Raw genomic sequence first — 62,741 nt, forward strand, 5'->3', positions numbered from 1 at the left:
AGAGTTCTGTGGGTGATGGGGACTAGCTCTAGTGTCAGTTATGTGTGGCTTGCACAGTCTACCTAAAACAGACTGACCTGAAATATGACAATGTCAATTCTGTTTTAGTTTCTGAGTTAGACTTGAGTTCACTCAGCACTGTGCTGAGAGCCTGGACTGGGCAGTCCACAGATTTAGGGCAGATCTTCCCACATGAAATGATTCAATCAGGGAAGTCTCCCACATGCTTAGGGTTGAGTTGGTCACAGATGGGGTCAAGCTGACAGCCACTGTACCTGCCCACTGGATGGTCAGAGGTGCTTCTGTGCAATGTGATCACACAGCCACCCTGAACCAGGGAGAACGGGAGCACAACCCTCTGTCTCCTTGCTGTATACTCCACTTTGTAGGATGTTTCTAACATGCTCTAACCATACACAACAGAGGGACATGGGGACCTGGCAGAGGGGACACTCCCAAGAAGTGAAAGGAGGAGAGATGTGAGTAGTTAGGGCAAAGGAGAAATCCAATCTCATTCACAAACACGTTTCCCCACATTGTGCCCCAGACAGCTGGACTCCAGTAGGGAAACCTGACATGGCAGAAGTTGACAGTGGCATTGGTTTCCTAGGAAACCACCCATTCAGGACAGCCTACTGGGAAGAAAGGAAGTCGTTGTTACTCATGTTTATTTATGTCTCCTTTAAGTGTCTATTTGGTGTTATTACATGCATTAAATCAACACAAATATAGTTGGCAATTTTTAAGCATCAACATATTCAAATCCTTGCTCAAGTTTTAAAACACTAATAGTTAGGGCTATATACTCACAGATTATGACAGGTGACTAGAGAATACAGCTTGACTTACAAATACCCTTCAGGCCAGCAGAAGCATATTCACAATATCTACTAAGTCAAAGCAGGACTTTTCTGGGTCTCTCTGTCCCACAGTGTAGGTGCAGGTCTCTGGGTGGAATATTACCTAGAAATCCTTTTGCGTACAAGGTCTGTCAATTAAACAAGAGAAGATATGTCACAAGGGAGAGGACACTGGTCTACTAAACACCCCCCATGTTCAAATATGCTCAGTGCAAGAGAACCCCACTTTCCAGTTGCCTGGGGCTCCTCTCACCAACTTAAGAGCTTCCTCAGGCTGGAAGGTCCAAAGTGTAGACTCTGGGCATCCGTACCTGCCCGTGCCATAGAGTCACAGAGAACCTGGGTCCTTTATTCTACCCTGCATGCACTGAAGGATGCAGGGAAATTCTGACAGGCTCAGGGACAGGTCTGGGTGACTCTGGGACAGCAAACTTTTACTAGCCTTGCCCTCCCCCTCTCTGTTCAGGAAGTGGTCCACAACAATTGTGCTGAACTGTGGAAAGGGAAGGGTGATCCCAGCCCCATGTGGTGTCTGCTTAGGAGAGGAGCTCTCCCAATAACAGGAGCAGAGAGCCATGCCAGGCCTGGATCTGGGACCCAGGAAGAAGCCATCAGGCCAGTTTCCAGAGTAGCACCAGGTCACTGGGTACATTTTCTTGTCTTTAAGAACGATAGAGATGAATATTGGTAAGAGCCAAATTTCAGAAAACATCTAAAACCCGCCCCCAAAAAAGAAAAGGAAAAGAAAGGAAAGAAGGAAAGAATAATAAAAAGATTTAAAAAGAACCCAATATAGCTTATAAGTGTGTTAGTCAATAAATTCTGACATTGCAGACAGATGCAAATATGTGTGTCTCTGTTTCTGCTGTAATGTACACATCACACCCAGGGAGATTGAAGCAGTTGAACTATTTGAGCCCTGGAGTTTGACAGCAGGGAAACATAAGAAGACCTTGTCTCTAAATGAGATGTAAAGCTAAAACTTAGAAGACCCCAAAGGACTGGGTTTTGAAAAAGAACAGATGTATTTCTAGTGTCCCCACCCCAGTGGTTGAGACTTACAGATTGCAGCAAGAAATGAAATCTTTCCTACAAACACACAGCTCACAGTTCTTCTCCCAGTAAGAGTTGATGGGGTGTTTGTCACCATCAAGATCCACGCATTCTAAAAGGAAGCACATAAAGTTGCCCTGTCACACAACAGGAACACAGCTTGTCAGGACACTGGGCCAGCGCTGGCCCATGAAAACAGGCCATTGTAAAGGTACCAGAGACGATGACTCCTTCATCACGCACAGTGGGTAATTCTACTGCACCACAGTACATGCAGTAGTAACAGCTAGGGGACCTTCCTGTCCCTGCTGCTTATTCTGAGTCAGTTCCTCCCTTCTCTACTGGCTTTACCTGGTATCTGTGGTTCTCATCGCTGGGTGCATGCATGAAGCACTATAGCTAATTAAAAAACACCCACAGATTGGTGTTTAACTCAGGGGTAGAAAATGTATCTATAATGCACAACGCAAACAAACAAACATCTCTGTGTTTGAGCCCCTACCTAGAATGATGAAACTGAAGTCATTGGGTGTCAGTCCATACTACCTTAATTTTTATTTTTATTTATTTTTTTATGTTTTGGAGACAGAGCCACGTTCATTGGCCTCAAATTCCCCATTTAACACCTGATCCTGCTACCCCTGCCTCACAAGTTGGGGTTGATAGGTGTGTGCCTCTATACTCAATTTCTGTCGTGCTAGACACTGGAACCAGGACCTCATGCCCTCCACACAGGCAATCTACAGACTGAGCATGCCTGTCCCACTGGCGTATTACTTTAGACTCCTCATGTGATCCAAGGGTTCAATCAGGGCAAAAACTGGTGCTTTGGCTCCTTGGTGGTCCAAGTGTGCTTGAAAGACAGAAGCATGAGCATTGAACACAGACTTTCCCATCTGCCGCCAGCTCCACTGAATCAAAATGTGTCTTGTGCTGGACAGTGTGGCTCAGCAGTACAGTGCTTCTCTGTAGTGTGTGATCCCCGTACAGCCCATGCCACAAGGCACCGGAAATCTCCATTAAACTAGGTCTCACTGGTGGACATACACATTAGATCTTGAATGCTGCTTTTTAGCCCTGGCTGCATGTGAGGCTCAAAGTGCTTTGCATGTGCAACTGCACCCCAAGTGATTCCCTGTCTAACTGTACCCCCAAGAGAGTCCAACTGACCTAGTCTCTGATGGATCTCAACTTTGCTAAGTCTTAAAGCTCTCTAGGCTAGTGGTTCTCAACCTGTGGGTCCCAACCTCCTTGTGGGTCCCATAACAGATATTTACATTGCAATTCACAATGGTAGTAAAATTACAGTTATGAAGTGGCAATGAAATAATTATATGGTTATGGGGTCACCACAACATGAGAGCAGTACTAAAGGGTTCCAGCATTAGGAAGGCTGAGATCTGCTGCTTGATGCAATCTCATCCATCTAGAATTGACAACAACCTGCTTATAGTTGAGGCAAGTTAAATTCTTGCTTTTATTGTTTCTGTGTGTGTATATTCAAAGACTTGCATTTGCAAGCAGGTCATATCTACCAGGTATAATGGTACAGACAACATAAAAACTCCAAAACAACAAAAGCCAAAACAAACAAAAAAAGATCCCCGAGACTCACCATCAGATGATTGACCCAGAGGAAATCTATATATGTAGCAGTATGCATTGCATGATGTCACCCAGATGACAAGGATCGCGAAGAGTCTGTCCAACAGAGCTGCCTACAATGGAAAATCAGGGCTGGAAAATGAATGATTCTCCATGACAATCTTTACAGGCAGTCATGTACAAAGGTCCCTGATGGGCTCTGAGACACGTGCTGAGAGAGATGTTCCCACCTTTAGGCTGAGAATAAAACACATACAGCTCAGCAGAAGGGAGCTATAGAAAAAGGAGTCTTTCAAACATGAGGATCCCCCATGGAGGGCCTCAGTTACCTGGGAAGGGAAGGGAGTATGGGGGGGGGCTGGAGGTATTGTTGGAGGATGGGGGAGAAGGGGAGGGAGAGGGAGCTGAGATTTACATGTGAAGCAAGCTTGTTTTTAATTTAAATAAAAATATAATATTTAAAAAAATTTTAAAGTGAAAAATATTTTCAGTTTTGAGTGCCATATGGACACTGTTCAAGTATTCAGTTCTGCCCTTAGAATGCAAAATGTCCACAGACAACATGTAAACAAATGGATGCCACTGTGTTCCAATAAAACGTTATTTCCAAAAAGAAAAGAAAAGGAAAACCGAGTCATACATCACAGGGAAATAATGACAGCGGGCTCTATTGAAGAGTACGTTTGAGAAACCCTTGCAGACAGGATGGCTTTTTAAAAAGATTTCTTTTATGTGTTTGGGTGTTTTGCCTACATGTAGGTATGTGCACATATATGCAGTGCCCAGGGAGGCAGGAAGAGGTCATTGTATCCCTCGGAACAGCAGTTACAGACAGTTGTAAGCTGCCACTTGGGTCCTGGGAATGGAAGCTGGGCCCTCTGGAAAAGCAGATAGTACTTTTAACCACTAAGCCAAGTCTCCAGTCCAGAGAAAGGGGTTTCTAAAGGGTGTTTTACAGAATACTTAGAATTAAATGGACAGACATGAGGACGGCAAAGAAAGGTTTACGAAGAGAATAAAACATGAACAAGAACACAGACAATGAAAATACAGCGGGAGGCCTGCGCTGTGGCTGAGTTAGCTGCAGGCTCCACCACAGGTAAACATCAGAGTAAAACCGAGACAGCTGAGGCCGAGACCTGAGGCTGCAGGCCCTGGGACAGCACTGCCAGCACCTGCTGGCTGCTCGAAGAGGATCTGGACTACCACGCCCCAATCACAAGAGCCTTGATAAAGGCTATGGAAGCAACAAGGGAAGCTGGGAAGGTGTCAAACTCAGAAAACAACATATGAAGAATTTCTGTGTAACAGTAGAAAACATGAAGTCTTAGAAAAATAACAAAGAGCAACAAAGACACACACACACGCACACACACGCACACATACAGAGAGCAATAAAGACACACACACACACACCGCAATAAAAAAATCACACACACAAAGACAAAGAAAGGACCAATGAACACCCATGGAATACAACTAACCAAGCAAAAGAAATGTGAATGGAGACAGATAGAAGATGAGAATGACCATGCCCTTTAGCATCTGCAGCGCACAAGGGATGTTCCCACGGCAACAGTGTCTCTGGAGCAATGGGAAAGTGTAACTTAAGCCACTGACATCTCACTTCTAACATGACTCTGACAACAGCACAGAGGTGAAGCTGAGCCCTGAAAGGCAGCTGGGCTCACTGTAGTGTGCAAAGGGAAGGCCATACCACACCCAGCAAACAGCTGACCGAGAACACAGAGGCTCACAAGAAACACAGCAGCGACAACAAAACTCAAAAGGAAAAGTAATGAACCAGCAAAATGGGGAGAGAAAGCGGGGCCAAGGGACCCAGGATGCACGGTGAAGTGCAACTCTGCAGGGTGCACAGCAGCCTGGGCGCTGTGATTACTGTGACACACAGTGTGTCCTGGAACCCACAATGTAGCCCAGGCTAGCTCTGAGCTCAGGGCAATCCTCTCGCCCCACTCCCAGGTGCTGGGATAACAGGCGTGAGCCACAACAGGAGGCTAAGAAAGCATCTTGTGACATGGGATTGTGACACCTTTCTTCTCCTCCTCCTGCTTTCTCCTACAGAGACATCCATCAAATGGAAAACTAGAAAGAAACACATGAGTCTTTCCAAAAGAAGACAGAATAAAGGGGATAAAGCCAAAAAAATAACCAAAAAGATACTTCAGATGAGTTTAACACACACCAACAATTAAAACTCACTTGTTTATTCTGCATTTTTTCAGTCTTTAGTTCACACCCAAACCAGCTTGCTGATGATTTCTTTCCCCGTAGATGGAAAGAATGCTTTTCCATGGTAAGGCTATCATGGAAGTTAAGATCTTGTTTTCCTAGTCACTTAAAGGAATCAAGGAGGCAGAGCTGCATCCCAAGGCTGTGGGCTGTGCAGAACTCCTGGGATTCCTACAGCTCCACGAAGCCATGCATTCCTGAGACACCGGTGGATGGAACTCAGACTCATGCACTCTCACTCCTGTCCCCGCCCACTTTGTTAAGTATCTGTTCCTGGGCAGGAGGGCCCTGCTCTCCATAACCGAGGGTCAGGGGCTTCAGAATCTTAGTGAGGGAAGGGTGCTGCTAGCCCTGCAGGCTCCTGAGTTCACTCCAGGCCTCGTGGGAGGTGGTGGGAGGAGGGGTCTGAGTGCAGACAGGGAGGACACCACCGCTGCTCTTCTACTCCTCCAGCTCTGTCTGAGGAGGTTTCACTGCGTCCATTCGTCATGAGGTGAGGCGACCCTTCCTGAGGCCCTCTGCACCCTCATGCCTCCTTCCCAGCTCTGCTTCCTTCCTCTCGTCCTCCCGTGGGGATCCCTATTCGTTCCGAGTCTGGCTCATAGAGAAGACCCTAAGAGAAGACCTATTTCAACTAAAGACAGAAGTCCTATGCGTGAAGTCAGTCACCCACCATTGTGAGACGCGGGAATCCTTGCAGGCAGCACCTCCAGCGAAGCCTCAGGAAGAGTGAACTCCGGCTCCTATTTATACAAGCGAGAATGGCCACACAAGGATTCCTTGGAAAGTATCTGTTCCAGGAACACAGTGTTTACAGAGGGTGGAGCAGAAAGTTACGATTTCTATTGATTGAATTTTTTATCTATTAAGCCTCTACCCTAAGGCTTCATTCCTTCCATATGGATTTAAAAATTATTTTTTCCAGTTTTGTGAAGAATTGAGATGGAATTTTGATTTTGAATCTGTAGGTTGTTTCTGGAATGTGGTCATTTTCATGTAATGACCTACCTATCCATGTGGAAGGTTCTCCCCATCTCCTGGTGTCTTCTCCACCTCCTCCTACATGGCAAAGTTTTCATGGCACAAGAGCTTTAAGGCCTGTGACCTTTTTTGTTTGTGTGTTTATATTGCAGCTGTTAATTCTACAAAGCTGTGATTCTCTGCCTGTCTAAGCCACATGATTGATACTCTAACAAAGAGCCAATAGTAAGTCAAGAGCAAGAATAGGCTGGGCTGCTAGGCAGGGAGAATAAATAGAAGGGGAAATGAGGAGGAGCAACAAGAGAACAAGGAGAACAGGACATCCAGGGCCACAACACAGTCACCCAGCCTCCAACCCGCTCAGCCAACCAGTCACCCATTCACCAACCCACCCAGCCACCAACCCACACAGCTACCAACCCATACAGCCAACCAGCCACTTAACCATCCATAGAGTACGAAGGAAAGTTAGATCTACAGAAGTAAGGAAGAAAAAAGCTCAGAGGGAAAACATAAACAGGATAGCTTAAGTTAAAAAGGAAAGCTGGCTAGAAACAAGCCAAGCTAAGGCCATGCATTCATGACTTAGACTATACCTCCATGTGTGGTTTGTTTGGGAGCGGGGAGGCAGCCCCCACCTCCAAATAACCAAAAGGCCAAAAGAGTAAAAAAAATCCCACAACACAGGTCTTCCAAGGAAATGAAAAACTGTAGTGAGTGAGTTTGTTTCTCTGATTTCTTCCTAGGCAAGCTGGCTTGTCTTTGGGATACAGGAAGGCAACATATTTGGTAAGCTGGATTTGTAATCTGTGCTTTGCTGAAAGTGTTTGTCAACAACAGACTTTTCTGGTGGTTTAGGGCCTCTCATATATAGAGTCAATTCATCTCTAAGAAGGGACACTTTCCTTCTCTCTAACTCTCATCCCTGTGCTTTATTGATTCCATGCTATTCGTCCCAGTCTGACATGTAGAAACTATTTATTTTCTGACATTCCCTTCAGGAAACATCTTGTTAAGTTCCACATCGGGGAACTTTATACGTGCAGTAGGTGCTGCTGCACAGTAGGTGATCAGAGATTATTTTCTTAGTGAACAGACACAGTACATATCTACATGAGCTTTACTGTGTACAAAGTCCATTCTTCACTTTTTAAAATTACTTTGAAAAAAATTGGAGACAGAGACTTCCTATGTGATACTGGCTGTAACCTCAATTCCAGGGGATCTCACACCCTATTCTGGATTCCTCAGGCTCACTTTCAGGTAACAGCTCTGTACACACGCATACACATGAACACACACACACACACACTCACAAAGTTACTGTTATTTGTTAGGTTGTTTTTGAGATAGGTCTTTCCTATGTAGCTTTGGCTGGCCTAGAACTCAGATTTTGGACCACGTTGGCCTTGAACTTGTAGAGATCAACCGACTTCTGCCTCCTGAGTGCTGGTACTAAAGACTTCTATAGGTGCCATCATGCCTGGCTCATAAAATGAAACAAACAAATGAAAAAGTCCTGAGGTTGGACAAAGTTAAATTTGTTGTCTGCAACCAAATTCTCCCATATTGAGACTGAATCTGACCACAAAGCCAGATCCACCAGGTGTTTTGAAGGGATCATTTGTTATTAAGGGTTATGTAGTCATCGAATAAGTGTTTGAGAAGGTAGGGCAGCAGGCAATGTTGTCCCTGAGTAGACCATGGTCAGTCAGCCACCTAGCAGAGAACTCAGATTGACCAGGACAGCACACTCTAGAGCAGAGTTCTCATCAGAGCCCAGCCTCCCTGATGCTTCTCAACCCTCTTCTCAAATATGAAAGATTTCCACTCACACCTGGGAAAAGCATCCACAGCATGCCGTGGTCCCCACCCTCCATCTGAGACCTAAAGGCATAAGATGGAAGTGACCCCCTAACACCAAATGGTTTGAAAAGGGATATTCTATTCAGTTTTATTCATATTGCAAGAATACGTTGGAAGACATAAAAACGTGTATATTTTATGAGCTCATTTATATGTAAACCAAACTGAAATTTTTTCTTAAAAAATCTTAGTTTTCTGAAGGGGATTTTGAGGAAGAAAGGAGACATTCCTGGCCAATGTTTGGAAAGTGTAGCTCAGTTCCCAACATGGGAAATGCTATGGGAAACTATTCAAATAGGGGAGCTCTGGCTATGGAGGGAGGAGGTGCTGATTATCTTCCCTACGTTCCAAGAGACTCCTGGGAAGGAACCTGGGCTTCTGGTCAGTTCAGGGAGAACTAGTGAGCAGGTGGCAAGGGCGGTGCCCCATGACATCAGCAGCGCCTTCCCTGGACATTCTACATTCTCCCAGAGAACTCTTGGCATTCCCTGTGACGTCACCAGTGTCGTAGCGACACCAACTGCCCTTAGGAGATCCCTTCAGTGTCTCTAGAGCACACCATTAGACATGTTGTCAAGATTTAGGTCTCTTCTTGTGAGAGGCAGTGGAGAACTTCCTGAGACCAGAGCGAGGCAGCAGGAAGCTGCCCTTCAGACTAGAAGTAAAACAGGAAGAAAGAAATGGTTCTGGCAGAAGAGCAGTGAGTCCTGGGCAGGAGACTGGAGCTTCCTGGGGGAGCAGGAGGGTTTGAGCTGGACCTTCCAGTGATGAGGCAGAGGAGCCAGAGCCTCTGAGAAGCAAATGGACTTCCCTGCTTGTCACAATCCCAGAACATCAAGGATTCCAAACATTAGTTGCTCCGTCCCCTAAGTCAGGAGCTGTCCAGTCCAGGGCTGTTGAGCTGGGAGCTCCTATCTTTTACATTTAAGGGGTTTTGGGGTGTAATGTGGAATCAGAAGGAGACCAGCAGGAGGCAGAGAGAGACGAATGTGCCCCCAGCTGAGGGTAGGCTTCACGGCACTTCACCCTCAGTGATTTGCTTTAGGGGCAGTGGCTGCCTGACAACACTCACAGGGAGAGGAAGGGGCTTCTGACAAAGACCTTGTGCCTCAGACTGTACAGCAGACCTCATCTGTCCACCTCTCTCTGACAATGGCCCCCTTAGCTGAGGAGGATGGCTACAGTTCTCTAGTGTAGACACACAACTGTCAGAGATGGGACCAGGGCAGAGATTGGTTCCTAGGTGCCAGCCTCCATGTACAGGGCTGTGACTGGTGCGACTCGGTTAATCTTGTGACCATAATGTCCCTTTGCAGGACTTTTCAATCCCCAGTCATGGGCCTGCAGTAAGCAGGAAGGAGATTTGGCCTCCTCACAGAACATGGATGCTTGCACACTGTGCCATTCATCTCCTGGCTTCTGAATGCACAGGCTGGGCTAAGGGCTCTGGACCACATTGCATCCTGTGCCACTGTGAATAATGCTAAAGAGCTGATCTCTGTGTTCCCCTGAAGCATGTGTAGGGAAGCAGAGGAAACCCCTGTCTCCTTACATAGTCACAGGTCTACAGAGTAATGGGAGAGCTGAGATCCACAGATGGGGCATCTCAACCCGGCTCAAATTATTTGTGTCATCACTGGGCTCCAGACAAAATCTTTCTGTTTGGTCTCAGTTGGTGTGTCCATTCTCTATGCTTTGTCACTGGGTGAGCTCAGCTGTGTTCATCTACCCACAGAGGCTGCTGTGGAGGCCTCATCCCAGCCAACGCCCCTCACCCAGAAACAGGTGAAGAAGGAACTGGAGAGGCTGAGCACGGAGCTGCAGCTGATGAGAAGACAAAGGGATGAGCTGCGAGATCGCCTGCTCTTCATCACGGAAGGAACCGTGGACAACAGGTAGCCATTGTTTGACTCCAAGGGACTGTGGGCGATGCTGCCCTCACATGCGAACTCTACTTTTAAGGTTTTGTGTTCTAGGAGACATCACCTCCAGAATGACTTCTCATAGGAGAGGCAGACCCGAAGCTTTAGAGGGACTGATATGGGGCCTCTAATTATTCTGCCTTCTACAAATGAGAACTAGAGACTTTGGATGAAACACAAACTAGAGTGTAACGCAGTAATGTGTGAGTTCCCAGCATGCAATTGGAAGATCCTGAGAGGTGGTGACTTATGTGAGATACTGTCTTCTGTGAGTTTGTGTTGAGTCTTTGAATTTGACTGGTAGGTGACTGTGTGCTGGAAGCCCTTGGAAGTTGATGGAGGGGAAGGCCCAGTAGGTCCATTTGAGTGCAGGACTGTACATCCTGGATTACATCCCTGTTTCTCTTGTAATGTGAATACCTATAGTCCCTGCAACCCAAGACATCACCAGCCAGTCCCTCCTCTACCTTATGATGGGTCTTGTCTGCACCTAAAACCACGCCCATAAGGGGCGGTCCCTACTACAGTTCACTGGCATGGCAAGATGCCATGACCCTTCCTGCATTACACTCTTAGAGCAAACTGCTCCAAATGTGTCCTTAGCACCTAATTATAGGCACATGCTCCAACTATATCTCAATACCTCTCCTTCTCTCTATAATGTGTGTGAAATTGTGTGTGTGTGTGTGTGTGTTGTGTTGTGTTTGGCGGTGTATGTTTGTTTATCTCTACAGATTCAGGGAGACGGAGAACTCTGGTATAGCCTGGGTTTTCCTGTCTCAGTTTCCAAGTGATCCCAGTGCGGAGGTCAGGGAATGCCATTTCAAACGACACTGATCTTGTCCTATGTGCTCACATTGGTGGCAACTGGGAATCCCTTGGGGGAGATTTTATAGTTGTCCTCATGATGGGTCTCAACCGTAGAATTTCGTGCTCTGTCTTACTCTTCAGTAATAGTCACCCAGGACCTAGACTCACTGTTGTGACATGGCAGAAATGTCATTGTGATATCTGGTGTGCCAAGACATGTGGCATACACTCCCGGTGTCATGAGACCTTGACCGACTCTGCAGGCTGACTGCGTGAGCTCATGCAGCCAGGGTGGCCTCCACGTGAACACCCAGCCTCTGCTGCCCTGGGACCCGGATCACACGTTTAAAGCACCAGGAAGTCCCAGTACACATGAGCCAGAGTGTGCCATGCACCGGGCTGTGGTACACCAGGTACAGCTGGAGTGCATGATCCTTGAGGGCAGTGTCCATGGCATTCTGTTGTCCTGTCTCTAGGCCCTACCACAAGCCAAATCCTTTCTATGAGAAACTGAAGTTGGAGCATGAACAGGTCATGTCAGAACTGAAGAGACTGCAGAATGAGAAGACAGGAGCATCAGAGAAGTGCCATGAGCTGACCAAGGAGACAGTCTTTTATCGGTAGGTGACAAGGAGACAGTCTTTATCGGTAGGTGACAATCTTGGCACAGACCCCATGAGACTATGAGCCATCGCAGCCCTTTCCCCCAGGACTGGAGAGTCACAGCTCTGGTCCTAGCCTTTCTGTTCCTTAGGAAGCAGTTCTTGGATTGTATCTCTGGGAGTCAGTTTTGCCAAGTGTGAAGGAGACTGCTGTCCCGTGTCACCATTGTCCTGGAGTCTCAGGGAGCAGAGATAGAAAGGTGGATTTGCACTGTGGGGGCGACGAAAGGCGTCCCAGTGCATCTGGAGCTAAGCTCTGGCTGTACAGATCTGGTGGCCTTAGGTCGTTAGATGGGAGGTACTCACCAATCGTCTCCTGTCCTTTCTTGGAGGGATTTGCCCACTACTTGCCGATGTTTCCCCCTTACCATGGATAGCAGGGACTCCCCTTTCTATTGAACACATCATATGAGTCTCTTTAGTGTGGGGCTTTCTGTAGTAGTTTGATTCTTCCTGGTAGTAGCTGTTTTCCTTGATCTTCTGAGGTCAGCTGTCATGGGTGAGCCTGACTCATGACTGGATCTTCCTGGAACCTGGTATTTTGGGGGTATTGGTTCTTAGAGGCAGGGGTGGCAGGAGAAGCCTGGCAGGGCCTTATCTGCAGAGTGTGTCTCCAGAGGTCTGCACAGCCGACTCGTGATGGAACAGACTCAGATGACCAAGAAGGTGGACATGCAGAGGCAGGAGAACAGACACCTGCTGGAGGATTGGGTCCTGCTGAAGCGCCACCTGGAGGACTTGAGAGAGCTCTGCAAGGATGGAGAGGAAGAGACCAGTGACCTCCAAACCCCAGAACAGCAGGTAGGGGCAGTTAGGCTGAGGCCTGGAAACCTTTGTTTGTTTGACACTGTCTCCTCATCCCCCACCTGCGCTTTCAGCCATCATCCTACTCATGCATGCTCCCATGCAGTCACCCACTGCATGCATCCTCGTGCTCATTTCAGTGTCCATGCACATGTGCTTCTGTGACATCAGCCTCTACTGAGAAAGTGAATTAATATCAAGCCATCCCTGCTCCTATGCCTGTAGCTGCAGTCCTGTGTAGGAGATGGGTCAATAGCGTGTTTCACGCATACATGGCATTATGATAGGTAGGAATCAATGCATAGAGCTCTGGGTGAGTGAGTTCTGGGTCCTGGGGCCCATTAGCTTGGCAGGGCTCACATGAGATCACAGATGGCAGCAGTTTGCAAGGAGGAGATCTCTGTGTCAGGACCATATGAGAGCTTCTCATAGTCTTGGCTTTGGATGGCATGTGGTTTTCTCCTTTCTCCCTGCATCCCTGTGAGCTCTCTTCAGTTTGCCAAGCTTGAGTAACAGCTCTTCAGCCCTGTTTCCTGTCAGTGGTTCTGGAGATTTCTCCCATTCAGCAGAACACACTCTGGGGTAGACAGAATGAACAGCTGGGGGATTTGACAAGGTTGTGGTAGAAGAAGGAGATTTGTGCCCGTGAGTAAAAATTTCTCAAAGCAGCTCAACATAGTTTGGTCAAAGGAATCACAATTCAGACAGTAGTACTAGTCCCCAAGTAATGGTGGCTGAGTTATGAAATATCTGGTGTGGGTAGTCTAAACTCAACTGCTCACCTGCCCTGACTCTTTGTCTGCTAGTTCCCTGTCTCCCTCTCTTCTTGTGTTTTTTCTCACTCTCCGTGTGTGTGTGTGTGTGTAGTATATCCATGTGTGTGTTGTAGTACATCATTCACATGTGCATTGACTAGGGAATACCACTTGGTATCTTGTTAGTCTCTACTTCGGTTTGGACTTTTTTATTTACTAGATGCTTACGTTTTTGCTATCTATGCTGAAAAGGAAGCCACTGAGGTCCTTTTATGTGCTTCCGTTTGTATGAGAGTTTGTGACCCTCCATTAAGAACACAATCTTCTAATGAACAGGAGCTGCAGAGACTGCAGAAAATACTTGACTTCCTGATGAAGCAGAAGGAGACGGTCATGCAGGAAAAGGAGTTGGTGGAGAAGCTGCAGCATCACTTGGAGATGTCCCAGATGAGGTAGGGGCCCAGGATACGGGGAGAAGAGAGTACCTAGGATCTGTGTCTTCTCTGGAGTTCTCACTTGCATGTCTCCCAGCCAGAACCATGGAAAGACAACCTCAGAGAAATGTGCTAGTCCAGACAGCAGGAACACAAATACAGGAAACAATAATTTTGATACTAAGTATGCCTGTAGATTTGGGTCTTCCTCCTTCCCTTCTGAATTTTCTATGTTTTCAGCATGACTTCCTTAAATTCATAAATATCAGCCTGCTTCAGCCTCCAAAGAGATAGAATTTAAAGTTGAACACCTCAGAGCCTGTTTGAAATTGTAAGTTTATTTAGAAAAATTCCCTGTAGAGAAGAGATTCCCACCTTTGAACACAGCTTTCTGAAATATATGCCCAATTTCTATGCAAAGTACTCTCTGGATAGAACAGGTCAGGAATTTTGCATGATGAACCCAGGCAGATGCCTCAGCTGGGGGTAAGACCAGAACTTCTCAGGAGTGTTCTGTCACTGATTCTCAAAGAGATATAGGATGCAGATTCCCAGCTCTAGTCCTGAGGACATCACAAGTTTGTTGGTCCCAGAGCCCAGGCAGGGGCAGTGCTCTCAGGAACACATGTCAGGAAAAGCTGCTCTAGCATGGCAGGCCCTATCTTGCATGTCACTCATGTTCAATGTCTCTCCAGGACATGAGGACAGAGCTAGTCATGACCTTGTTTAGGAGCCCAGGGCGTAGGGGCTGTATTATGTTTATGTATAAAATGATGTGGTCAATAGTAACTCACCACATATAACATCTGTTGTGCTCATATCTTGTTGACCATGATATTAATATGCTATTGCTATTTAAAGAGTGATGATTCTAATCTCCAGGATAAGGTCCTATTCATGCTAGTAGAAAGGACAACATACAGTGCTTAGCTTAATTTATGACATGTGCTTAGGGTTGAGAAATGTTCTAGACCCAGCTACTCCTCAATCCTTATTCTTTGGGGGGTACCAACACTGACATCAGTCACAAGATCAATGTTGACTGTACAACACAGGTGAGGTGGAGGGGAGGGAGCAGCTTAGCAGCCTACATGGAAGTTCCCAACCTGGCCTGAGTCCTCCCTTCTCTTTTCTCCCAGGTTCAAAAGCATTCAGCCTGTCCTGAAGCCGGCCACATCCTAGGATTAGAGCCACTTTAAGACACAGCTGCTTCAGCAAGAGACACCTGCTGAGTCACATCCCTGGAACTACTGAATTCTCCCTCAGTCTTGGTGGAGAACATGACAGACAGAGCCCAATAGAGGAAAGGCTGTAGCCATCTTGACAAAGCTGTCACACTGTAGACTCCCCTGCTACTCTGCAAGGCCAGCCCTAGGTTGCAGGACTGTGCCTGTCAATCTGCAGGAAGAAAATGCTGTTCATTTTCTGTTTTGTTTTGGTTTTGGTTCATGTTTTTGAGTTTGGTTGTTTTTGTTTTGCTGATTTGATGTTATTCTTGTTATTGTTTTTCCTAGGTTGTTTTTTATTGACTACCCCTTTAAAGCCCGATTTGAGACAAGTGTATTTTTCATGAATTAAAAAGCCATTCATTTCCAACTCTTGAGAGTCAAGCCCAGCTTTTTAGTCAGGTGTGGTGACACTCCTGTAACCCAGAATTCATAGGACTGATGGACATCTGCCAGTTCCAGGAAGCACAGGCTACATGTCTTTCAGCCAGGACCACACAGGGGATTGTTGTCCTGGATATGGATACAATGACGTTGTGGTGACCTATTATTTATGATTTAACAAATATTGCCAGAAGTATTAAATTCAATGTCGGTAATGCTAATTAGATGTAGAAGCTAGACAGGGCTGGCACACACTTTAAATCTCAGGGTTCAGCGTGGATCTCTGTGAAGTCAAGGCCCTTTGCCATGGCACATGTCAGAGTATACTGAGGAAGGCTTACTTCCAGGTGACTTTATAATCGCAGAGCTTCTGGGCATGCATGTGACTTCTGACAGTGGAGGTGAGTCAGAGAGTTCAAGTATGGAGGAAGTAATCCTGTGGATCCCAGACAGGTGCTGAGAACAGGGCTTCTACACGTTCAACAGCCAGAGAAACGGGAGAGGATTCAGTTCCTCTCTGCTGAAGCTCACGTTCTCTTTCTGAGCTGACACAGAAGGGACATGTGTCAGCACCCTGGAAACTATCTGAGACTGGTGTAAGTCACACTACCAAATCACTACTGTATTAAATGTGTCCCCATCTGTCTTCTCATTGTCTGGTAGGAGCCTGGACACAGCTATGCCTTAGTCACATGTGGGTGGTCAGTAGAGTGGTTGGTTGGTTTGGTAAGTATACCAGATGGATAGAGGGGGCTTTTTTGTGGTCCACTCTATTTGGTATTGTGTATGCTTCTTTTTTGTGTTTTTTTATTTTAATTTTTAAATTTAAATTTAAATTAGAAACAAGGTTGCTTCACATGTCAATTCCAGGTCCCTCTCCCTTTCCCTCGCCTCCTCCCATGGCCCTCCCACCAACTCCTCATTTCCTCAGGAATGATGAGGCTCTCCATGGGGGTGTCCATAGTCTGTCATTTATCCAGGGCAGGGCCTAGACCCTCCCGCGAGAGTCCAGGATGAGAGTGCATCTCTCATTGTTGGATGGGTGCTCAAAATCCTTTTGTATACCCGGCATAAATACTGATCTACTACCCAAGGCTCAATAGATTGCCTAGGCCTCCTCACTGACACCCACATTCAGGGGGTCTTGATCAGTCCCATGCTTGACTTCCAGCCATCAGTCTGGGATTCAAGAGCTAACCCTTGTCAGGTCAGCTGTTTCTGGGGGTTAGACCAGCCCAGCCTTAACCCCTTTGCTCATCAGTCCTCCCTCTCTGTCACTGGGTTCCTTCAGTTCAGCTCAGTTTTTAGCTGTAGGAGTCTGCCTCTGCTTTCATCAGCCATTGAATGAAGGTTTTGTTTCCCAGACTCTCTGTCAGAAAGATTGCATGCTAGCACTCCCCAGATCTATGTCCAAAAAGATAAATGTGAGAGTGCATATCATGTTCCTTTTTGTGACAGGGTTACCTCACTCAGGATGGTTTCTTCTTAGTGCCATCCATTTGCCTGCAAATTACAGGGTTCCATTGTCTTTTTTTTTTTTAACTGAATAGTACTCCATTGTGTAAATGTACCACATTTTCTCCATCCATTCTTCGGTTGAGAGGCATCTAGGTTGCTTCCAAGTTCTGGCTATTACAAATAATGCTGCTATGAACATAGAGGAAAAGATGTCCTTGTTGTATGAATGTGCATCTTTTGGATATATGCCTAAGAGTGGAGTTGCTGGGTCTTGTGGTAGGCTGATCCCATTTTCCTGAGGAATCTCCATACTGATTTCTAAAGTGGCTGTACAAGTTGATACTCCCACCAGCAGTGTGAGAATGTTCCCCTTTCTCCACATTCTCTCCAGCATAAACTGTCATTGGTGTTTTTGATTTTAGCCATTCTGAGGGGAGTAAGATGGTATCTCAGAGTTGTTTTGATTTGCATTTTCCTGATGGCTAGAGATGTTGAGCACTTTCTCAAGTGCCTCTCAGCCATTTTAGTCTCCACTATTGAGAATTCTCTATGCAGTGCTGTAGCCCACTTTTTATTTGGATTCTTTGTTTTAGAGACTTGCTTCTTGAGTTCTTTGTAAATTTTGGAGATCAGCCTTCTGTCAGATGTGGGGTTGGTGAATATCTTTTCCCATTCTCTGGGCTGCCTTTTTGTCTTGCTCACTGTGTCCTTTGCCTTACAGAAGTTTCTCAGTTTCAGGAGGTCCATGTATTAATTGTTGACCTCAGTGTCTGTGTTACTGGTGTTATGTTCAGGAAGCTGTCTCCTGTACCAATTCTTTCAAGGGTACCATCCACTTTCTCTTCTAAGAGGTTCATTGTGTCTGGATTTATGTTGAGGTCTTTGATCCATTTGTACTTAAGTTTTGTGCATGGTGAGAGATAGCTGCAGTCTTCTACATGCCAGCATCCAGTTATGCCAGCACCATTTGTTGAAGATGCTTTCTTTTTTCCATTGTATATTTTTAGCTTCTTTGTCGAAGATCAGATGCTCATACATGTATGGGTTAATATCAGGGTGTTCAATTCGATTCCATTGGTCTACCTGTCTATTTTTGTGCCAATACCAAGCTGTTTCCAGGACTACAGCTCTATAATATAGCTTGAAGTCAGGGATGGTGATGTGTCCAGATGTTGCTTTGTTGAGTAATTTTGTTTTGGCCATCCTGGGTGTTTTGTTTTTCCATACATAATTGATTATTGTTCTTTCAAGGTCTGTGAAGAATTGTGCCGGAATTTTGATAGGGATTGCATTGAATTTGTAGACTGCTTTTGGCAAGATTGCCATTTTTATTATGTTAATCCTACCAACCCAAGAGTATGGGAGATCTTTCCATTTTCTGGTATCCTCTTTGATTTCATTCTTTAGAGACTCAATGTTGTTGATATACAGGTCTTTCACTTCTTTGGTTAACATTATCCCCAGATATTTGATGCTTTCATGGCTCTTGTAAAGGTTGATGTTTCTCTGATTTCTTTCTCAGTCACTTCATCATCTGTATATAATAGGGTCACTGATTTTTTTGAGTTTACCTTGTATCCTGCCACTTTGCTGAAGGTATTTATCAGCTCTAGGAGTTTTATTGTGGAGTTTTTCGGGTCAATTATGTAAACTATCATATCATCTGCAATTAGTGAAAGCTTAACTTCTTTTCCTATTTGTATCCCCTTGATCTCCTTTTGTTGTTTTATTGCTCTAGCTAGAACTTCAAGAACAATATTGAAGAGACATGGAGAGAGTGGACAGCCTTGTCTTGTTCCTGATTTTAGAGGAATTACGTTGAGTTCTCTCCATTTAGTTTGATGTTAGCTATTGTTTTACTGTATATAGCTTTTATTATGTTCAGGTATGTTCCTGTTATCCCTGATCTCTCTAGGACCTTTATCATAAAAGGGTGCTGGATTTTGTCAAAGGCCTTTTCAGCATCTAGTGAGATGATCATGTGATTTTTCTTTCGCAGTTTGTTTATATGGTGGAATACATGATAGATGTTCTAATGTTGAACCACCCCTGCATTCCTGGGATGAAACCTACTTGATCATGGTGGATGATTTTTCTGATGTGTTCTTGAATCTGATTTGCTAGTATTTTATTGAGTATTTTTGCATCGATGTTCATGAGGGAAATTGGTCTATAGTTTTCTTTCTTAGTTTTGTCTTTGTGTGTCTTGGGTACAAAGGTAATTGTAGCCTTGTAAAAAGAGTTTGGCAGTGAGCCTCCTACTTTTATTGTGTGGAATACTTTGAGGAGTATTGGAATTAGCTCTTCTTTGAATCTGGTGGAATTCTGCACTGAAGCCATCTGGACATGGACTTTTTTTGGTTGGGAGACTTTTGATGACTGCTTCTATTTCATTAAGCAATCTAAACAGACCTATAACCCTTAATGTATACGTCTCTTATTAGTTGATGAAAAAAAAAAACCAATGTTGGTCAATAAGGGGGAAGATAGGTGGGACTAGGAGACAAAGAGAATTCTGGGAAAGGTAGGTAAAGGGAGCCTGCCACAGAGTCGTCATGCTGCCAAAGGAGTTACAAGTTGCAGGGACATTACCAGGTAAGTTACAGCCTCATGGCAATATATAGATGGATAGAAATGGGTTAATAATTAAGACAGATCTAGTCAATAAGAAGCCCTAGTCATTGGCCAACAGTTATATAATTAATATAGCATCTGTGTGCTTATTCATGGTGAATAAGGACTTGGTGGGCAAAACTGCCAGCAACAGACCAGGGCTACTGCAGAGTCGGTGCTAAGAGACACTAACTAGACTGAACCAAGTGTCCAGAAATATGACCAGGGCAAAGTGCAAGGAGGAGAATAAGAGAAGCAGACACATCACTGACCTCAGGAGTGTGGCTGACCAGCTGATGACAGCCTCTGCCTCCCTCCCCATAAAGGCTGCTGGCACAGGCTATCTGGGGGTTTAGCAGCTGCCACAAAGCCTAAAGACATGAATTCCATACTCAGAACCCATATTTTAGAATGAGACAACTGACTACTTCAAGTTGTACACACACACACACACACACACACACACACACACACACTGAGAAAGAAAGAACAACACACACAGTGCATAAAAGTAACAAATTGAAAACCACTGCTGGATGACGACATGATGTTTAGAGTGCCTTCCTTGGGTATTAAGCTTTCACCTTCTCAGAAATCTGAGTAAATTGTGGATAAAATGCAACGTACAGGTTCAATGCTTGCTCCTTGGCATTTGTGATGACAGGGACTATGACTCTAGCATTAGTTACAGATTGTGGTGGTGGCTGGGGTAGACTCTGTCAGGGATCCATTGAGGAACCTCCCCAAAGGAATAGTGATTTCGCACGGGCTTTCTCCCTCCCCAGCTCCCAGTCCTGCCACCCCCCCCCCTTAACAAGCTGCAGCACTGCTCTTGTGTCCAGGAACAGACAGCTTCATTTCTGAGTTCAAAGCAGTTCCATCCTATCCCTGTTCTTTTCTTTCCCTCCTCTTTACGCTTCATGACTGCTGGCCTGGGGTTTAAAGGTTCTGTTTGTTTTACTTCGGATCTCGGAATTCATGGTGAAGGTCTTGGGCCATGTCCTAACAACCTGGTCAGACTCTGGTTATGACCCTATGAAAGAGGAAAGAAAAAGGTGCATTCTCGAGGCAGTTCGGCTAGTCTAAGTTTTGGGTGTGTGTGTGTCTCCACTAATGGATCTCTGTTGCATTATTTACAAGTAGAGTTGGGGAAACAGGGCAAGACTTGCCTGAAGTTTGTGCTTTGTCATTTGATACACATAAAGTAAAAAGGAACCTGCAAATAGGAACAAGAAAGAAATGTGAAGAATGATATGGACATGAGAGTTCATTTTGATAAGAAAGGTTAGAAAGAAAAGACATTGGTGGGGTGGGAAAGCAAAGTCTTTTTCTACGGCAAGATAAGATTTTTGTCCCAAGAGAAAAGGACAAAACCAGGAAGCTTCATCCCAGGCTGCTCTGATGAAACTGCTAAAGGAAGAAAGTTCCATCTGCCTCTTTAGATTTAGGGCGAAAGCCCAAGGTTCATACGCTGATTGAAGAAAAAAGTCTTGGGCCCATGGCAGTTTCATCAGAGCAGCCTGGGATGAGCGTCCATCACTTTCCATCCCCCTGGGGATCCAGATTTGGACAGAGTGAAACATTAGGAGCTTTCTGTCCATCATCCAGTGCATATGTGTAACCTACCAGCTGGGACCAGAAACAATGCTTAAAAGGGGAGACATAAAAAGCAGACAAGCAGGACGTGGAAATGGCTCCACACCCTCAGCCAATCCTAAGAACATCTCCACAGCTAGCCAGCCCAGGCGCTGAAAGAGCAGTCACCAGCACCTTTGCCCCAGAAGCTCCTCAGGTAAGGTAGGGGACAGGGCACAGAAAGGTTTCATTATAGAAGAACTAATGATAATAGTTGTTCAGGGTAGTCAACACCAAGAAGGAAAACATAATGGACATTCAATCTGCCAAGAAGGAAAACATAATGGACATTCAATCCCCTAAAGCTGTTTGCTTGATTTTTTTTTACTTCCTGATGCTTGGGGTTCACATGGGGCTACAGGCCATCCAAACTAAAAGAAAACCAAAACATTACACATGAAGACTTTTCAACTAAAATTAAGAAGATACTCAAAGTTATAAATACACTAAATATTAGACTTATCTCTATCCAATAATTTAAAGCATATAATTCATACAAAACCAACATTTTCCCTTAATTAATTTACGTAGGCCACTTTTTCCCCTAATGACAAAGAAAAATGGTGTAAAGGTCATTCAGAGAAACCACTCTGCGCTGGGTCTCCATGTTAGTACCTAATGACTGCTTGCCCTAGACAAGATGGTTCCCAGAAAACAACCTGGCTCAGTGGCCCCACCCAGAATTATACAGCCATGACCATCTACTTGTTATGATATGGCAACTCCTTTTTTTTAAGCTTCTGTAACTGGTTTACACAGATACCCAAAGATTGTAGAAAAGACCAGTTTTTGCTTGTGTAGATATTGAAGGTCGTCATGTGGGTTTTGTCTTTAAAAACAACAACAATAACCCAACTCTTCCCCATACTTCTTTATGGCAATCTCAAATTTGGCTCAGAGACCAACAGCCTGCTAGCAGCTAATCAATAAGTCTTTTCATTATAGTTGGATTGAGCCTATGGCCTTTTCTCAGGGGTTGGAAACTCTATGGCAATGGACTATCAGGAGATAATTAACTAGGTATTAATGAAGAAAAATCAAGATAGTCAAAGATAGCTTGACCAATGAAGTCCTCAGGAACTTTACTGTGTTCATCTGTTGCTGGGTTTTCTTTTAGTCTTGGGCTGCACACTTAATTCACAGATTTAATAAAAAATAGCTCAGATGGAGGCAAATCCACAAACCCAAAACAGAGTCTCACTCTCCTGAGTGGCTCTCAGGTCTTCTGAGCCTCATCCCTACCACCACTTCTCAAAGCAAATGTGTTCCTTGGGAACGTGGCTGTCTTCCAACTGCTTAGAGAAAAAGTCCGTCATCGGAGGTGGGCCACAGATATAGAACAGAGTCTCTGCTGACACGTGCTCACTTATCTCCTTCTCCGTTATTCTTCCTTCTACCAAAAAATAGAAGAAACACCAATCAGGCTAGGCATGTTTGCATCTTGACCTACCACAGCCGGTGGCAGAGTTCACTGCAGCACCGTGAGCCTGCCCTATACCACAGAGTTCACCTGCAGAGCCTGCCCTATACCACAGAGTTCACTGCAGCACCCTGAGCCTGGTCTCTCCAGGATTCTCAGACCTATAGCAAGTATCGCAGAAGGCTTTGTCATCAGCTTCTCTTTAGAAAGGGCCCACATTACTTGCCGTTATAGAGATAAAAACTGCCTTCAGCAAAGGAAATGGCCATTTTATTTTAAAAAAAGAAAAATCCTTTCAGGATGGTATGATGGCTCCCTCGGTAAGGTGCTTCTACCAAGTCTGATGACCTGAGCTTGATCCATACACAGATGCAAACAGAGCACTGACCCCCAAATGTTAAATGTCCTCTGATTGTCATACAAACCTATAAACAGGCATGCACATGTGCGCCCCCCCCCCCAGTAATTTAAGATAACTTTAGCTAGGTGTGGTGTCTCAAACCTTTAATCTCAGCATTTGGAGTGGGGAGAGGCAGGTGGATCTTCATAAATTCCAGGCCAGCCAAGACTACACAGTAAGAGCTTGTCTCAAAAACACTAAAACAAACAAAAAGTAAATAAAAAACTTTAAGGACTCCTTCCAAACAGAGAAACTGAGTAATTTAAGTAACTATTAATGGCAAATGGGACCGATTCATCCAAAGCAGGAGTATAATTTGTTTGTATACTATAGGCCTACTAAGAATTGTGAAAATACAATTTTAATATGGGCAGTAGAAACCTATCTATAATAAGTAAATCCAAGTAAGTATTTCTATATGAACTGTCTCAATTCCCCCGGGAATGACATTCCCAGAGGTCACTCCTAACAGTAAAACATCTATGTTTAACCAATTGGCTCGTCTATCCAATAGCTTTGCAGTTAGTCAAAATCTCTTCAGACGACTCACCTGTGATGTATGGCTTCAGTTCTGCACTGATTTGTGTCGTCTGTTTTGTAACATGCAAACTGCAAGTAATCTTCTCAGGAAATTCATTTACTAAATCGAGGATATTTTTCTGAAATGTCAAAACAAATTAGGTCAAACTACAATTTAAAAAAAAGTTAGACCACAGCTGGGTAATGGTGGCAGAGCGTCTTTACATCAGCACTGGCAGTCAGAGACAGGTGGGTCCAAGAGTTCAAGCCAGTCTGGTCTGCACAGCAAGTTCCGGGCCAGTAAGGGCCAATGTCTCAGAACACCACCACCACCGCCACCACCACGACCTCCTCCTCCACCATTACTGTCACCAACCTCTGTCTTTTGAGACAGTCTCATGTAGTCCAGGCTGGCCCTGAACTTGTATATAGCTGGGGTTGGCCACGAATGCCTGATCTTCCAGGCTTTCATGTCAAGTGCTGGGATTACAGGTGTGAGACACCATGCCTGGCCCCAGTGACTTTTCTGTCCCACAGTGGTGATTTGAATAGGAATGACCTCCCAGGCCCACAGTTTGAATACTTGGTTCCCAGTCGGAGGAGCTGTCTGGGAAGGACTGGAAGTAAGGCCTTGAGAGAGGCGGTGCTCATTGGGTGGGCTTTGAGGTTTTAGAAGACTAATTCTATTCCTAGTTAACCCTCTGGGTTTGGCTACTGCTTCAGCACCATGTCTGCCTGCCTGCTGCCCTGACACTCATGGACTCTAACCCCCTGAAACCAGAATCCATGTTAAATGCTTTCTTTTATAAGCTGCCTTGGCCATAGTGTTATATCATAGCAATAGAAAAATAACTAAGATGCCCACCAAGGCTCCTCTTATCCTTCACTTAACTGGAAAGATTAACTGTTCCGGGTGAAATGTGTCAGTTAATTCTCATTTGAGTAAGCCTTGCGAAGCCTTTTACTGGAACTTTTGCAGATAAATCTGAACCTATAGAAGAAAAACTTTTCCCATTTACTTCACGTTTATTTACTTGTGTTGGCATATATTCATTATTTAGTGAGGGACTTCATAGAGACATTGTCACTGAAGTATATCACGCACTTTGGCTATTTTTACCCCATCCTTCTCTCTTTATCCCCATTCAAACCCTGAGTAGTTTCGCTTCTTTCTTGTCCTATATGCTTGTATGAGTCTTCATTGTTTACTTAGCACACAAAGTAATGGGTTTCGTTATGGCATTTTATACACACTTTATTTTGGTTGATCACACCCCCCCCACACACACACACGTCTCTCCTCCTGTCCTGCGATCTCATCTGTATCCTTAAGCTTTAGTGTCCCCTCTGTCCCCATCTGTCCCACCTGTGGTTTATGCTCTACACAGCGTCTCACCCTGGCTCACTGCACCCGTGAACATGTCTCCCTCCTTACCTTGAACAGGAGCTCGCTGGTGTTCTTCGCACTGTAGAACAGTTTTACTGTTCCTGTCTCATAGCTACTCCTTTTGTTTGCCTGGTCTCGGTGGAGATCTGCTGAGTGGCGCAGGATGGAAAGCAGGGGGTTAATCCCGACCCCTCCAGCAATCAACACGAGGTTTCGAGGGGCGTCTGTGGGCTGAGGGTCAAAGAAGAACTCTCCACCCACTCTGAGGGCCACTTCCGAGCCAAGTGTGCACTGAAGCAAGAAAGGAAAGATCCTTTGGTCTGGTGCAGCACAAGTCTCAGCCCACAGGTGCTACTTAAGTGACGTCAGGCTGACCTGCCTCCTTCCAGTATTTAGGACTGTCTGCACAACTTGTTTCCAATTCTCCCAGAGCCTTGGGCCTTGATTCTACTTGTCCAGCATGTAGGCTGCTCGCTATCCCAACTTTATGACTCACACGACAGCCATTCTGGCATTAAGAAAGGACGACTTGCTTCAGAAATTTTGCCATTAACTTCACGTGAGCAGCCAAAAACCGGCAATGGACCGGGCAGGGCAGCCTCTGGGTACGCATCCCTCAGAGTCCTGCTCCATGGTCTGGCCCAGGCTGGCAAAGGCAGGGTGGGACAGGTGTGTCATGGAGCTGGGAAGCGGGCTCCCTTCTCATCTAGTGGTGCAGGCTCTCACGGGCACGGTGGTACCAGCCTACTTCTCCGCTAGTAGCCAGGAAAGCAGCACGAGGCTGTGCATGCAGGCCGAGTCTGACACTGGCCTGTGTGCCTGTATTTGGTGAGGTCACCTAACACAATGGCCTCCAGAGGGATTGCACACTGGTTCCCAATCGGCCAACAGTGTCTCTAACGGGGTGTTCTGGAAACCCATGGCATTTGGAGAGGGCTAGATGTTCCACATAACTGGGGGCTGTCTGGATCTGGCTCCCACTGAACCTATGGTTAAATCTGCAGGAACCGTGTGTGCTATTCTTCACTGGTAGTTCGGAATCAGATGCTGTGGGAATATGCAGAACCCTGAAATTTGCACAGGGCACAAATGAGGCCTCTTTAGGATTCAGGGTGCTAGCTTATCTGTGTGACACTGCTGCAATGCACAGGACTGTCAGCATGACCCTGAGTGACGCACAGGCTACTTGCAGACAAAAGCTGGTTTGTAGTGACTGAGACCTGGGCTGCGGGGAGGACAGAGCAGGCTGCTAAGGACACACAGAAGCCACCTGCTCAGTGTGTGGCGGCCAGGAAGCACAGAAACCCTGTGCGGGTTTTCTCCTTCCCCTCCTTTTGTTTGCTCTGGCCCGCCCCAGCCCACGGATGGTGCTGCCCCCACGTTCAGGGAGTATATTCCATCCTTGATTATTCCTCTCTGGAAATGGCCTCACCCAACACATACAGAGGTGAGCCTTACTAACTAATCTTGTACTCTCTTCCCCATCAAGCCCACAATCAAGATGAATCTGAGCGTGACTCATCTTACAAATAAACTCCGAGACAGCTTTGCACAAATCTAATTCCCCTTAATTTTCCAGAATGTGACAAGTGTGCAGACTATAGCTGGCTGTGTTCACAGTTCTGGAAGACCACAATCTGGGTGGTGACATGAGTGTCCTTCTGTCAACCACACAGCTGCACCGTGCTGTTTTCACAGAAGTCCTCGGACTGCTTCCCTCTGTCTTGTGGTTTCCACATGCCCAAACTTGAGTGTTAAAAATAGATATTCTTTGACTTTGGGTCCCTTTCCTCCCTTTATTCCTCCTTTGTATTTCTGCTAGAGAATTTGAGTTTTGGGTGTTTTTTCAATTTTATGTGATTTTCCTCGGAGGGCAGGGGATTCCTGCTAGCACTGAGTTCTATATGAAAAGATGTCTGGATGACTGTGGCTCTTACAGAAGGCAGTGCTGGGTACGTCTGCCTCCTTCTTGCCTCCCTCTAAAACCAGGGTCCAGGAATTCAGCCATTTGCATAGAAAGCACAGCTTTGACTCATTGCAAGTTCCTGGCACAAATCAACAGACTTAGAGGTAGTAACATAGTACAAGCTTTTGGAGGGCCGGAGCCTTGGCATTCCGTCCTTGACATCACACATACCAGGGGATCAGCAGACACTTTTTGATGGGATTTAATTCAAGGTTCTACAACTTAGAAAAAAAACCCAAGAACAAAACGCCTTGATTCATAAAGTAAGTCCCCTATTGGTAAAGAGCAGTTAAATAAATGGAAATCCTTGACTATGTTAAACACCCAACCTTGACTATGTTAAATACGTAGAGAGTGTTACATGACACTACGTGGGCTTTCCTTCTGACAGAAAGTGTTGGCAGTGAGGGGGCGCTGGGTCAGAAGAAGTTAACTCTAGGCATGGCTGCACTGACGACTTCAGTGCTTAAAAATGCTCCTTCCTCTCAAGCCCTAAGAGTAGAATCCAAAACCTGGAGGCTCTGCCCTTGCTGCAGCCCCGCTCACCTGCAGACACACTTCTCTCTTCTGTCAGGAGAACCCAGGAGCAAAAGAAGCCGAGAAAAAAGAAAGAATTGTGCTTCCTTTATGCTTCTCCAGGGTTGTGTAGCAACGAGAACTACGTATGAACAAAGTCACCTTCGTCTTTTGTTGATAAGTAGAAACTTCTAGTAGAGCACCAGCACGAAAGTCACTACACACGCTAATACGCAAGCAGGCAAAAGGACCTTGTCTTCCTCAGAGCACAGACTAAATCTGAGCACTGACTTTCCACATGCGAAATCAGCAACCTTCCCTCAGCAGCTGGAGCGCAACATGTAACAGCTGTCAGGAACTCCCTGCTCTGTCAAAGCCCATAAAATCAAAGACTTTAAGCACGTTGTCCCTTGTCATCCGAGCAGCCTGCTGCTAACCGTCCACACTAACAGCTCGACCAGAGTAGCTCAGGAGGAAAGGAGCCCTGAAAATGTCTCCAGGACAACACTGGCTTCACAGCAGCTGCTGGCAGCTCCCACTGGGCAGAGCAGCGTAGGCAACAGGGCCCCGTGTGCATCCCACCATGTCCAGCTGCCGAAGGTCAACATCTTTTAATTCCCGTTTCCCAGCCGTACTTTATCTGTAATTCTGTTACCAGTCTCTTGCGGAGAAGTTTAATCTTGGCTAACTTTAACATATCTTATTTTTCCTTTATAGTTCTTCCTCTTGGTGCCAAGTATAACTCTTTCTCTACTTTCAAGTATTTCCTATTCCTGCAGGTCCTGGCTACAAGTGAACTAAATGAGCTGAACACACGTTTAACATGGGCAGATGGAGATGCTCAGATCTCCAACTTTAAAAGCTGAGGGGCTGGAGACATGCTTAGCTGTTCAGAGCACTTGCCCCTCTTACAGAGGCCTCAGGTTCGGGTCCAAACATCCACATGGTGACCCACAACCATGGTGACAGAGAGAAACATGCACAAGGTGCACAAACAAACATGCAGGTAAAATATTCACACCCATAAAATTAAATACATTTAAAAAATGCTTTTCTTTGTTTTTAAAGGCAGTTGCTTACCTTATTGTGAACCCAGACAGCAGGAGGGTGGTTTGTGTATTTGACTGCTAATTCTATTATTCTTTCTTGTTGTAGCAGTTGGGGACTGGAGCAAATTGAAAATCCACCAACAACTGAGACTCCTGGAATAAAGAAATCAACCCTAAAAGGACAGACAAATAAACCATCACTGTTGCAGTAACTAAGAACATTGTCACCATCAGGCAAAAGAAACAAGCCAACAAGATTTTAGTTAGACTAAGGAAATATAAACTACTAACTCAATAAAAGAAGGGACAATCATAACCAATCTTACAAAATAAAAAGAATTCTCCTGAGGAATTTTATAAAGAACTATTATGCTAAAAGCTATTTCATTTAGATGAATCTCATATATTACTAAAAAGACATCAACTACAAAAAATGGCACAAGAAGAAACGGAAAAACCTGGTCAGATCTATATAAACTCCAAGGACTGAATTAATACAACTTCACAAAGAAGAATTCTGCTCCAGACGGCATCACTGGTGAGCTGCAGCACACACCTGAAGTATACTTATCACTAGTCCTTCAGAAACTACCCCAAACAAGAGAGCAAAGACACCAGTCCTTCAGAAACTACCCCAAACAAGAGAACAAAGACATCAGTCCTTCAGAAACTACCCCAAACAAGAGAGCAAAGACACTAGAACTTCCTCTAGTGATGCTGGGAGCACCTTGATATTCAAAGACACTGAAAGAAAACTACACCAGTGGTTCCCAACCTTCCTAACACCGCGACCCTTTAACACAGTTCCTCATGTCATGGTGACCTCAATCATAAAATTATTCTGTTGCTGCTTCATAAATTTATTTTTACTACTGCTATAAATCATTTATATGTGTTTTTTGATGTTCTTAGGAGATCCCTGTTAAAGGGTCATTCAACTCCAAAAGAAGTCATGACCCACAGGTTGAGAACTATTGCTATAGACCACTATCCATTTAAAGAAAAGAAAAATTCCAAGAATACAAAGTTGGCTTAACATCCTTCCTCATCAGTTTTTTGTTTGCTTTGTTTTGTTTTGTTTTGAATCAACTTCAGTGCTAGGTTCAATGAGAGACTCTTCTCAAAAAGATAAGGTATCCAGGTGTGGTGTGCACGCCTTTAATTGCCGCACTCGGGCAAGGGGTCTCTGAGCATAGGCTAACGCCCTTGCTTTGTGGGAACACCAGACCTTGAGCAGAGACCCACTTCCCCTTCTGCCTGGGAGTAGGCAGCTGTAAGACAATGTTTAGTAAAAACATGTTTACTAAAAACGATACAATAAGTTCCTGGAAAAGGCCTTCCCACGGAAACCGCCCTGACCTCGACCTTGTCTAAAGACTAACCGCACCTTCAAAAACCCACACACATCCACCTCTGGTGTCAGAGCAGAACCAGCCAGGGTAGAGGAGAGAGCAGAAGCTTCTCTGGTGGGAGCTTTTCTTAGGAGGTTTTCTTGAACTTTTTTGGAGCCTGTTTAAAGTTTTCTTTATATCATTGAATGAGTCTCTGTGTTGTCAATCCCCGACACCCTCCGCACATTCTCGGACACAGGCCGAGAAGCAGACGTGACAATTGGAGGTCCCACTGAGATCGTGAAAGCGAGGTAAGTGGACGGGGTCGTCCCTTTTGCCAGCCAGGGACAGATGGAGGAAAATAGGAAAAGAAACAATGGGAAATAGTCCCTGGAAGTTTAAATTACAGTATCACGTAAAAAAGTTGCTTGAAGAACAGGGGACTACAACCATGGCAGGCTTTTTAAAATGGATTGAACGAGGGAGCCCATGGTTCATTACTGGGGAAGGCTTAAATGTCCCAGATTGGGAGGATGTTTGCTATGATATTCAGAGAGCCAGGTGTTGGTGGCATATACCTTTAATCCCAACACTCAGGAGGCAGAGATAGGAAGGAATGAGGCCATCCTGGTCTATAGAGCAAGTTCCAGGACAGCCTCCAAAAGGATAGAGAGAAACCCAGTCTCAAAAAAAAAAAAAAAAAAGGGTAAAATAAGAAATAAAATAAAAAATCTCCAGTCTTTCGCCTGATCCACTGAGGTCAGGAAAGTAAGGGGACCCTGAGAGATCGCCCTCAGTTGAGGGGGTGGATTGGATTAAATCTCCAGGCCTTCGCCTGACACCAAGGTCAGGAAAGAAAGGGGAACCTGAGAGATCACCCTAGGTTGGAGGGTGGATTGGATTAAATCTCCAGGCCTTTGCCTGACACCAAGGTCAGGAAAGAAAGGGGAACCTGAGAGATCACCCTCAGTTGGAGGATGGATTAAAAGTGGGTAAATTGAAAATTGGTAACGGTTAATAAAGGAGGTACTGGTATTAAGTAAAAGAAAAAGAAAAAGACAAAAGTATATGGAATGGAAAATTTTGTTTACATTTAAGTTCTATTTTGTGAGTCATCTCTAAAAACTTTTGGCCAAAAGCCTGGCCTCTCCACCTTGCATCTACAGAGTTACAAGGAGTAGGTACAGCTGTACCCCATGACTGTAGCTCAAATGGGGGCATGATAAAGAACATACAGGACTTTTTAACCCTTTTAGTTCAAGGATTGGCTGGAGTTGTTCTTTTACATAGATTTCAATTAAGGGAGCTTCATTGCAACAGACTAATCATGACCTAGGGAAAAAGGATGACTGAAAGATGCATGTATGTTCTGAATGTATGGTGTGGCCACACCAGTATGTATGAAATGTGATTGTGAATGCGTGAGTGTGAACTGCTTATATGATTAAAAGGATACTTAAATCCCTTCAAAAATAGTTAAGAAGCTACCTAGATTGCTTTATATATAGCCAAAAGGAACATCCAGCCAGTCTGTTAATGTTTTAACAGAAAAATTTAAGATGCAAATGAGGCCTTGTCAGCTAGTGAGAGCTCTACAGGTTAGATTGGGAAAGACTGCTCACAGACTTCCAATAATTTTCAAAAGTTATTTGGACACAGTATAGTTTACAATCTTTGAGTGATTTTTAGAAGTTTTTGGGAAATATTCAAAGGATATGTCCTTTTTAATGGGCATCTACAAATAATCTAAGTAGTAAGCCCAATTTACCTAAATAGTTTACCAAGGAGGGTAGACAAATCCTTCTACTGTTATGGTCCAGCTTCAACAGTTCAAAAAAGAAAATTTTTTTTTAGAAAATAAAAAAGGGGGAATAATGCCCCCAGTCCCCACATGACTCATCAAATAATACACTCCTCATTTAAAAATTTTATAATGTGAATGCCAGTGAGCTTCAGACAGTTTCTGGCATGATGGAACTTGAGCAACCATTGCTCAGGTCAAATGGAGACATCCATACACTAGACAGTGGAGAAGACCCTAATTTGGGGTCGAGGGCATGTTTGTGTTTTCTTGCAGGAAAAGAATAAAGCTTCGGCAGCTGTCAGACCATTTAGTGAGATACATGGAGCAGAGAAAAACTGGACCTGAGACCATGGGAGCCTACCTAAGCCAGTTTGAGTGAGATCTCCTAAATCAGTGTTCCTGACCCTTGATGTCATCGAATCTAGAGCCCAAGAAAGAAAGAAAACAGTCGGTTCGAGATTTCCAGTTTCTCAACAGACCTGCTACATCAACCTTCCGGACCCATGAGTTTTCATCGTGAAGCCAACAGAGAAAAAAGGACCCATTTAAAGCATTTGGACATTGGTATGGACTATGATGAGTGGCAAAAGCCTCTTTTCAGTATTTGAACAGGACATGGTCACTTGAAATATCAGACTTGATGGTTCCTGTTTCTGGAATCACGACTAGGCCAGTGTATTTTTCTGGAGAAATGCAACTTGTCCTAATGCGACAACTATTGTTCATATTTTTCATAATGCTACATGTGTAACATCAATGATTGTGCCCAATGTATCTGTGCAAGTGCACTTTCTAAATGCTTTCCTGAGCAGATCTTGAAACGATTGTAAACTTTATCAAATTGTAAATGTAAATCACATGCAGGTTACCCTTGTAACAGAATGTAAATCACGTGCATATTACCCTTGTAACAGATGAAGGCTGGTAGAATGTTATGGCCCAGATCTGGTGATGGTTAGGTGCTATGTCAATGGGGGTCCTGGAAATGGTGGCAGTGGCAGTAGGCATTCTGGCTTTATGCCGAGCTCAAACGTGCCTTGTTCCAGAGGCAAGAGATCCGTAACCAAGTATTGCTTAGCTTAGCCCATGGCAATCCCGATAGCCATGAAGGTTGGTTACAGATGATTAAAGGTTGGGGTGTCTCCGACAACGGGCAACCTGTGGGGAAGACCCCTCCCACCTAAGACAGGGGTTCAAGGTCCCCCAAGGACGGGAAAGGGAGGGTGACCCTACTTGACCTAAGCCAGGAGTGCCTCATTTGAAAATAAAAAGGGGTGAATTGTGGGAACACCAGACCTTGAGCAGAGACCCACTTCCCCTTCTGCCTGGGAGTAGGCAGCTGTAAGACAATGTTTAGTAAAAACATGTTTACTAAAAACGATACAATAAGTTCCTGGAAAAGGCCTTCCCACGGAAACCGCCCTGACCTCGACCTTGTCTAAAGACTAACCGCACCTTCAAAACCCACACACATCCACCTCTGGAGTCAGAGCAGAACCAGCCAGGGTAGAGGAGAGAGCAGAAGCTTCTCTGGTGGGAGCCTTTCTTAGGAAGTTTTTCTTGAACCTTTTTGGAGCCTGTTTAAAGTTTTCTTTATATCGTTGAACGAGTCTCTGTGTTGTCAATCCCCGACACCCTCCGCACGTTCTCGGACACAGGCCGCGCAGCAGACATGACATTGCTTCATTCAGCTCCCCTCTCGTAGAACAAAGTCTCGTGCGTAGAAATGCATGGAACAGATCAGGTGACTGCAGTGGGGTCTCCATTGAACCCGTCTGCAGACACAACTGTCAAGCTGTGGTCCCACAGACCAGCACTTCGCTGTGTTTGAAACTGGACTACTCATGGTAGGTTCCATACACGACAGAGGAGGATATGGCCACAACCAAGAAAGGAATCACGTTGGCCATGCCCAAACGGAAATGACCCAGAATTCCTCTCTCCTACTGAGGGATAGGTAGCCACAGAAGTCTGTTCCAGAAGAAAATATGCCTTTCATCTGACAGAAAACGGAAACGCTACTCACCATTGGCCAGCCTTAAAGGAGAAGTCTTTATCAGCGACGAGCAAGCGGAGGCTCTTCACCGTTGGGGACTCATGGGCAATTTCACACACCTTAGCCGCAGCCACGACCTGCAACAAAGAGATTCAGGACTAGAAACATGGGTTTGGAAAACTGCCCAAGGCAAAGAACGCACTGCTTTGCTCTGCCCTTCATCAGGTAGGTAAGAGAATGAACTTTCTGAGACTTCCTACAACACTATTTTATTCTGAATACGAAAATCAACCTTTACAGGGACTGTGTAACCAGCATCTATCCAGGTGCTGGACTAGGCACCCTGGAGAGTTCTATGGGTGGGATGTCCTTGGTAGCCCTGCTCAGCATCTAATGTCCCCTTCATTAGTAGGCCAGGTGAGGCCACAGGTGAGGCCACAGCTGTTTCTGAGTATGGCGTCCATGGCACAATTACAGCAGATGGTCACAGAAAGCAGCAAGCACTTTTTAAAGAGCAAAGACACAGAAAGCTGGGTTTGTGCTCATGTGCTTTCTTCCTGCCTTTGTTTTGTGGGTCAGGTCTCACTTTGTAGTCCTGGCTGGCCCGCCTGGGGCTATGTGGATCAGGCTGGCCTTGAACTCACCTGCCCTCCCTCCAGAGTGCTGTGATTAAGGTGTGTGCCACCATGGTACTGTGCTTGTACACTTATTTAAGTTTTCTCTAATTAATTATATTTTCCCAAAACAAGCAGCTCATGAGCTTAAAGCAAGAACCCCACAGAGCCTTTTCCTCCCGGGAGTTTTGGGAAGCACCACTCTCAATGATGCATTTGCTTTCTGAAAACTTCCAAACTGGGCGGCTTAGGAACCAGTCAGTGAAGGTAGTCCATGCCTTAGCACCCACCAAATGTAAAAACGTCTTCACTGCCTTTAGACCACCTCTGTTCCATACCCCTATTCCTCTCCTAAGTCTGGAACACTGTTCTAGAGTCAAAGACAGACAGGTTCCTCGCAAATTCCCTATGCTCACCTCCACTGTGGCCATGGGCAGGAGCCGATCAAATGCAGTCCCTTCAATGGAGGCCCCAACCAGCCCCTCCAGGGGATGCTTTAGAAGCTTCCCACCCTGATGCTACCTCATTTTGGCCTTTTCTTCAACAGGACTTCCAGGTAAACTCTCAATGGGAGATCACTTTTAGCAATTCACTAGAAAAGTCTCACTGCCTCAAAAGAGCTCCTAAAATTTTCATCCTTTGTCCTTTGCTGTAAAATCCCTCGTCTCTCTTTCTCTGCATTATTGCTAACCCCTTCCTCCAGTTTTGGAGAACAAATGGGTGATTTTCCATGACAGCCCCAATGCCAGCACCCTTTAATAAAAGGCAGGGTCTCTCTACATGGCACAGGCTGGCCTGGAACTTGCTGTCCATCTACCCAGCACAAGGGTTATAGACGTGGGCCCCACCTGTGATCTGCACCGTTCCAGCACGAGGGTTACAGACGTGGGCCCCACCTGTGATCTGCACCGTCCCAGCAGCTGCCAGTCAGGCCTTGGCTAACACTCAGTCCTTCTCCACCCTCCTGCCTCATCAGGATGGTACACGATGCCACTGGCTTTATCTTGGGCAGCTCAGAAACAAACTACAGAAATAAGCAGAAGATGGCGGCTGACAGAATGGACTCCACAGTGAGACAGCCCAGAATTTAACCTTGGCAACACCACCTACCACCATGTAACTAGGGCAAATGTCCTAGCTATCTTTAACCAGTAACACCTCTGCCTCGGAGTGTTGTTGGGGACACTAAAGCAGATAATACAGACAAAAGCACTTCTTTCTAACGCTGCTGGCCCACAGAAAGTCTATATTGCTTGTTACCTACCTTATTGCATTACTTTACATCATACATGGCAGTTTATCCATTTATTATCATATATGCCGCTGCACCGCACATCACGTGGGTGACAAGAACCTGTATAGTGTGGTGCACTGGAATCGTATGTCCACCCTAACCTCTCACTTATTTTATGGGTGCAAACTACGAAGTCTGTGAAGCATGAGAAACCTTGCCTTCCAGACCTTCCTCTACTTTGGCAATGAGCTTCCTCAGCCTACACAATCTTCCTGTCCTTGTTGCTCTTCTGAACCACAGGTAACCTGGTTCCTGCTCTCCCAGGCTGGCAGATGTCCTGAAAATCACACTCAGGGTCCAGCAGCAGAGACAGACCCCCAGGTACACACGTCACGGTCCCCGCCTGAGTGTGGTCAGCTCCACCCTGACATGTGGGGCGGCTTTTCCTCAGGCCTCTGCTGTGCTCTGACCTGGTGCTTCTCCCTCACTGGCTCACTGCGCCTTCTCCCACTCCCAGGCAGGCCCTCCTTGTCCTCTCCTTCTTTCCCGCTTCTCACGGGCTTACAGTTACACTCCCCATGGGTAAGGAGAGCCAATGCCTCTGGAACTGTTCTTCCAGCACATACTAGGAGCTGAGCTCATTTAAGTGCATTCATTCATTCCATTGATATTCCATTGTCTCGAGACAATGCTGTTATTCTTTCCCTTGCTGGTTTAAAAAAAAGTAAGTTTCTGTATTAGTTCAAAACCACTGTCTAAGAACTGAACTAGGATCCAAACCCAGGTCACCATAGCACTTCATCACCTGACAGCACTTCCCGAGTAGTCAAGTCTCTTGCATGTAACACAGAGCCCACCACACACTTGCCCAGTTCCTGGCACCTGAGCACGGTGTCTAGACCTGGGTGCCCTGTGACACCAGCTTCTCTGCCCTCCTGAGATGTCACTCTAGGGCTGCGACTGTACTTGTTCTACAGACTACAGAGCGGAAGGTGAGACCACGGGAACTGGTCCAGTTCTGCCACAGCTCGGCGTGCGGATCTGTTCATCCCAAGTCCAAGGACAACCCCTGCTCCATGGCTGGGAGGACCCGCTGGAAGGGACTGGGGTGACCCCGATGCTGCACACCGTTGAGGTGCTGGCCCCAGAGATCACCTAGTTTCTCCAGTCCCTCCTATCTACTCCCACTTCCATTCTGTCGGGGAGATTACAAATTAGAAATAAAAGGGGGAATTGAAAATGAAGACTTTTCCTCCCCTAAACACAGCAATGCTATAACTGTAACCCTGTAATTGTCTGACTCTGGGGCATAAGATGCTTTCTTTTTTTTTTTAAGGTTTATGTATTCATGTATTTTATATATCTGAGTGCTCTGTCTCCATGCACACCAGAGGAAGGAATCTGATTCCATTACAGATGGTTGTGAGCCACCATGTGGTTGCTGGGAACTGAACTCAGGACCTCTGAAAGAACAGTCAAGTGCTCTTCACTGCTGAGCCATCTCTCCAGCCCCCAGACGCTATGCTTTCAAGTGCACCATCAGAGCTGACATTAACCTTTCTTTGTCCCAAGCTAGGGTCAAAGGAACCTCCCCCAAACTCTCACTACTTCTGCCCAAGAGATCCTGAAATGGTGACTCTAATTCAAACACTGGAACCTATGGGCCAAACCTCAGCACTTTGGTGAGTCATGTTTGACTGGACACAGCAAGCCTGATATGCTTGCATCCTTCCATGGCTGTGTCCCTCCTCAAAGACGCTGTTTAGTGATGAAATTGCTTACTACCTGGACCTTTGAACAAAGTTTTCCAACATCAGCACTGATTATCTACCCACTTACACATATCACAAAAAGAATGCATACAAGTTTGCGACAGAATCATTTTTCTTTACGACCAGCAGGATTTCACTTTCATGAAGATCATTAACAAGCTTCGTATTTACACAATTAGCACTTTGTTTTGTATGTTGAGAAATATTTTCAGACTTATCAATGGGAAAAGTATAGCTTCCTACAAACTTACTCTATTGAACTAGATTTCCATCTCAGAAAGACACCCATCAACATGGAGGGGAACAACGATCACATTTAGCCCCAAGCAGCTCTCTAAAGGAGAACGAAGTTTTCAAAGTAGGGCCTAACATTCCTTTATGTTACAGTGTCTCCTGGTACTAAAACATAAAACTATGGCGATAATACCATTTCTGATCACAGCTGTAGACGTGCATAAAAACAGGTTTTTTCGTGGCTTACAGAGACTTACAACACTAAGCTAAATACAGCTGAGTATGTGTAAAACAACTCAGAAGCTAAGGCAAGTACCCACTGCGTGTTTTAAAGTGGAAGCAGGGCTACTCACTGAGGTGAAGGGTGAGGATCCTCTATCTCCCAGGCCTCGGCACCCTTCAGCGGGCAGCTTAGCTTTCTATAGTGTGAGTATGATTGACAGTCTGCAGGGGAAGGACAGGGAGCTTGTCCACCTTCCTGTCTCAGCTGTCAGTGCTGCTCTGACGAGCTAGGAGGTGTTTCTAAAGCAGGACAAACAAGGACTTTGAGACATGATGACAGAACAAGAAAAAGAAAACAAGGTAAGCCATTCCTAAGGTGCAGGCTCTACAAGTTCCCTCTCCTACAGCCCTCGATGTCCTATGAGGAGCTCCCTCTCCTACAGCCCTCAGTGTCCTATGAGGAGTTCCCTGTCCTACAGCATGCGCTCAGTGTCCTGTGAGGAGTTCCCTGTCCTACAGCCCTCAGTGTCCTGTGAGGAGTTCCCTGTCCTACAGCCCTCAGTGTCCTGTGAGGAGCTCCCTCTCCTACAGCACGCCCTCATTGTACCTGTGAGGGGGGCGCTAGTCATGGCTGTGCTCTCTCTCTAAATAGCCCACTCATGCCAAACTTAGTGGAAAACCTTAGTACTGCTCAACCACTGCTTTCAAGTTAGTTATCATATCCTCTGCTTAGGAAATTCCAGAACAGGAAGATAAAGTCTCCCTGACTGCCCCACCGTGCCCCAAGGATACAGACCTCCCGTCGGAGGGCACTTGCGGTTCTCTCCAAGTGATCAGTTTTTCTTTTGGATTTCATTATGCTTTTTAAAAGAAGGTAAAATTAGATTAGTAAGCATTATTCTCATAAAACCTTAAAACTACCTTCCCCTGCCAAAAAATGAAACCAAAACCAAAAACCATGGCTATCAAAAATACGATTAACTGTGAATTCTACAAAATACTGACATTCTGCCAGTGCTAAGTTGCACACCGAGTGGAGTTCTGATCGGATGGCATGCACACCGGAGCCTGGATGCTGGCTCTCCTGAAGGACCGCCCAAGCCATCAGCAGATCAGGTTTCGAGAACCAACCCCAGGGACAGCAAAGGCTGACAGCTCACCTGCTGAGAGAGAGGTGACACAAAGGGCTGGCTGTCCACCTCCACAGAGCAGCCTGAGTGAAGATGGCTCCCGTAGTGCCTCGAGACAAGCCAGGAACAAAGACAGCGTGGGCCATGGTGCTCCTGGGCAAACGTAACTGAAATTTAAAATGATTGAAGATGAGGAACGCCAGACTATGTTAGGGGCAGGTGCAAGGACTGGCCTCAGTGCTTAAGAGCACTGGCTCTTCTTCCAGAGGACCTGAGTTCAATTCCTAATGGCCACGTGGCAGCTCACAACCATCTGTAACTCCAGTTCCAGGGTGTCTGATGCCCTCTTCTGACCCTTGCAGGTACCAACACATGGTACACAGACATACACACAGGCAAAACATCCATACACACAAAAATTAAACACCTGCCCACATAGTAGATGGAAGAAAATCAATTCCTACAAGCTGTCCTTTGACTTCTATGTGTACCCCAGCTTCCCTCATAAGGAATGAAAGAAATATACTGAAAATTTTAAATAAAATTGCTTCAGGATCGGGGCTGAGTATGGAAGCACATTCCTTTAGTCCTACCACTCTGAGTTTGAGGCCAGCCTGATCTACACATTGAGTTCCAGGACAGTCAGGGTTACATAGACCCTGTTTCAAAAAACAAAACAGAACAAAGAGCATGTATTACTCTTCTAGAAAACTCAATTCCCAGCAACTACATCAGATGGCTCACATCTACCTGTAACTCTAGCTCTAAGGATCCAACTCCTCTGGCTTCCACACTCACACCACACAGAACATATAATTAACAACAGAAATAAGTCTCCTTTAAGAATTATACTTATAAAAGCTTAAGGTTCCTAAATATTTAAAACAAAGAGATACCACTATTTATAACAGACCAAGCTAGCAACTATCCAAAAGACCACAAATAACAGTAAATGAAGTGTGACATATCCATGCACTATGCCTAACGTCAATAACAATGGGTACATTTCACTTACACACAGTAATATTCAATTATAGGCTGCAGGTATCAAATGGCATGAAAGCAGCTAGACTCCAAAGAGCACATATTCTTTGACATCAACTACACAGTGTGCCAAGACAGAGAAAACCACCTATAATGTTAGAAGCCAGTCTGTTAACAATGTAATTTCTTTATATGGATGCTGAATGACTAGGTAGGTCCATTTGTAAAATCTTCAAGCTATCCTTGTAGCTGGACATTTCTATCTGTATGTTATACTTCGATAAAAACAAAGCACATTTTACTTTTGTTTTGGTTTTGTGAGACAAGCTTACTAAGTTCCCTGGGCTGACCTTCAATGCATTGTGTTCCCTGATGTGGCCTCATACTTAAGCTCCTCCTGCCTTGTACTGGGGTTTCAAGCATGTGCCATCACCCCCAACATCACTTTATGATTTGAAATCACAGGACGATTAGGTAGAGTACTGATTAGGAGTCAGGTCACCTGTTTGGCTCCCATACCACTTCCTTGTGCCATTTAAAAAAGGCTTCTTAGCCTAAAACACCCACATTCTCCATGCTTTACTACCACACTGGTGAGTTCTCCTGCAGTGGCTTTGAGAATAAAATGTGAATAAAGCATGTCTTTCCCAAGCATTGATTGTAGTAAGTTTAGTGTTAGGAGAATATTCACGCGAACAGTGAAGGTTTTCGTTCTCATTTGATGAAAACTACTAAGGGCCAAGCTGAAGCAGACACTTGCCTCAGCAGTGCAGCTTTGAAGACAGTTTCAGAGAGCTTAGGTTCTAATAGGTAGAGGTAAAACTAAATAAATTAATACACCAGGTGGTGACTTAAATCAGTTTCTCAAAAGCCACAGCCCCCCAAGTAGTCGTCAGACAGATGGATTTCTTCTTGTCACGGTGCAGTTCAAAGAGTTAAGAATAAACATGCTATTGGCTATTTCCCCCACGAAAGACTGCCAGTCACTGAAAGCAAGTGAGCAGAACTTACTTTAGAATCCCATGGGATTGATTCTGGGCGTCCTCACCTGGCTCACACAGTAATTTGGTCCCCGTACTATACTAAGACCTCTGGATTCACATCAGCTGGACACAGAGAAGTTTTCCATACACCGAAATTCCCACACCACAAAGTTCCTACAGCAGCAGAGACAATGATCTGGTTAAGTACAAAGAAAGAAAACAGAAAAGGCCCCACCAAGTCTAACTTGCACACGAAAGCTCATTTAGATAAAGTGTGAAGCCCAGTGTAGAGTGTTTATTTGGCACACACACAGGCGTGGGTTTGAGCCCCAGCACCCGACTGAAGGGAGGGCCCTCATTACAATCAGAGGTCCTCACTCTCACTCCCTGCCATTAGTCCTTCCCCCTATCTGGACGTTTCTTTCTACCCCTCGTCTGCTGCTCCCTGATCTTCCACACCTGAGTCAACTCCTGCGACTTAGGTTGGCATCCTATGAAACACCCTCCACACTGCTGCATCCTCCCTGTCTGGCTCAGGCAGTTTCCCTTATGGTTCCGCTGTGCTGAAGAAGGCAAATCACAGTCAACAGCGAGAAAGATGACACTTATATGACACTTAGGGCCAAACTCCCTGCTTTTAAGTTCATCCTCCAGTGAAAGGTGGACATTATTTCACTTAACATTCTAGACAACAACTACTAACATAGATGTTTTTACAATACAGTACACCTTTAGTGACTATGCTGTTTAAAACAATCTACTTCTCTACTCAACTGGAAAACATGAAAGCTAATTTTTAAAAGCCGTTCTTTTGTTAACAGTACCATGACTAAGAGTGTCACCTACTGGCAAATGAAGGCATTTTTGTAAAATGGTATTCAATTTGCCTTCCAAGTTTTATTCCAGTCCTTAAACTCTGTGTATGTGTGTGAAAGAGAGAGACAGAAAGACAGAGAGACAGAGACAGAGAATTTATTTAAAACAGTCTAGCTCAGTGTGGAGAGAGACAGAGAGGGACAGAGAGAGAGAGAGAGAGAGAGAGAGAGAGAGAGAGAGAGAGAATTTATTTAAAGCAGTCTGGCAAGCTGGCTCAGTGTGTTAAGGCACCTGCTGCCAAGCCTGAGGCTGCGCAAGAGACAGGTCCTGACTATAACTAAAGGGATGGTTACAGGGGTGGCAGAAGAAAAAAAAGAGTGAGTGTGTTGGGAGGACATGAGTAGTGGCGTCACAGGGTGATGGTCACTGAGCGCAGAGCAGACACCAAGAGGCAGTCCGGCAGACTCGAGGGTGAAAACACTGCAGCAGACACAGCAGACATCTCGGCAAGAACAAAACCCAAGAAAGGAACGAGCCCAGGAGTTAGAAGCGCCAGGGCCATGGTGCCTGGAGAGCAGGCTGGGTGACAATGACAGGAAGCTGTCTTACGTGTGCCCTGGGTCACAGTAGCCAAGCCATATCCCTACCCACACCTGCACCCATTTCTGCACACTCGAGGATGGCTCGTTAAGAACTCAAGATGGTTTCCAACCGTGATTATCAAACTAAAAACAGACACTGGAAAATCAGTTTCCCTCCTGTGTCCCAGAGGCTACCTGGGAAGTATTTGTATTCATAAAGATAGAAGACTTCCACAGGATTCCTCCTCTGCCCAGGCAGGCTACAGTTAACCATCAACAGGCTCCAAGTATCTCCCAATTGCTGTGTAGATCTCCAATTATGCAACAAGAAAGTGAAGTGTTTGAAACAATTTTCCATACACTCGCTTAATATAACTTCTGGACTTTACCCCCGAAAGACTTCCCTGCCTTTAGGTTTGCACACTTTAAAAGGGCTTCAAAACGTGGTACCCTCTCAATGGGCACAAAACTGGTAACTTATGCCAACTGTATGTGCTTAACCATTAAGTATAAGTTACAGAGATATAAACTACATAAGCTATACATGGTTGCTGAACTCCTAAATTCCCACGCAAAAGAATGCTAAAGGATATTCTCACAGAAAGGAAGTAGGAAGCAAAGTATGTAAATTCCCAACTCCCAGAGCCATCAAGTCAGGCTCTGATTCCGGATCCTGGTCGGCCCCAGTGGTTTTGTTCACTACACTGCACTCCCCCAGTGAGGTCTGAGTAGCTGCCTAGTAATACAGCGATGCTCCAAAGTCCGGGGTTGTAACCAAAACAGGCCCAGCGCTGCTTTCAGGACAAAGCGGTTTCCATTCGCGCTTCGCTTCCAGCTTCCAGGAAGCGACCGAATGCTGACAATACCGCCAGGAATATCATTCCTTTTATCAAATAAATAATTTATTCCTGGGCTTTGGAGAAAACCAGGCCCTTCATTTTATGACTAGGCATGTAATGTTGGGCAAGGCGCCCAGTCTCTGAATCCGAGTTAAAGAGAAATAAAATGGGGTTCTGAACCCCAGGGTCAACAGAATAACATTTAGTGCACAGGTGGCCCGCCAAAACCCCCAATAACTAAAAGTGATGTTACCACTGCTCCTGCACCTGTCACTGTAGTGAATACTGAAAACAAGGCTAGAACTTGTCCCAGTCTCACACATCTTGGTCCTCTACAACCCAGGTCAGGGAGGCTGAAGGTGGCAGGCGAGACAGGCAGCGTGGTACCTGCAGGCAGGAAAGAGTTCCAGGTCGCCTGAAACGCAGCTCCAGGAGCGCTGAGTCGACCCCCGCTGTGAGTCCCCGAGCCCCAGTGACCAGGCGGCCCCCAGCCAACTCTTTAAAGGTTCTGCGAAGTCAGCGAAGGAGAAGGAGACGCCACCGGCAAAGGCATCTACTCGTTTGCAGCCCCGGCCCCGGAGTGACGGCGCAGCAGTGTGAGCGAGCCCTCATCCCATTGGTCACTGCCGCCCAGGGGGCGGAGCGCTGCGGAGGAAGCGCCGCCTTCCCAGCAGTAAGTCCCGCCTATCTTTGGCTGTCTCCATGGCGACCGCGACCCGGTCACCCATTTGGCCGCGGCAGCCGGAGTCACGTCATCGCCTGTGCGCCCTCCCGGAAGTGATCGTCCCGGGTCCCGGGGTGGGACCAGGAAGCCCAGGCCTCGCCGGCGCCGGCGGAGTCAGGCGAACCGATGCGGCGTCGGCCCGGCCACCATGGCTGTGTTTCACGACGAGGTGGAGATCGAGGACTTTCAGTATGACGAGGACTCGGAGACCTACTTCTACCCCTGCCCCTGTGGGGATAACTTCGCCATCACCAAGGTACCCTTGGCGACTCTTGAGCTTGCGCGTTCTCGCTTCCGGTGCCCCTGGGCGCGGCTCCGGCCCCACACGTGTCCGTTCCCCATCCCCGCCCCTGAAGCCGTCGCGAGCTGTCGGGGGCGCTCGGTCTGCACGCCCCAGCCCCGCCCACCACGAGCCTTCGCGGGAATGTCTTTCTGTTTTGTGCCCCGGGGATCCGTGTAGAGGCGATCGATCGAGCCAACCTCCTCTCCCGGGTGGTTTTCCCGGTGACTCCTGGGGGGATTCTTGGTGCTGTTGCCCAGCCCGAGACTGGCACCGAGACGTGGGAGCGGTTTGAGGGACGATGCCGAAAGGGAGGCAGTGCTGACCGTCCGCTGTCTGTCTGGTTTCTGTCACAGGAAGATTTGGAGAACGGAGAAGATGTGGCGACGTGTCCCAGCTGCTCTCTCATTATCAGAGTGATTTATGACAAGGTAAGGGATGCATTGCAGGGCGTTGGTGGTGCGAGACACCGACATGGACCTAAAGCAGCCTGTCTGAGAGATAAGTTCAGAAGAGTGTTGGGATTTGGGGATGGGGGGGGGTGGGTGTTGCTGTTGTTGTTGGTTTGTTTGGTTTTTTTGTTTTTTTTTTTTGAGAACAGAATCTGTATGCAACTCAGGCTGCCTTTGCATTCCGAGTGCTGGGATTAAAGGTGTGCGCCACCACGCCCGGCCTAGAAGAGAATTTCTTAATGTTGTGCTAGATCAAGGGCTATTTTTAAAAAGCTTTAAAAATTGTTAGGAAGGGCTGGGCAGTGGTGGCGCACGCCTTCAATTACAGTGCCCGGGAGGCAGAAGCAGGTGGATCTTTGTGAGTTCAAGGCCAGCCTAGTCTACAGAGTGCATTCAGGGACAACCAGGGCTGTTTACACAGAGAAACCCTGTCTGGAAAAGCCAAAAACAAAAAGTCAGTAAGTAGCTGTGTGGTTCAAGTTTAAATTATGTAACTTGTGTTCACCTTGGAAAGAGCAAGAAAGAAATTGTTTTGTAATGAAAATGTAATGTGTATTGAAAATGACTTAGTCAGGGATGAAAATATGAAGATTATTTTAATTGATGTTTTTTCTTTTGACATCTCTCTTGTATTTAATACTGAGGTAAGTTTGTTCAGCCCTCTAGTACATTTAGAAAAGACTCCCATTTTATTGCTTGTGAGGTTAATGTGTATAATCTACATTATCTTGTTTGAGATATAATTCCTAGTTTCGATTTTACAGTTTTATGTTAAATTCGTGTTCCTTTGTACCCAATAAGGATGACAACAGAAAAAAAGTCAATGCTTTCACCCCCCACCCAAAGTGCAGTTAGTGCTGCTTTGGAGTCTTAAGTAAGGACTTTCACAGTCTTAAAGTGCAGTTAGTGCTGCTTTGGAGTCTTAAGTAAGGACTTTCACAGTCTTAAGGACAGACTCTCAAATGAGTGCAGGGGAAGCTGTACCAAAGTCCAGATCTTTGTGAGAGGCAGACTTCAGGTTAGACAATAATGCAGAAATTTAGTGATTCATTCTTGCATTAAAGTGGTCTCTAGAACAAAGAGTAACAGGGACAGACTAGGGCCTGACTCCTTGGGGGTTCACGCTGTAGGTGATGTGTAGTAACTTTGAGAGTGCTTATGGTAGCTGACGTAAACAAGGATACAACATCCAGGTATGGTGGCCTTCACATTTAATCCCAGTACTCAGGAGGCAGAAGCAGGTGGATCTCTGAGTTTGAGGCCAGCCTGGTCTACAAAGCAAGTTCCAGGATGGCTGGGACTACATAGAGAAACCCTGTGTTTAAAAAACAACAACAACAAAATCTGAGACTGAAACTCATTTTCAAAGTAGTTACTATTATAGTTCTGTGTTGGAAAATACAAAAACCTATTAGTACTCATTTAAAGAAGTTACATATTTGAATGACCAGATATTGGATTGATTAATGCAAAAGCTTAAAAGATGTGACATGTTTATTTCTAGAAAGTGGTTTCTTTCTAGCAAGATGGACATATTTATTATACACTGCTTATTAAATAATAAATTTAGAGCTGAACTTCGACATACACTTAATTCTAGTTCTAGGGCTGCTTCCAGTTGTTGGAACAAAAAGTAAGCGCTATTGGGGCTGGAGAGGTGGCGTAGTGGCTAAGAGCTTCTGAAGAGGACTGGAATTCCGTTTCCATCGCCCACACTGGTGGCTCACAGCCACCTGTAACTCTAGCTCTAGGGAATAGGATACCCTCTTCTTGACTCCATGGCGCCCCACACACGCGGGGTATATGCATACACATAAGTGTCTCCAGCTGTGTCAACTGGGATGGCTACTAATGCCTAGTGGGTAGATAAAGGGCCCTGCTAACATCTTATAATGGACAGTTCATCCTGGACAAGTTATTTCTAGTGCATAAGTCTTAAGCTCTTAAAGTTGTTGCCTTTTTTCCAATATTATAGATGGGTTCCCCCTAAATTTTACATCTTGATTTTTTTATTGCTAGCATATAATAATAATAATAGTAACAAATATAGCGGTGAAAAGAACTAGTAACTGAGTTGATTTTGTAACCAAGTGAAAATGGTGTTAATGCATTTGTGGAACAGAAACTTGGTGGCTAACAGCGTTTCTTCTTCTTAGGATCAGTTTATGTGTGGAGAAAGAGTCCCAGCACCTTCAACCAGCAAAGAGTTAGTTAAATGCTGAAGAAGCCCTGGGGAACCCAAATTGTGAGCAATGGGGAATGAGCCCAGGTGGATGGATGAGTGCTGAGTTAAGAAGTTCTACATAGAACCGCTGTCTTCTGGCTTGCTTCCAAGGGTGTGGAAGCATCTTCATCAGCTGCTGAATTCATTAAATGGGCCTGTGACATATCAGACCTGGATTTCATGCTTACACAGACTTGGATTATTAATTGTCCATCTGAACATAAACTGGTCCCTTTTCTTTCTCTCAGTTGCATCATTTGAATGTCTTAAAACTAATTCTGAAAACAACATTGCCCACTTCAGTCCCGAGGGCTCTTTATTTTTTAAAGATTCTTTATTTTATTTTTAATATTGTGTGGGGGTGTGTTCATGTTAGTACAGTTGCCCAGGAAGGCCGGAGGCGTGGCATCCAGAGCAGGAATCCAGCAGAAGTGGGTGCTGGGACCCAAACTTGGGTCCTTTCAAGACACCGCATGTTCCCAACCTCTGACTCATCTCTCCAGCCCACGGGGTCTTTATTTTAAAAGATTACATTTTGATGAATTGCTGAGATGATTCAGGCGAGGCTTTTCTGTGTCATTTGCTTTGTTGGAAACTTAAGGAAATGTGTGCCTTTCCTAGGGCTGCGCTCTGGCTCCTCCTCCAGCTGCCGATCACATTGATTGATTGCCGTGATCGCATGGTTAGAGCCATCCCTGTCACTCTTTGTGCAGAGTTCAACTGTGGTATTGGATTGTGAGGCCACGGTTTCTCTGTAGCTTCCAATTATTGCCTGAGGAAGGAGAAGCTGGAGTGAAATGGTAAAAGTAACGGCTTCTGGTACTTCGTGCGTTCCTTGTGTTAGAGCAGAATAAGAAGAAACACAGCCAGTAGGTAGAAGTAAAACTGGCATCAGTGAGAGGCGTGAAATCTGTCAACTTGGCAGATGAACGTTGATGAGTATTTTGCCAGGTTGGAACAAGTATTTCTGTATCTGGGCCTTTATTTCTTAAAATGACTGATGGGACTGCATGTCACCCAGGGTCAGGCTGAGTCTTCTTTTGGCAGTAGTTGTAACGCATCGCAGGCTGTGCCACCCAGAGTTCTAGTGACGCCTCCACAACAGGGTGAGCTGGGGATGTGAGCCCACGAGCGCTCACCTAACAAGCCTGCACACAACGGAGGTCCAAGGCAGACCCGCACTCCTGCTGGGTGACTCGCCTGAAAGAGATGTGGGAAGCTGGACTATTAGTCTTCCTTCACTGCAGCCTGAGAGTAGCAAGAAGTGGACTCACTTGGCAGAAAAGTCCTTTGTAAACAGCTTTGCTGGAAATGCATGAAGTTTTGAAAGTGCACTTGTGGACATATATTTGCAGCATACAGGACATCCCATCGTGCACCAGTATCCAACAGGTTGTTTGGGGTATGGCTTCTGCAATTAAAAAGTAGCCAGTAGATGGGTCATGGGTTAAGAGCTCTTGCCTGTTCTTCTAGAAGCCTAGTGTGTTCAATTCTTAGCACTCACACCTGTCTATGACCCCAGTTCCTGGGGTTCTGATGGCCTCTTCTGACCCAGTAGACACCAGGCATGCACAGGTGCGCAGACATAGAGATCAAACACTCCTACAACTAAATACAGTTCTTTTAAGAAAATAACCAACGAGTAGTGGCCATTCATTGGAGGTTTGAATTAAACTACGTAACCAGGTTGGTTTTTTTAACCAGTGAGTACTGTCCAGCTCTAGATAACCATTAACTAGGCTAAGACAAAGTAAGTTAAAAGTTGCCAAAAGTGTGTTGTACATCATATGTCACATTTGTCGTGTCCATGTACTCTCCCTCGTGTGTGTGTGTGTGTGTGTGTGTGTGTGTGTGTGTGTGTGTGTTTTGTGGGGAGGTGTTGAACCTAGTCTCGCACATTCTGGGCTGCATCTCTAGCCAGCATGTTTTTAACTGTTTGATGTCCCCCAAGTCATCTTAGAAAGCAAAGCCATTGCTCAGACAGAGCAGGGGACGGGTGAGAGTGAGCTCTGCAGAGAAGAGACTGTCCTGTGCTCAGATCAACAGCTTTGGAGGTTGCACTAACCGACTCTCTGCTCCTTGATGTGGGTCTCTGGGTGTGCTTTACGGAAAAGTGCACAACAGTGACGTGCACAGCATAGCAAATGCCCTGGGAGGGCCTATGGGCCATAACAACCAGTTGACCAATCAACACAGGACCGGTCCTGCAAACCTGGAAGCGCACCACTCCTGAGACTGTTGAATACCCCTAGACACTCCCCTTATGCTGCCCTATAAGATCCCCACCTACTGAGTGCCTGGGGATTGCCTGGGGACTGCCACAGAGCTTCCCATTCCGGCAGGAGCCACGCACCCCAGATCCCAGGTCTTCTCTTCCACCAAGGGGACCAGGGGACCAGGTGGGAGACTAAGCACCCCAGATTCCTGGTCTTTTTCTCCACCCACCAGACCAGAACTAGGACGAGGAATAGAAGAACTACCAGAGTATTGGATTTGCTTGCACCCACTGAAAGGGAACTCTGGTCTCCTAACCACCAGAACAGTAAGGGGCTCTTTCTGCACCCACTAGAAGAAGAGATGGGAAAGAAACAATACAAAAACACACTCAGCAACAGAAAAACAAATATGACACCGCCAGATTCTAGAAACTCCACACCAGCAAGACTCAAACACTCCAATGTAAATGAAGCAGAAGAGAATGACCTTAAAAACCACCTTCATGAAAATGATAGAAGCCCTAAGAGAGGATATAGGAAAATCCCTAAAAGAAATGGATGAAAAAACAACCCCCCCGGAAAATTCAAGAAATGGAAGAAAAACAAACCAAAAATTGCAAGAAATGGGAGAAAAAGCAAATCCAAAAATGCAAGAAATGGAAGAAAGAACAAACCAAAAAATTGATAAAATGCAATAAATGTATGAAAAGATAAACCAAAATTTTCAAGAGACAATTCAAACAGTGCAAGGGTTGAAAACTGAAATAGATACAATAAAAAAATCACAATCTGAAGAAAGGCTAGAAATAGAAAAGCTGGGCAAATGGTCAAGTACTACCGATACAAGCATTACCAACAGAATACAAGAGATGGAAGAGAATCTCAGGTGTTGAAGATATACGATATACTAGGAGAAATAGATTCATCAACCAAAGAAAATCTTAAGTCCAACAAATCCCTAACACAAAACATCCAGGAAATATGGGACACCATGAGAAGACCAAACCTAAGAATAATAGGTATAGAAGAAGGTGAAGAAAACCACCTCAAAGGAGCAGAAAACATATTCAATAAAATAGAAGAAAACTTTCCCAACCTAAAGAAAGACATGCCAATGAAGGTACAAGAAGCTTACAAAACACCAAAGAGTGGATCACACAAAAAAAAAAAAAGGCCCCTGGCCACATAATAATCAAGACCCCAAATACACAGAATAAAGAAAGAATATTAAGAGCAGCTAAGGAAAAAGGCCAAGTAACATATAAAGACAAACCTATCAGAATTACACCTGACTTCTCCATGGAAACTCTGAAAGCCAGAAGGTCCTGGATAGATATTCTACCAACACTAAGAGACCATGGGTGCCAGCCCAGACTACTATACCCAGCAAAGGTCTCAATCAGTATAGATGGAGAAAACAAGATATTCCATGACAAAACTAGATTCAAGAAATACATATCCACTAACCTGGCCCTACAGAAAGTTCTGGAACAAAAACTCCTACCCAAGGAAGTTAACTACAACCAGAAAAACATAGGCATTAGATAGTCCCACTTAACCAACAGCCAAAAAAAAAAAAAGTGTAGAATTCCACACATAACTCCCCAACAGCAACCACTCCAAATCAAAGAAGAATGAGCAATCAATGGTCATTAATATCTCTCAATATTAATGGCCTTAATTCACCCATAAAAAGACACAGGCTAACAGAATGGATTCGAAGTCAGAATCCATCCATCTGCTGCATACAAGAAACACACCTCACCCTCAAAGACAGACATTACCTCAGAGTTAAAGGTTGGGAAAAGATTTTCCAACCAAATGGACCCAAGAAACAAGCAGGGGTAGCAATCCTAATATCTAACAAATTATACTTTAAAATAAAATCAATCAAAAGAGATGAAGGAGGTCATTACATACTCATCACAGGCAAAATCCACCAAGATGAAGTTTCAATTCTGAACATCTATGCCCCAAATACAAAGGCATCCATGTTTGTACAAGAAACATTACTAAAATTCAAATCACATATAAAGCCCCAAACACTTACAGTGGGAGATTTCAATACTCACTCTCACCACTAGACAGAAATACCAGGCAGAAACTCAACAAAGAAGCAAAGGGTTTAATAGAAGTTATTTCCCAATTGGGATTAACAGACATCTATTGAACATTTCATCCACATAAAAAAGAATATACCTTCTTCTCACCACCACATGGAACCTTCTCAAAATTTGACCACATACTTAGCAACATATCAAACCTCAGCAGCTACAAAAAAAATTGGAATAACTCCATGCAACTTATCAGACCACCATGCATTAAAATTACAATTCAACAACAACACAAATTACATTAACCCCACAAACTCGTGGAAATTGAATAATGCACAATTGCACCATTTCTGGGTCAAAGAAGAAATAAAAAAGAAATTAAAGACTTTCTAGAACTCAATGAGAATGAAGACACAACATACCCAAACCTATGGGACACTTTGAAAGCAGTGCTACGGGGGAAGTTCATAGCACTAAGTGCCCACATGAAGAAACTGGAGAATAGTTATACTAGAGAATTAACAGCACAGCTGAACGCTCTAAAACACAAAGAAGCAAACTCCCCCAGGAGGAGTAGATGCCAGGACATAATCAAACTGAGGGCTGAAGTCAATAAAGTAGAAACTAGGAAAACAATACAAAGAATCAATGCAACGAAGAGTTGGTTCTTTGAGAAAATCAACAAGATAGACAAACTTTTGTCCAAACTTACCAAATGGCAGAGTGTGAACATGCAAATAATTAATAAAATCAGAAATGAAAAGGGAGACATAAAAACAGACTCTTCAGGAAATCATCAGGTCATACTTTGAAAACCTATACTCCACAAAACTTGAAAATTTAAAGGAAATGAACAACTTTCTGGATAGCCATCACTTGCCAAAATTAAATCAAGAACAGATAAACAATTTAAAAAGACCTATAACCCCTATGGAAATAGAAGCAGTCATCAAAAGTCTCCCAACCAAAAAAAGCCCAGGGCCAGATGGCTTCAGTGCAGAATTCTGCCAGAAATTCAAAGAGCAGCTTACACCAATTCTTCTCAAAGTATTCCACTCAACAGAAGCAGAAGGGTCTTTGCCAAACTCTTTCTACAAGGCTTCAATAACCTTGATCCCCAAGCCGCACAAAGACTCAACTAAGAAAGAGAACTTCAGACCAATATCCCTCATGAACATTGATGCAAAAATACTCAATAAAATACTGGCAAATCAGATCTAAGAACACATCAAAACAATCATTCATCACTATCAATTAGGTTTCATCCCAAGGATTCAGGGATGGTTCAACATATGAAAATCCATCAATGTAATGAACCATATAAACAAACCGAAAAACAAAAATCACATGATCATCTCACTAGATGCAGAAAAAGCCTTTGACAAAATCCAACACCCCTTCATGATAAAGGTCTTGGAAAGATCCGGGATAACAAGAACATACCTAAACATAAGAAAAGCTATATACAGCAAACCAACAGCCAACATGAAACTCAAAGGACAGAAATTCAACACAATTCCGCTAAAATCTGGAACAAGACAAGGCTGTCCACTCTCTCCATACATTTTCAATATTGTACTTGAAGTTTTAGCTAGAGCCATATGACAACAAAAGGAGATCAAGGGGATACAAATTGGAAAGATAGAGGTCAAACTTTCACTATTTGCAGATGATATGACAGTTTACATAAATGACCCAAGAACTCTACCAGGGAACACTTACAGCTGATTAACACCTTCAGCAAAGTGGCAGGATACAAGATCAAGTCAAGAAAATCAGTAGTTCTACTATATACAGATGATAAAAGGGCTGAGACAGAAATCAGAGAAATATCACCCTTTACAATTGCCACAAACAACATAAAATACCTTGGGGGTAACGCTAACCAAACAAATGAAAGACCTGTATTGCAAGAACTTTGAGTCTTTAAAGAAAGAAATTAAAGAAGCCCTCAGAAAAGGAAAGATCTCCCATGCTCTTGAATAGGTAGGATCAATGTAGTAAAAATGGCAATACTGACAAAAGCAATCTACAGATTCAATGCAATCCCCATTAAAATACCAGCACATTTCTTCACAGACCTTGAAAGAACAATAATCAATTTTGTATGGAAAAACAAAAGACCCAGGATAGGCAAAACAACCTTACTCAACAAAGCAACATCTGGATGCATCACCATCCCTGACTTCAAGCTCTATTATAGAGCTTTAATCCTGAAAACAGTTTGGTATTGGCACAAATATAGACAGGTATTGAATTGAATAGAACACCCTGATATTAACCCATACATGTATGAACATCTGATCTTCAACATGGAAAAAAGAAAGCATCTTTAACAAATGGTGCTGGCATAACTGGATTCTGGCATGTAGAAGAATGCAGAAAGATCCATGTCTATTGCCATGCACAAAACCTAAGTCCAAATGGGTCAAAGACCTCAACATAAACCCAGCCACACTGAACCTCTTAGAAGAGAAAGTGGGTGGTACCCTTGAACCAATTGGTACAGGAGACCGCTCCCTGAAAATATACCAGTAGCACTGACACTGAGGTCAACAATTAATACATGGACCTCCTGAAACTGAGAAGATTCTGTAAGGCAAAAGTCACAGTCAGCAAAACAAAAAGGCAGCCCACAGAATGGGAAAAGACATTCACTAACCCCACATCTGACAGAGGGCTGATCTCCAAAATTTACAAAGAACTCAAGAAACAAGTCTCCAAAACACCAAAAGATCCAATTAAGAAGTGGGGCACAAAACTAAATAGACAATTCTCAATAGAGGAGTCTAAAATGGCTGAGAGGCACTTTTGAAAGTGCTCAACATCCTTAGCCATCTGGGAAATGCAAATCAAAACAAGTCTGAGATAGCATCTTACTCCTGTGAGAATGGCTAAAATCAAAAACACCAATGACAGTTTATGCTGGAGAGGATTGGTGAAAGGGGGGACACTCCTCCACTGCTGGTGGGAGTGCCAACTTGTACAGCCACTTTGTGAATCAGTATGGAGATTCCTCAGAAAAATGGGAATAAACCTACCACAGCAACTCCACTCTTAGGCATATACCCAAAAGATGCCCATTCATACAACAAGGATGTCTGTTCCACTATGTTCATAGCAGCATTATTTGTAATAGCCAGAACTTGGAAGCAACCTAGATGCCCCTCACCCGAAGAGTGGATAGAGAATATGTGGTATATTTACACAATGGAGTACTATTCAGCAGAAAAAAAAAACAATGGAATCCTGAAATTTGCAGGCAAATGTATGGCACTAAAAGAAACCATCCTGAGTGAAGCAACCCAGTCACAAAAAGAGAAACATGGCATGTACTCTCACATATATGGATTTTAGACATAGATCTGGGGAGTGCTAGCATGCAATCTTTCTGACAGAGAGTCTGGGAAACAAAACCTTCATTCAATGGCTGATGAAAGCAGAGGCAGACTCCTACAGCTAAAAACTGAGCTGAACTGAAGGAACCCAGTGACAGAGAGGGAGGACTGATGAGCAAAGGGGTTAAGGCTGGGCTGGTCTAACCCCCAGAAACAGCTGACCTGACAAGGGTTAGCTCTTGAATCCCAGACTGATGGCTGGAAGTCAAGCATGGGACTGATCAAGACCCCCTGAATGTGGGTGTCAGTGAGGAGGCCTAGGCAATCTATTGAGCCTTGGGTAGTAGATCAGTATTTATCCTGGGTATAGAAAAGAACTTTGAGCACCCATCCAACAATGAGAGATGCACTCTCATCCTGGACTCTTGGGGGAGGGTCTAGGCCCTGCCCTGGATGAAATGACAGACTATGGACACCCCCATGGAGGGCCTCCTCCTCCCTGGGGAAATGAGGGGATATTGGAGGGGTTGGTGGGAGGGCGTGGGAAGAGGTGAGGGAAAGGGAGAGGGACCTGGATTGACATGTGAAGCAATCTTGTTTCTAATTTAAATTTAAATTTAAAAATAAAAATTAAAGAAAACACAAAAAGAAGCATACAGAACACCAAATAGAATGGACCACAAAAAGCCCCCTCACCACATAATAATCAAGACCCCAAGCATACAGAGTAAAGAAAGAATACTTAGAGCAGCCAAGGAAAAAGGCCAAATAACATATAAAGACAAACTTATCAGAATTACACTTGACTTCTCCATGGAAACTCTGAAAGCCAGAAGGTCCTGGATAGATGTATTCTGTCCACACTAAGAGGCCATGGATGCCAGCCCAGACTACTATACCCAGCAAAGCTCTCAATCAGTATAGATGGAGAAAACAAGATATTCCGTGACAAACCAGATTTAAACACTACATATCCACTAACCCAGCCCTACAGAACTTGCTGGAAGGAAAATTCCAATCCAAGGAAGTTAACTACAACCAGAAAAACATAAGCAATAGATCATCCCACTTTACCAACAGCCAAAAGAAAAAACGGGTGGAAATCCAAACACAATTCCACCACCTTCAACCATTCAAAAACAAGCAAGAATGAGCAATCAAAGTTCATTAATATCCCTCAATAGTAATGGTCTTAACTCGCCCATAAAAAGGCACAGGTTAACAGAATGGATTCGAAGAAAGAATCCATCCTTCTGCTGCATACAAGAAACACACCTCAGCTTCAAAAAACAGATGTTACCTCAGAGTTAAGGGATGTGAAGTTCATAACTAGAAAGTGAACTTCAGACCAATACCTCTCGTGAACATTGATGCAAAAATACTCGATAAAGTACTGGCAAATGGAATCCAAGAACACATGAGAAAAATCATCCACCATGATCAAGTAGGCTTTATCCCAGGGATGCAGGGATGGTTCAACATAAGAAAATCCATCAATGTAATCCACCATATAAACAAGCTGAGAAACAAAAATCACATGATCATGTCACTAGATACTGAAAAAGCTTTTGACAAAATCCAACACCCATTCATTATAAAGTTCTTGTGAAGTAACAAGAGATCTTGGCCAGAGGTCTGCTTCCCCATCAGCCTGGGAGCAGGCAGCTGTAACGGTGACTGCCACCAAAACATGTTTACTAAAAACAATGCATTGTCTGTAAAGAAAAACTATGTTTACCAGAGCAATAAATTCCTGATGTTTTCAGGAGGGCCCGCCCACAGGACCCCTGACCTTTCAGAAGACTGACCACCTCTTCCTGACCCCCCACCACCCGCCTCTCAATAACAGTATATGCATGATCATGCCATGGACATGTATGTATGTAGACTGCATTTGTTTGGAGTAGCTAATATGTGATATGAGGTGTCGAATATGGATCTTTTTGCATCATAGGGTAGACATCCATGGAGTAGGCCATGCCATCCACGCCCAAGTCACCTTCTCTCTCTGACTGGGAACTTACAGTGTCGCCATGGAGAAGTTGCAGAGCTCCACTCTAACTGACGCATTTTGCAGTTACAGGACTCTGACCACTCACCTGACTAAAACTCCCGTTTAATAATGAAGAGTTTGGCTCTGTCATAGTCTAGATTGATTCCTGTGCCTGCAGGAAGATTTCCAGTTCTTGAACCACCCATGTGTACCAGCCCCTCAGCACTGTGATGGGATCCATGTCCGTGGCGATGGCTCTCATGAGACAGGTTGAGGCTCAGACCCGTTCCTAACCTGAACCTACTCCCTGCCCAACTCCACCCTGCAATCTCACCTTGAGGACTGTCGTGGGGTCTTCTCCTCTCCTGGATATTCATGCCTGGCCTCAGTCTCCCTCCCACAGTCCTGCCTGTGGCTGCTGGAACCCATGATGGCGGGAGGGGAGGCTGACTGTGCTTCACAAGCCTGGACTTAGGCTATGGAGATACAGTGCATGCATATGATGGTGCTGTGTCCCCTGAGACCCCGTGAATGCTGCATAGTCTCACCCACGTCACCCATGGCAAGGATGTCACTGTGGAGTCCTGTCTGGTCAGGCTGTGTGTCCTATCACACAGTAGCTTAGGGCTGTGGCCTGGGCTTAAATGCTACCTACCATGTTTGGGGACACTGTTTACCAAGACTCTGTGGCCTGGGCTTAAATGCTACCTACCATGTTTGGGGACACTGTGGCCTGGGCTTAAATGCTACCTACCATGTTTGGGGACACTGTTTACCAGGACTCTGTGGCCTGGGCTTAAATGCTACCTACCATGTTTGGGGACACTGTGGCCTGGGCTTAAATGCTACCTACCATGTTTGGGGACACTGTTTACCAGGACTCTGTGGCCTGGGCTTAAATGCTACCTACCATGTTTGGGGACACTGTGGCCTGGGCTTAAATGCTACCTACCATGTTTGGGGACACTGTTTACCAGGACTCTGTGGCCTGGGCTTAGGTCTGGGGACTAGGGAAAATCTAGGTGATCGGTATTAGAGTGAGGCTCAGTGCCTTGATGGCTCGTGGGACTGTGCCAATGTCACAGATGAGGAGGGTTGCCCTGGCTGCCCACCTGGGCATTTCCCATGGGCACCTCCTGGCTCCCCTGTTGCCACAGCCTGGTACCTACCCGCCGACCGTTACAACGACCAGACATTCTGTGCGGATGGAGCAGATGAAGGGCGCTGCCGTCATTACCAGCTGGTAACATCCAATGCCGGCACGAGAAGCATGTGAATGACACATGGGTGAGTGACGGACAGCCAGGCTGTGCTGATGGCACTGGTGAGTGGGACTCCTCCTAAGCACTGCTCTGAAAGCTCAGCACAGCAGCAGTCATTGGCAGCCTCGTGTGGGGGCTGTTGCTGGCCATCACTCAGGGCTACACGTCAACCTCTATGCCATCTGCACTCAGGAGTACAGCATCTTTGTTCTCTTCTTCCGGATGGAGGCCGAGATTGTGCAGCAGCAGGCACTTCCCTTCCTACGGGCAGCCTATTGCCCAGGGTGCTATCCTAGCTGGAGAAGACTTCCCTAAAGAGAACTCTAACACTAAATCTGTGCTGAGGAGCCTGCCTTCTCTGATCCAGAGCTGATATGACTCCAGGAGGTCCTCAGGGGGCCACCATCACCGGGGGGCCATTCAGGGCATCATCTGCTTGGCTTTGTCTGTCGTTGGGGACTGCTTCCTCAAACCAACAACCCAGCTTGGGTCCCTGACACCAGATCCCAGGTCACTGTATCTGCTTCTCCCTCAGAGGCCCTGGATAACAGCACAGGTCAAATCCCGAGGGCGTGGCAGAACGGGAGCAGGATGGGGAGCAGGCTCCTCCACTACCCATCAGGACCCCCATCCCAATCCCAAGCACACTTCTGGCTCTGCCACTGTCTCTGAGCCACAGATCCACGTCCCTCAATGCCTCAGATCCCTCACTGCTGTCTGGAGTTGTAAGGGGCTCCAGGCCCAGTCTGTGGCCCCCACAACCTAATTGGCCTCCAGCTGGACATCACACAGCTGTCCCGGCTCGAGAGGATGAAGATGATGTATTGTTAATGCCACTTGTTGAGCCAGACGTCTGGGTAGTCCAGGCAGAAGCTGAGCCCCTGCTTGTCTGAGGGAAGCCAGCTACCGTTAGGCTCTAGACACAATGCTATGATCCTTTGGAAGTGACTAGGCTTCTCTACTGTGCTATCTGGTGCAGAAAGTTAGGTGTCGCTCAGGCAGGGAGAGACCCGTCTGTGTGTATGACTAGAGGCTCCACCACCCTACTCCCACCCCTACTCCCCCATCCCCCCACTTCCACCCCGCCTATCCTGAGGTCGAGGTAACTGTATTAAGAAAGATTCCCCCAAAATCATAGGCTTGGACACTCCATCCTTCCCGATCCAAAAGTGGCCTTCAGTACCAGACTGCAGTTGGCTAAAGATCTTCAAGCCACCAAACTGGGGATTTGGCCAGGGTGACGGTTTTGCCAGCCTCCATTTCTATCATACCTGGCCCACATAAGGAACACAATTACTTTTGTTCCCTAGCTGCATCATTGCCTATCAAATCAAGGAAAAAGAAAAAAAAAGTTGTGAATTTAACAAAAAAAAGAATGAAGAGTTTAAAATTTCCTTTTTTCTTTTTTGTAAACATAGTCATTTACACTACACAGGGAAAGGCCTAGGCCCTACCCCAAATGATGGGACAGACTTTGATGATCCCCCCTTGGGGGAGGAGGGGGATGGGATAGGGGTTTGGTGGGAGGCATGGTTGGATGGGAGGGAGAAATAATTGGGATTCATATGTAAAATAAGTTGGTTTCTAATTTAAATAAAAACTCTAGAAAAAAAGAAATATAGTCATTTGACTCAGCAGGGACTTACACAGAGCATTTTATATATAAAATATATAGCCTTAGCAAAATACCAAATATAAAACAAGAACAAAGGGCATCAACAGGGCATTTTGTACATAAAGCATATAGCTTTAGCAAAATATCAAATATAAAACAAGAACAAAGGGCATCAACAGGGCATTTTGTACATAAAGTGTATAGCTTTAGCAAAATATCAAATATAAAATAAGAACAAAACCTAAAACCAAAGAATCATAAAACATGAAAGCAGAGCAACAACCCAAAACCCCGAACAAACAAACCTTAACTATCCAAAACCAAACAATGTTAAGCGAAGCAGTATTTTCAACATGCAAATTTTGTGGCACTGACATACGCACTGTGGCCAGCTTTGGACACATAACAGGAAGATAGGCAAAGATTATAGTGACCTTTTCAAGACAAGTGTAGCCAAGCCATTTGGGGGTTTTGAAGGTCAAGCACTTGCCAAAGGTGATCCTAAAATATGTCGGGCACTATGATATCCTTCCGTCACCAAATGTCTGCTTTATACTCAAGACCAGAAAAGTCCATGGTGGACCTGCTGTCCAAAGACATAGAAGACCACTCTACATCCCCTCTCAATCTTTTCTCGGGACAGCTCTCTTCCATCAAAGCTGTGAAACAGGAGAATCCACAGTCGATTTCACAATGGATGAACAAATGATGAGAACCAGCGAGGGACAGTTGTCATCTCTGTAGAGCATTGACCTCAGCATCCCAGGCACGTGACACACAGCAGCTTCAGCACTGGACAGGATGAGAATTTGATGTCTGGATGGCAGCATGACATCAATACAGTCTCCCTTGACAGATTTCCCTCCAAATGTGAAGGGCTGAGAACTCATCAGCTGACAAATGTCCTCAGCAACAACCTTTCAGAGTAATTAAGAGCAGAGACATAGCCTCCCTCCAGATTTTTGAGCCCCACTTGCTAGTGGATATCTGGGACCTGAATAATTCTTGGCAGGTATTTGGTATCTCAAGTTTCTTTGCAATGCTTTCTTTACTCCAGAAATATTGAGCCAACAGAAACATGGATCAGAATTTGAACATACCAGCTAGATTTAAGATGATATTTGCCTCACTAGTGAGATTACAACTAGAATTGTTGGGGAAGTCCTGTGTATATGTTAATAAATTACTGCTGGCCAATAGGAATCTAGATAGGTGGGGCTAGGAGTCCAGGAGGACTCTGGGTAGGAGAAACACAAGAGAGTCAACATGTAACGCCATGGGGGTAGGAAGCCTGGAACTATTCTCCGGTAAGAAACATACTTAGATTAACAATTATGGGGTAATTACTTAAGTCAGAGCTAGCTAGTAAGAAACAAGCAAGGCCAACAGCTTCATAATTAATATAGCCTCCTGTGTGTTTATTTGGGACTGATGCGGATCTAGAACCAGGCTGGCGGGAAAGCGGCTCTGGAATCAGGCGGGCGAGAAGGCTCCTCTCAAGGAAAGCTTCTCTTAACAAAATGGTGATCAGGAGTGGGATCATGAATTTCCACGTAGAATGACAAAAGCTTTAAAGGAATTTTAGGAATGGAGAGAAGCACAGATTTTTGGTAGCAGCATTTTTCTCAGGTGTGCTCTGTTTTCCTATCGACAAGCCGAGATTCATGTGGCTCGCTTACTGGAGTCTTCCTGACTCGCATAAAAAAACAAAAAACAAAAAACAAAAAACAAAAAAACCCAGCAAGGTTGTTTTAAGAGACTCTGCTAACGATTGAAAGGTGTGTACGTACAGCTGGAAGTGGCAGCATTTGCTGGATGTCAGCATGGACTGAGGCGGTAAGCTGAAATCACGCTTACGCCTGCCATCTTGAAACGGCAGTTTAAAACAGCCTCTGTTTTACACATAAGACACGTGGCCAGAAAAACATAAAGATTTACAGTAAAGTCAGACTTAAATGAAGAAAAACCTCTAAAGGTTTATAGTGTGTTTAAAAATATACGTGAGATTGAGAGAGAAAATGAAACGACAAAGTGGTATATAAGTACAGAAGCCGGCTGTGGTGGCGCACACCGGTAGGAATTGCTCCAGAGGCAGAGGCAGGCAGATTTCCAAAGAGAAACCCTGTCTCAGAGAAAAATAAATAAAAGTGAAAGAAATTGAGTAATAATAATAATAGATTAATAAATAAGCCACGTAAAGATGGAAAATACACAGAGAGTCTGGATACTGTACGCTATTATGTTTTTCAGTTTTTTCATTGCTAAGGAAGGAGCAACTGCTAAAGTACACTTGATTATACATGCTGCTGAATTAATTCAACTTATATCTTTTGAAAATGCCTTGACCTCAAAATTTAAGTATGAGGATATGTTACTCGGAAAAGGAGTTTTAGTTTATGTTTCCACAGAAAATGAAAAGCTGAGGATTCCTTCCAGTCTTCTGTGGTTTGACAAACCAAGACCCCCGGAAGCAGTGGACCAGGTGTTCCAACTATTGAGACAGCTAAGATGATGCAGTTTTACAGACACCGAAAATACGGACTTATACAGGTTTCTGAGTTTTGTCATGATCCCCACGGTATGAACAGCGCCCCCTTCCAGCAGGAAGCAGTTTGGAATGAGCGATGTCCCAATTCCCATCTTGTTTATAAATCTTTGTTTTCATTTAAATGGGTTGTTTATAATTGGCTAATGATCACAGCCAATCTTTTTTAATGGTAAAAAGGGGAATTATGGTATGGGTATTGCTTTTCATTTATTGAGACAAAATCAAGGTCAATTTTGTGATGCTTATATTTCTCCTCTTGATTAAGTATTGTGCTTATACTGTTCTTTTAAAACATAATACATAATTGAATACAGACTATAGATAGTTACTTATAATAGAATTTATAGTTAGGTAAGTTAGATTTTCTAGATATACAGAAATATATTTGTGATATATAAACAGTCTTCAAACCTCTCAAAGACCTTCAGAAAATGGCATTTAAAATGGCTTAGGGTTTTTCTTAACAATGAGAAATGTCTTCTCCTGGTAGCACCAATTACGTCTGAGAGGAAGATGGGCATCGAAGAAACTTGTTATGGAGTTTGCTTTCAACATGGCAAGATTAGCCATTTGGGCAAGAAACTGCTCTTGCCTAGACTGACTGTTGCTGTATAAACTGGACATGCAGGACCCACAGGAAAGTGAATGCTGAACTCAGTCTTACAGGGTTCCTGCTTCATGGAAGAGTCCGCGAGACTTTCTGCAGGACAAAGAAAAATGAATGATAGACTGTCAATGCAGATAGACAGTTTGAAATTTCCTGCTTTGCTGAGAAGTGTTCCAGACACATTGTGGCCTATGGGCTGAAGATGGATGCCCCAACGTTACAGAGGAACTTCGGGTGACTGTCCAGGCAGTAAGATACCTCTGTCAATCCTAGTGTTTATATGTTATCCTTCTGTGGTCTTTGATGGAGT

General features: G+C 45.0%; 3 protein-coding genes and 1 pseudogene across 5 annotated transcripts; 3 read left to right on the forward strand and 1 right to left on the reverse strand.

Moving 5' to 3' along the window:
• Positions 1–9,031: 9,031 nt before the first annotated feature.
• Positions 9,032–15,593, forward strand: LOC121140943 (disks large homolog 5-like). Its single transcript, XM_040747744.1, has 6 exons — positions 9,032–9,318; positions 10,354–10,513; positions 11,827–11,970; positions 12,630–12,813; positions 13,908–14,023; positions 15,145–15,593. The coding sequence occupies exons 1-6, from the start codon at positions 9,186–9,188 to the stop codon at positions 15,185–15,187; spliced, it is 780 nt and encodes a 259-aa protein (XP_040603678.1). The 5' UTR covers positions 9,032–9,185; the 3' UTR covers positions 15,188–15,593.
• Positions 15,594–21,629: 6,036 nt separating this feature from the next.
• Positions 21,630–43,807, reverse strand: Oxnad1 (oxidoreductase NAD binding domain containing 1). Of its 3 annotated transcripts, none has more exons than XM_013118770.3 (9): positions 43,506–43,807; positions 40,948–41,056; positions 38,946–39,082; positions 38,582–38,645; positions 33,740–33,846; positions 28,610–28,751; positions 25,096–25,338; positions 23,692–23,800; positions 21,630–22,714 (listed from the first exon to the last, which is right to left on the reverse strand). In XM_013118770.3, the coding sequence occupies exons 3-9, from the start codon at positions 39,059–39,061 to the stop codon at positions 22,560–22,562; spliced, it is 936 nt and encodes a 311-aa protein (XP_012974224.1). In that variant the 5' UTR covers positions 39,062–39,082; positions 40,948–41,056; positions 43,506–43,807; the 3' UTR covers positions 21,630–22,559. The 3 variants fall into 3 exon arrangements, with proteins under 3 accessions (XP_012974224.1, XP_012974223.1, XP_005077718.1); XM_013118769.3 differs by having other exon boundaries at positions 40,911–41,056; XM_005077661.4 differs by lacking the exon at positions 40,948–41,056.
• Positions 43,808–43,882: 75 nt separating this feature from the next.
• Dph3 (diphthamide biosynthesis 3) lies at positions 43,883–47,100 on the forward strand. Its single transcript, XM_005077662.4, has 3 exons — positions 43,883–44,098; positions 44,479–44,553; positions 46,731–47,100. The coding sequence occupies exons 1-3, from the start codon at positions 43,991–43,993 to the stop codon at positions 46,794–46,796; spliced, it is 249 nt and encodes an 82-aa protein (XP_005077719.1). The 5' UTR covers positions 43,883–43,990; the 3' UTR covers positions 46,797–47,100.
• Positions 47,101–56,562: 9,462 nt separating this feature from the next.
• Positions 56,563–59,152, forward strand: LOC121140992 (annotated as a pseudogene).
• Positions 59,153–62,741: the final 3,589 nt, after the last annotated feature.

The sequence above is a fragment of the Mesocricetus auratus genome, unplaced genomic scaffold, assembly GCF_017639785.1.
Source record: "Mesocricetus auratus isolate SY011 unplaced genomic scaffold, BCM_Maur_2.0 Super-Scaffold_100006, whole genome shotgun sequence".
Lineage (NCBI taxonomy): Eukaryota > Metazoa > Chordata > Mammalia > Rodentia > Cricetidae > Mesocricetus > Mesocricetus auratus.

Coding starts and splice junctions, on each gene's coding strand:
- LOC121140943 (XM_040747744.1), top strand. CDS start 9,186: ATGTTGTCAAGATTTAGGTCTCTTCTTGTGAGAGGCAGTGGAGAACTT. Junction 10,514..11,826: donor GAAGGAACCGTGGACAACAG/GTAGCCATTGTT, acceptor TCCTGTCTCTAG/GCCCTACCACAAGCCAAATC. Junction 14,024..15,144: donor TTGGAGATGTCCCAGATGAG/GTAGGGGCCCAG, acceptor CTTTTCTCCCAG/GTTCAAAAGCATTCAGCCTG.
- Oxnad1 (XM_005077661.4), bottom strand. CDS start 39,061: ATGGCCCACGCTGTCTTTGTTCCTGGCTTGTCTCGAGGCACTACGGGA. Junction 28,752..33,739: donor TCCTTTAAGGCTGGCCAATG/GTGAGTAGCGTT, acceptor CTGTCCTTTTAG/GGTTGATTTCTTTATTCCAG. Junction 22,715..23,691: donor ACTGAAGCCATACATCACAG/GTGAGTCGTCTG, acceptor ATTTTTTGGTAG/AAGGAAGAATAACGGAGAAG.
- Dph3 (XM_005077662.4), top strand. CDS start 43,991: ATGGCTGTGTTTCACGACGAGGTGGAGATCGAGGACTTTCAGTATGAC. Junction 44,099..44,478: donor ATAACTTCGCCATCACCAAG/GTACCCTTGGCG, acceptor TTTCTGTCACAG/GAAGATTTGGAGAACGGAGA. Junction 44,554..46,730: donor TCAGAGTGATTTATGACAAG/GTAAGGGATGCA, acceptor TCTTCTTCTTAG/GATCAGTTTATGTGTGGAGA.